The 72089-nt window shown below is 39.9% G+C and overlaps 1 protein-coding gene and 1 long non-coding RNA gene across 3 annotated transcripts; one reads left to right on the top strand and one right to left on the bottom strand.

Moving 5' to 3' along the window:
* Window positions 1-32102: 32102 nt before the first annotated feature.
* On the bottom strand, window positions 32103-36982 carry LOC104116823 (probable linoleate 9S-lipoxygenase 5). Of its 2 annotated transcripts, XM_033661460.1 has the most exons (10): window positions 36881-36982; window positions 36525-36758; window positions 35663-35952; window positions 34961-35201; window positions 34485-34820; window positions 34294-34379; window positions 34105-34212; window positions 33644-33948; window positions 33284-33547; window positions 32103-33200 (listed from the first exon to the last, which is right to left on the bottom strand). In XM_033661460.1, the coding sequence occupies exons 2-10, from the start codon at window positions 36754-36756 to the stop codon at window positions 32432-32434; spliced, it is 2631 nt and encodes an 876-aa protein (XP_033517351.1). In that variant the 5' UTR covers window positions 36757-36758; window positions 36881-36982; the 3' UTR covers window positions 32103-32431. The 2 variants fall into 2 exon arrangements, with proteins under 2 accessions (XP_033517351.1, XP_009626058.1); XM_009627763.4 differs by lacking the exon at window positions 36881-36982 and having other exon boundaries at window positions 36525-36786.
* LOC138899596 (uncharacterized) lies at window positions 33831-37143 on the top strand. Its single transcript, XR_011411331.1, has 2 exons — window positions 33831-33969; window positions 34444-37143. It is a non-coding gene; the product is annotated as an uncharacterized lncRNA (long non-coding RNA).
* Window positions 37144-72089: the final 34946 nt, after the last annotated feature.

The raw sequence follows: 72089 nt of genomic DNA, 5'->3' as shown, positions 1-72089 counted from the left end.
AAATATTTGGAAGATTGTGTAACTTACAAATTCACCCCATTATTGTTGTGTGTGTCATATCTGCTTATGAATTATTATATTGCTTTATTGGACCTTTAATAAGTATCAATGTCGACCCCTCGTCACTACTTCGCCAGGGTTAGGCTAGATACTTACTGGGTACGCGTTGATTTACGTACTCATGTTGTACTTCTACATTAAATGTACAGGATCTGACAGGTTCATTTGGTGATCATCTTGGCGCGTAGGCGCACCTGTTGAGGGGACTTTATGTGAGCTGCATTCTAGGCTACGCATCGTAGACCATCGAGTCTCCATCGTACTATGTATTTTATCCTGTCTATTTACATTCTAGACATATGTTGTATTATTATTGTACTCCTTAGAAAATGCTCATGCACTTGTGACATAGCGTTTTGGGGTTATACTAGTTGATGCTTATGGTTTCATATTTTATTATCGCCTTCTATTTCTTTTATCAACTACAAATGTTGTACGTTCCCATGGATTTAAAAGTGTAAATCTCCCTCCTTATTAAAATCTATGTTTTTGAAAGCAATAAAAGGAGTAATTAAATTGATAAATCACCGTTGGCTTGCCTGACGGCGGCGTTGGGCGCCATCACCCCTTATAGTGGATTTTGGGTCGTGATAACTTGGTATCAGAGCGCTAGGTTTACTTAGGTCTTACTAGTCATGAACAAGTCTAGTAGAGTCTTGCGGATCGGTACAGAGATATCTATACTTATCTTCGAGAGGCTATGGGGCTGTTAGGAGCACTTCCCTTCTTGATTCCTCATCGTGCGATTTGATTCTTTTGAGGCTTATACTTTTATTTCTTTCCTACTTAATCTTATGAGACGTGAAGCGTTTGTTATCACTTGGACATCGAAGAGTTGTAGTGGTACTGCAGATGTAGTGCCGGATGTTTTTCCACGCGTATTCGAGTAGGCTATTATCGTCTCCTTGTGGAAGGATGTTGTATCGTTTCAGCTCAGTACCTATAATTCTGATGGTTTTGAGGCTATGCACGGATTTCTATTATGTTCATGCATTGCTAATGCACAGTGTTGGTGGTAGGGTACTTGTTTATGTGTCGAGGTAATGAATGACTTGAAATGAGGATTTCTCAATGCATGATTTAGAGGTTCAACATTTAATTCCAGCGGAGGAAAGGCCATCGGACTATGTATATTCAGGCCTTGGTTGATGAAGTAATGAGACTTGATATTTTGAGCGTGGTGTTATTCTCATTTGTGAAGTGTCGTTGTCCTTGTTGGAATGCATTAAGGTTCGCCGGTGCTATGGTCTTTTTCGATTTGCCTTCGGGGCAGTATGTTGGGAAGTGGCACCTCAGAAGCGGTTGTCAGAGGTAGCGGAATGTAGCGATTCAGAATCAAATTGGTGTTTCTAGTGTTAATGGCTTGAGAATGAAGATCTTCTGGGAGGTTGGGAGTTGGAAGCAATTTATTAGTTCAGGTGCTATAGGTATGGATTTGATTTGAGGCAACATTTAGGCAGCTAAGTATGTGAAAGGACATGGCGGGAGGTGTCTCGCGGTGGTTGAATTACAAGATGGTCAAGTATGAAAAGCAGAGGTCGAGAAGTCGCTTAAAGGAGATGGTTTACCTGAAGTGAGAGTAGCGGATTGGCATATGAATTATGTGGTAGGATAGCCACATTCCTTGAGAAAGGTTTAGAGAGATTTGGGGAATCGTGGTGGGAAGTGACTAGGTCCACAGGTTTTATTCAAGATGGAGGATACTGTACTGAGTAACATTGAATATGGTTGAGAGGAGTTTTCTTGAATTAAGAGGGGTGCAAAAACTTGATTATCATTTCGGGATGCAACATGACTTTGAGTTTGGAAGGTATTGTTGGACTTTCAATTGATGTCAATGGGTAAGGAACAGACTTGTACAGTTGGTGGACAAGCATGGGCTCAGGAGGGTTTACTGAACTTGTGGTGGTTGTACCTGGTGCAGTGTCGTTGGAAGATGTCGGCATGGAATACCACATGTGGGTTATCTCCTGTGAACAGGTTAGCGGTTGCATGATTTTGATGAGGTTTCTACGAAGAGTTCTACTTACTACCTAACAGAAGGTCGAATGTGCGATTGTGGTTGATAATTCAGAATCTTCATGAAACGTTTAATAAGAGACTACAAGAAATTTGGCTGGTTAACAGTGCGAGATCATGGTAATTGAGAAGGAGGAATTCTTGTAGGTTCTACATTATATGATGGTAGGTTAAATCTAAGTGGGGGAGCCCACCATCTACGATTGGATCGCGTGGTTGTCTGCTTGTGTGGTTTCTGGTTATCGGTGTATTGGTGGACTATTTATGACCATGAAAAGAAAACAACAGGAGTAATTTGAGGAAGGAACTTGATGAATGTGTGTTATACTTCGCATTATCGATTGAGGTGCAGGTTTTGGGAAAACTCAGAGTTTATGCTTCTTGTGGATGTAATGTACAAGGAAAAGAATTCAGCCAGTTGCTCCTTTGGTAGGATGTTCATGTGCCAGCAGAGCATTGGAATTTGATTATATTCGTGACCATGTCAGAATGGGTGACTCTCAACAATGTTCTGAGTGGGTACAAGAATTAGAGTGTAGTGCCTAAGGATTTCGGATCTGTTATGTGGTTAGGGATAGAGTTTTTGCAATGGATCATGAAAAAGGGGGCTTGCAATGTTCTATGTTATCATCGAGCCTGCAGTAAAATATTTGAGGAAAGAGAGAAATAGCTTCGGATTCGCGGAAGGTCTTGCAGAATGGGTATACCAGTTGGAGATGTTGTTGTGCACATGAGGAGGGTAATAGATGATTCATGAGTAATGAGACGATGTGGTCTCGTGATTCGGGTCACTCTGGATGAGTGCGGATTTAGTTCGTTATGTTTCGAATGGAGCTATTATTATTATTATTATTATTTCTAAGGCAAGTCCAGAGTAAATTGGAAGAAGTGGGGTCGACTAGTAATGGTTTGAATCAGCATGATTGTGGCAATGATCAGTTACTTCGGCATGTTACGTTATACATTTGGTTTGTGGTAATACGTGCGGGCTTGACAACCACCGTAATCTGATTGATTTGGAGGTATGTGATTATAATGGCTTGTTATGTGTAGATGGATCCCGGAAGAGTCATGGTGGTTTAGGCCTCAACTTGAGGTTTGTATTTTACCACAGTTATGGAAATTGGAGGCTGAGGATCAAGATTACGATTCAGTTGATGAGAATGTCCCGAGCTCGGAGGAGCGGGGAAAGGATATAGAAGTTTAGAGTAAGCTGACATCATCTTTAGTGTCACCTAAGAACGGTGTCCTGTGTAAGAGGCTTTACGTATTGAATTGCGGACTCTGGGTTGGTTTTACAGAATTAGTACGGTTGGTGGTGTGGAGGTGCAGACTTTGCTACCTGGTGCGAAAGGTCGTGGGAGCATATCCCACAGGGAAATTGGTGTAGGTGTGACATGATAGTCACTTGATTGTTAAGAGTTGAAACCAATTATGGAGATTTTGGTACTATCGTTAATGTGAGAGTTTATGCCTGGAAGGCGCTCTATTCCTTTGGTTGTGAACCGTGGGAGTTTGGTCCGAAGTGGATAGTTGCTCGTGTGTGCCATCAATATGGCCATTGTGGATCCTTGGAAGGTTATTGGCCCAGTACGGGATGATGGGAATTGGCTTGGGGTCCGTTGGTGGGTCTAAAGTGAATGTGTGCTCTATATCAGGTCGGATGTGTTTGTTCGGCATAGCATTGCTTGCGGGGAACTCTTCAGGCGTTGGATGTTATTCCCATCGTCCGCTATTCCATGTAATACTCTATTGTGCCATGTGGGTTATGAGATGTCTTGATTATTTGCACATGTGTTGTGATCCCGTGTAGTTTGTGGTGTTACATGAGCGGGATGTCTCTCGAGATGCAGGTCATTTATTGCACCTTAGTTGCGCTTGGGTTTCATAGCGTATGGTGCTATCCGTCTCCCCAGGATTTGTATTATGCACTTGGCGTGCTTGTGGTTGATATTCGGTCATTTCGTAAGTATAAGCGTTACGACTTGACGTGTGTATTTTCTTCTTGATTATTATGTGCGGATCAGGTGGCACGCCACCACGGGTATATTGTTTGGATCGGGTGGCACGCCACCACACGCATGTTGTGTGGATCGGGTTGCACGCCGCAATGATGTCATGCTTGGATCGGGTTGCACACTGTAACAGTGAGAGGTTAAGTACGGTTTCCTATATTTATTTCTGTGTATTTTGTTTCTCATTCTCCGAGAAAGGTGTATAGCACCTTTTCAGTTGTTTTATTCGTTACGTGGGCGGGATAGTTCTTTTCCAAAGTTCGTTCTTCCTTATGAGTTATATTCGAGTGGTAGCTTGTTGGCGCTTTGATGGTACTGCATAAGATCTTGGTCAGTGTTTGAGGTGACTCATTGCCTGAGCAGTTTGTACTGGTGAGACGAGATTAATGGACCAGAAATTAGTGCAATCAGATTTATATAAGGTACATTAAAGAGAAAAATATCTTTATTCAGTTCAAAATGAGGTAATGGTTCTTGTCAGGAGGAGATACTCCATGATTTATGGATTCGACAGGTGGTTATCACTTTCTACACATCTCTTTCGTCATGGCAGTATTGTGAGAATTAGAACATGACTCACATGTGTTATGAGGCGTATTGCGGGCATCAGATTTTAGTGAAATTTCAGTTGTTGTGATTGTAAGATGTATTATGGGCATGTGAATTATGTGGTGAATGGTTTGAATTCAGCAAAGGTGTATGATCATGTTTTGGTACAGTGTGTAGTGATTGATACGGTGTTCATATGTAAGAATCAGGTTTTGTAGAGAAATACGAAGGTTGGAATTTGGTTCTAAGGCTTATTGACTAAATAAAAAGGAGGATATTCAGTCTGGATCGAAGTAATGGGATCAACTGGGTTGTGGTGGCACGGGTAGGTGCACAAAGTGTTGAACAGTGATTTTGGGGCAACTCTGGAGCAATTCTTAGCACGTTCGAGAACGAACGTATGTTTAAGTGGGGGAGAATGTAATGACACAACCGATCCTATTGAGCACTAGCGCGTCGTTTGGCGATTTGAGGCCTTGAGTAGCTTCACCTCAGGTATTACGGCTTATACGTGTGGTCGGAATTGAATTTCGGGAAGTTTGGAGTTGATTTGGAAAGGAAATTCTAATTTCGGAAGCTTTAAGTTGGAACAAATGAGTAAGGTTTAACTTTTGAGTGAACGGCCTCAGAATTGGGATTCGAAGGTTCCAATAGGTTCGTATGATGATTTCGGACTTGGGCTTATGTTCGGGTTGAGTAGCGCATCACCCAGGAGCATTTCAGCGCTTATTGTATAAAGTTGGCATTTTTGAATGCTTTAGAATTTCATAAGTTTGGTTTGAAGTGGATTTTGATGTTATTGATGTCCATTGGGGTTTCGAGCCTTGGAATAGGTTCGTATTGTGATTTGTGACTTGCACGCAGAGTTTGGCATCATTCCGGAATGTTTTGATATGGTTCGGACGCGTTCATCGAAGTTTGGAAGTTTGAAAGTTTTAAGTAGGATTTCGGTCGTCGATTCATAGTTTCGATGTTGTTTGGCATGATTTGAGGCCTCGACTAAGTTCGTAATGTGTTTTGAGATGCGTTGGTATGTTTGGATGGGTTCTCGGGGGCCTCGATTTTGAAACGGATTAAAATCGGATTGAAATTTAGATTTGAGGAAAAGCTGGAAACTGCTGAAATCTAGTGTCATCGCACCTGGGGTGGTTTGGCCGCAGGTGCAAACACGTATGAGCGGTGGAGGTCGTCGCAGAAAAGAAAGAGACCAGCTCGGCGAAGGGCCATAGGTGCGGAGTTTGGGCACCATGGATATGGAATCTGGGCCTTTGATACTCGACCGCATGAGCAGTCTGTGCTCCGCAGAATCGAGACCGCAGGAGCGAATTTGTGTCCGTAAAAGCGGACCTGGCTGGGTTTAGTGGGAATTGCACCTGCGATGGGAATTTCCGCAGGTGCGAGGCAGTGCTGGGCAGACTTGGTTTTATACGGGATTTGGCCCATTTTGTTTCATTCTCTCTTGGCTTGGGCGATTTGTGGAGAGCTTCAAGGGGAGATTTCCATCAACCATTGCAAGATAAGTAATTCCCACATAATGTTAGTGAAATACATGGATTATATGTGGATTTAAACATGGAAAATTGTGGTAATTGTGGGATTTTAAGAGAAAACCTAAAAATTGGTATTTTTGGATTTTTACCATGAAATTGGACATGGAATTAGGAATAAATTATATATTTGAGTTCGTAATGTTATGGGTAATGTTTATCTTCGAAAATTTTTGGAATCCAAGCACGTGGGCCTGAGGGTTGATTTTATATACTTTTCGAGCGGAGTTAAGAATTGTTATAATTGTTAAGTTGTAAGCATTGGAGTATATTTTGATTGATTTGCACATTGTTTGACTAGTTTTGGAACATTTGGCTTGGAGTTGAGTGTTAGAGTGGCATTGGAGCCGGTTATGGAACTTCGGAGCGACGTAAGTCTCTTATCTAACTTTGTGAGGGGGAAACTACCCCCTAGGTGATGTAATTGTTATATGCTAATAGTTGTGGGTTCTACATACGTACGAGGTGACGAGAGTCCGTACGTAGCTAAAGCATGTTTATGTTTCGGTAGACTTAGGACTTTACCATGTAATATTTTTAATACTTGAATCCATCTTGCCGGCTTAATTAATTGAAATTATAATTGATTTGATTTAGAAATATATGCATATATGTTAGGCCGAGCCTTATCACCTTGAGTTGTTGACTAGTTATTTGAGAAATGATAGAGGATTATATTCACCTTGTACTCATGTATTGTATTGTAAGAACGTGTCTCGTAATTTGATAACTTCCTTCCTTTCTTGTGGAGCGGGCGGAACGCCTCGGCAATATAATATATGCATATGTGGTTCGTTCCGCTCGACCCTCGGCAGTGTACACATTATTCTGGATCGGGCCGAACGACCCTGGCATAATCGTGCGTTATATCGCAGGTAGTCCAAAAACTCACGAGATTATCTCTCTACTGATGCCCTGCATATTATATAGTATTCCTTATTCATTTGATATTGGCACTTGACATTTTCTGAGTCGTTAAGGTAGAATACAAGATTGAGAAATTTATACTTTAAAAGAAAATTTTGAAAGGTTATGTAACTTACAGATTCACCCCATTATTGTTGTGTACTTCATATCTGCGTATGAATTATTATATTGCTTTATTGGACCTCTAGTAAGTGTCGATGTCGACACCTCATAACTACTTCTCCGGGGTTAGGCTAGATACTTACTGGGTACGCGTTGATTTATGTACTCATGCTGCACTTCTGCACTAAATGTGAAGGATCTAACAAGTTCATTTGGTGATCATCTTGGCGCGTAAGCGCACCTATTGAGGGGACTTTATGTGATATGCATTCCAGGCTACGCATCGCGGACCATCGAGTCTCCATCGTACTATGTATTTTATCTTGTTTATTTACATTCTGGACAGATATTGTATTATTATTGTACTCCTTACAAAATGCTCATACACTTGTGACACTGGGTTTTGGGGTTATACTAGTTGATACTTACGGTTTCATATATTATTATCGCCTTCCATTTCTTTTATAAACTACAAATGTTGTACGTTCCAGTGGATTTAGAAGTGTAAATCTCCTTCCTTATTAAAATCTATGTTTTTGAAAGTAATAAAAGGAGTAATTAAATTGATAAATCACCGCTGGCTTGCCTGACGGCGGCGTTAGGCACCATCATGACCTATAATGGATTTTAGGTCATGACACTGACTCTCTCTGATGCGCTCATACAAAGAAGACCAAGAGACCATGCAAGCTAGAACATGACTGCACTCCGAAATATCTAACCTCACAAACTTATTGGCCAAAGCCTGAACATCTGACGCTAGCATCCTCTCCCTAACTGGGATATACGCAAGGCTACCTATACGCACAACCTTCCTACTCAAGGCATCGACCACCGCATTGGCCTTCTCGGGATGATATAAAATGGTGATATCATAGTCTTTCAACAGCTCCAACACCTTCTCTGCCTCAAGTTGAGATCCTTTTGCTTAAACAAATACTGTAGACTCCGATGATCCGTGAACATCTTACACGACACGCCTTAGAGGTAATGCCTCAAAATCATAAACGCATGAACAATGGCTGCTAACTCTAGCTCATGAACAGGGTAATTCTTCTCATGAACCTTCAACTGCCGCGACGCGTATGCAATTACCCTGCCATCCTGCATCAATGTTGCACCGAGCCGAATACGAGATGTATCACAATACACCGTGTAGGATACTGAAAATGTGGGCAACACCAACACTGGCGCGGTAGTCAAAGCAGTCTTGAGCTTCTGGAAGCTCAACTCACAATCATCGGACCACCTGAATGGAGCACCCTTTCGGGTCAATCTAGTTAATGGGGCTGCTATGGATGAAAACCTCTCCATGAACCGGCGATAATAACCCGCCAAACCTAGGAATCGCCAAATCTCTATAGCTGAAGTAGGTATAGGCCAGTTCTGAACTGCCTCAATCTTCTAGATCCACTTTTATGCCATCGACCGATACAATATGCCCCAAAAAGGCGACCGAGTCTAACCAAAACTCACACTTTGAAAACTTGACATATAACTGACTATCTCTCAAAGTTTGAAGTAAAATCCGAAGATGATGCTCATGTTCCTCTCGACTGTGGGAGTAGATCAAGATATCATCAATGAATACGATCACAAAAGAATCCAAATAGGGCTTGAATACCCGGATCATCAAATCCATGAATGTTGCTGGGGCATTTGTCAACTCAAATGACATCCCTAGGAAGTCATAATACCTATATCGAGTCCGAAAAGCTGTCTTAGGGACATCTGATGCCCTAATCTTCAACTGATGGTAGCCAGACCTAAAATCAATCTTCGTAAACACTTTGGCACCTTGAAGCTGATCAAATAAGTCATCAATCCTAGGCAACGGATACTTGTTCTTGATAGTGACTTTGTTCAACTTCTAATAGTCTATACACATCCTCATCGAACTATCTTTCTTCTTCACGAACAACACGGGCACACCCCAGGGCGCGATGCTAGGTCTAATGAATCCCTTATCAAGAAAATCTTGCTACTGCTTCTTCAATTCCTTCAACTCCGGCTGGTCCATACAGTATGGTGGAATAGAAATGGACTGAGTGCCCAGAGCCAAATCAATACAAAAGTCAATATCTCTATCGGGTGGCATCCCCGGTAGATCTACATGAAACAGCTCTGGAAACTCATGCACAACTGGTACTTAAGCCATGGAAGGAACCTCCCCACTCAAATCACGAACATAGGCCAAATATGCTAGACATCCCTTCTCGACCATACACCGAGCCTTCATATAAGAAATAACGCTGCTAGTAGAATGGCCGGGAGTCCCACTTCACTCTAATCGAGGTAACCCCGGCATTGCTAAGGTCATCGTCTTGGCATGACAATCCAATATAGAATGATAAAGTGACAACCAATCCATGCCCAAAATAACATCAAAGTCTACCATATCAAGAAGTAGGAAATCTACACTAGTCTCAAGACTCCCAATAGTAATCACACACGAGCGATACACATGATCTATAATAGTAGAATCTCCCACATGCATGGACACATACACAGAAGCATTCAAAGAATCACGAGGCACAACCAGATATGAAGCAAAATAGGATGACACATAAGAATAAGTAGAGCCCGGATCAAATAGAACTGAAGCATCTCTATGGAAAACTAGAACAATACCTATGATGACGACGTCAGATGACTCGGCCTCAAGTCTAGCTGGGAATGCATAAAATCGGGGTTGAGCCCCACCACCCTGACCTCCGTCTCTCGGACGGCCTCTAGTTGGCTGGCCTCCACCTCTAACAGCCTGACCTCCACCTCTAATGTCCTGACCTCTACTTCTGGCTGCCTGACCCCTGCCTCTAGCTAGTTGAGCGGGCGGTGGAGCAAACGGTGATGGGACCATGGCACGAGAACTCTGTTGTGGCATGCTGCTGAACAATCTCGAACAGAACCTCCTGATGTGACTAGTACCCTCACACTCAAAACACACATCCTACTGTTGTGGCTGCTAAAGTTGAAATTGACCCGAACGAGCAGGATAACCACAGTGGTAGCTTTGGATCGGAGGTGCACTAATAGGAGCTGATGGTGCACTGTAGGCTGGATGACCAGAATGAGATACATAAGGACCATGACTCCCCGAAGCATTGTGAGACGCCTGAAATGCTGACTGAAATAGCCTGGGAGGATAGCCTTTACCAAAAGTACACCTGCCTCCATATGAGACACCACTAAAACTACCAGAATGACGAGGCTTCTTATCAGACACCGGCCCCCTCTACTGACCACGAACCATCTCGATCTGTCTAGCAATATCTACGGTCCTCTAGAAAGAGATATCATCTCCGGTCTCCTTGGCCATCTGTAGCCTGATACTGAAAGTGAGCCCATAAATGAATCGCCTCAATCTCTCCCTCTCAGTAGGGAGTAAAACAATGGCATTGCGAGCTAGGTCCACAAATTGAGTCTCATACTGGGTAACTGTCATACTACCCTGCTGAAGACGCTCAAGCTGCCTGTGGTAATCCTCTCTTAGGGTGACAGGAATGAACTTCTTTAGAAATAGCTGTGAAAACTGATCCCAGGTAAGTGCAGGCGAACCAGCTGGTGTAGTTAACATATAATCTCTCTACCATCTCTTAGCAGAACCAGTCATCTGAAATACTGCAAAGTCGACCCCCATTGGTCTCAACAATACCCATGTTTCACAACACCTCATGGCAACGATACAGGTAATCCTTTGGGTACTCAAAAGGTGCACTGCTGAAATGAACAGGAAAGATATTGGTAAACTTATCCAACCTCAACATGGCCTTAGAATACATAGCAGGCCTATCACCGGCCTGTGCCGCAACAACAGCTGAACCACCCTAACTGGCTGGGCTGTTAGAGTCTGATATAGGGGAGTCGCCTACTCTGGGTGTGAGTAGTGGGAGTCTGTGCTCCTCTACTATCCTGAGAGATGGCTGGTGCAATAAAAAATGCATCGTTATGAGCCACACTCTCTATAAGGCCCACCAAGCGGACTAGAGCGTCCTGAAGCACTGGAGTGACTATAAACCCCTCTGGGACCTGAGCTAGTCCGACTGGTACGATCTGAGCTGGGACCTCCTCCTCAAGATCCATCTGAGGCTCCACTACAGGTGTTGTTGCTCGAGCTCTAGGTTGAGCTCTGCCTCAGCCTCTGGCTCAACCTCGGCCTCAGCCTTTGCCCCTAGTAGTAGCTGCCGCAGGGGGCTCCGGCTCCTATCCGGTTGTAGATGTTGTGTGTGTTCTCGCCATCTGCGAGAGAATAAGAATAGAATTGTTCAATCAGCAATGATAGAATAAAATCGCACGATAGAGAAGGAAAGAATTAAGTTTTTCCTAAACTCCATAGTCTCTAAAAGATAAGTACAGACGTCTCTGTATCGATCCTCCAGACTCTTCTAAGATTGTTCATGACCCGTGAGACCTCGGCAACCTAGTGCTCTGATACCAACTTGTCACACCCCAAAATTCCCACCCTCTAGACCGCGATGGCGCCAAACATTTTACTTGCTAGGCAAGCTAACGTTAGATATAGTTATTAACTATTTTTAAAAATTCAAATCAAATGAAAACCGATGATCTGAATAAACTGAAATAAAGAAGATAAAATGACAAACGGCAATATTCAAATACGAATCCCAAAACTGGTGTCATGAATACACGAGCATCTAAGGTACTACAAATAATAGTCTGAATGAAAGCATAACTATCTGAATCGAAATAAATAGATAAGATAATGTAGAAGGGGACTTCAGGGCTGCGAACACTATTCAGCTGTACCACAAGTCTTCGTCAAGCACTAGATCCGAGTAAATCTACTGGACGCCGCTAGGACCCACTCCGAAATCTGCACAAGAAGTGAAGAGTGTAGTATGAGTACAACCGACCCCATGTACTCTGTAAGTACCGAGCCTAACCTCAACAAAGTAGTTACGCGGCTAAGGCGGGTCACTTACAATAACTTGTACGCATTAATAATAAAAAAAACAACAGGAAAGGAGAAATAGGAAATAAAAGTAAGGCAGTTAATTAATGAATATAAGCTCAATCCTTGCAATCGGATAATACAGAATAACTGATCTTATAATTTCATATAACAAAGTTGGAAACTGACACAGTTACAACAACAAATAAAATATACACAACTCGTTGCGGAGCGCAACCCGATCCCACCATACATAGAAAATCCTCCCTTATTCCACCATAACATTATGTATCAATATCAAGAATCACATATATATTCGGTTGCGCTGCGCAACCCGATCCCACCATATCATCATAATCAATATCATAATCCTCTCTTAATTCACCATGTCATAATTTATCAATAGCAAGTATTACGTACACAATCTTTATGGCGCACAACCCGATACCACAATATCAATATCAAAATCCTCCCTTATTCCACCATATCACAACTGTTGCGGCGTGCAACCCGATCCATAAACAATTTCAATAATTGTAATCAATCCAAAAGCTCAATTCATAAGAATCTCTATGATTAAAGAATATGAAAGCAAAGCAATAAAAGAACCATGTACTAATTAAAGGAATGCTACAAATAATATAATAGCAACAAGACAAATCAAGTACGTGACAATTAAGGAGTACAAGTAAGACAATAAAACAAGTAGCAATTAATCACAGAGTCATGGAAGGGACGGACATTTTAATACAAGAATAATTAATTACAAGTAACAAATTACGGCATGGGAAAGCAACTAAGGCATATAACAGTTAAGGCGTGGAGTGAGATAATTAATAAAATACGAGAAAGACATGAAAACAATTAATTTGACAGCGTATATACACTCGTCCCCTCACATATGCGCCACTTCACACAAAATTCACATAACATAAAGTTCAAGGGTTCCTAATTCCCTCAAATCAAGGTTAGACCCAACACTTACCTCGCTCCGCAATCGAATCATAGCTCAATCGGGGACTTTCCTCTAAATTTTGCCTCCAAACCAATCGAATCTAACCAAAATTGACTTAATATAAACAAACAGTGCTAAGGAAATCAATTGCAATAGATAAAGCTAAGATCTTTTTATTTTTTCCCAAAAAGTCAACATAAGTCAACCAGGGGGGCGCCCGGTAAAACCTCAGGGGTCCAATGGTAGATTCTGACTACCCATGACCCCACGAATTCATATATGTGATTAGTTTCAAAATCCGAGTCCAAATCGACTCTCAAAACTCAATTTCTTATTTTTTTTCAATACATGACAAGGTTTCACAAATTTCACTTTGATTCACATGATTTGGATGTTAATATAAGATAAGTTGATGGAATATGATTAGAAATGGATTAGAATCACTCACCCAAAGTTTGTAGATGAAATTCCTTCTTCAAAATCGTCTCCTACCAAGCCTAGGGTTCCAAAATATGAAAATGAATATGAAAATCCCGTCCCTCAGTTTTTGTCCAGTCGCAGATGTTGCAAATGCGACCTGGGATTCGCATTTGCGATCCCCGCATATGCGAAGAAGTCATCGCAAAAGCGAACTCCCCAAATCTCTGATGTCATTGCAATTGCGCTGACTAATTCGTAAATGCGACCTCTGCTGATCCCAGGCCACTTTCGTAATTGCGAAAAAAAAGTGTTCGCAAATATGACTATAACAGACTAGGCCCTACATCGCAAATTCGACTTCTAATATCGTATTTGCAAGACTTGCACACCAAATCACACCAGCAACACCAAAACTCTCCCAAACTCTCTGAAACTCACCCGAGCCCTCGGGGCTCCAAACAAATAGCAACATAAGTCTAAAAATATCATATGAACTAGCTCGTGCGATCAAAATACCAAAATAACACCTAGAACTACGAATCGGACATCAAAATATATGAAACTTTCAAAGAAACTCAAGAACATGCAAATTTACAACCGGAGGTCCTAATCACGTAAAAATCAACTCTGTTTTGCACTAAATTTTGCAGACAAGTCATAAATGGTGAAATAAACCTATTTCAAGTTCGAGAACCGAAATTCGAATCTGGTAGAAACAAAGTCAACCTACGGCCAAACTTAGGAATTCTTTAAATCTTCATATTACTAATTTTCAACAATTCACGTTAAATCAAGTTAGGGACTTCCGAATTTGATTCCGGGTATCCGTCCAAGTCCCAAATCACGATACGGACCCACTGGGACCGTCAAAATACTGATCAAGATCTGTTTACATAAAATATTGACCGTAATCAACTCAAGTCATTTTAAAGATAAAAATAAGGTCTCGAAATGTGGGAATAAAGCCTAAAACTCAAAATGATATATCGGGTCATCACATAAATTGATTCACCTCAAAGTTATATATGTTATGATTTCATAATTCGTCTTTCTTTGTTTACTTTGATTATTTAAAAATGACCTCTCTAATTCACATACTTGAATAATAAGTGAGTTTTTCCTATATATATATATAGCCTCTAGTAGAGCTAAGGTCAGATGGTGAGTGACTTCTTTTTATGAATTACAAAAATTAAAGATAATGAAATGACAAGAGGGGTTGCTCAAATGGTCAGCATCTTTCTCTCCCACCTACAACCCCCGGGTTGTAGGTTCGAGTTATCAAAGGAGCAACAGCTCTAATAAAGTGGGGCCAAAGTGGAATGAAAGAAGGGGGATCAAAAAAAATGAAGAAATAGTAAGCTTAAACTTGTGTATGTCGTTTGAGTAATATTTTTGGTTTTCAAGTGTTTGGATGTACTTATTATAAGTTTCTTTTTGTTTTTAGCTTATTGACGCATTTGATAAATTCTAAAAGTAAAAGGTATAGTAGGTGATAGAAATGGTTGGCACTAGTATATATTCTAGATATAGTAGGTAGTAGAGGTTGTTAATGGTGGTGGTTATTTGTGTAATGAACCGCCGGTCGTTTTGAGCTCTAGCATGTCATTTAGTGGTTTGAGACCCTGAGCAGCTTCACTTCAGGTATTATGACTTGTACGTGTGGTCAGAATTGAATTTCGAGAAGTTCGGAGTTAATTTGGAAAGAAAACTCTCATTTCGGAAGCCTTAAGTTGGAAGAATTTACTAAGATGTGATTTTTGAATAACCAACCTCGGAATCGGGATTTGAAGGTTCCAACAGGTTCATATAATGATTTTGGACTTGAGCGTATATCCGAATCAGGTTTTGGATGACCCAGGAGCATTTCATCGCCTATTATGAAAGTTGGCCATTTTGGAAGAATTTCATAAATTTGGTTGAAGTGCATTTCAATGTTATTAATGTCTGTTTGGGATTCTAAGTCTGGTAATAGCTCCGTATGGTGATTCTGGTATTGGGAGCGCGTCCAGATGTAGATTTGGAGGCTCGTAGGTCATTTCAGGGTCATTTGGCGAAAGTTGAAAATTTGAAGGTTTTTGAGAAGTTTGGCCGGGAGTGGACTTTTTGATATCGGGGTCAGATTCCGATTCCGAAAGTTGGAGTAGGTCTATAATGTCAATTATGACTTGTGTGCAAAATTTGAGGTCAATCGGACGTGATCTGATAGGTTTCGGCATCGAATATAGAAGTTGGAAGTCCTAAAATTCATTAAGTGAATTGGGCTGCGATTCATTATTTCGATGTTGTATGATGTGATTTGAAGGCTCGACTGAGTTTGTAATATTTTTTGTGACATGTTGGTATAATTGGTTAAGGTTCCGAGGGCCTCGGGTGGAATCCGGATGGTAAACGGATAGAGTTGGGACTTGGAAAAAGGGCTGAGGGCTGCTGTCATCTGGTGTAACCGCACCTGCGAGGTTTTGTCCGTAGGTGCGAAGGGCGCAGAAGCGACATAAGAGATGCAGAAGCGGAGCAGGTAACCCTGGTGAAGGACCGCAGGTGCAAAGTTTTGGCCGCATCTGCGCAAGCGCAAAAGCGAAGGGTTGAGCGCAGAAGCGGAAGAAGGCACAGAAGTGAAAGGGGTCTCACACCTGCGAAGCCGCAGGTGTGGCTACTGTTCCGCAGGTACGAAAATGGTGCTGGGCAGAATGGTTTTAAGAGAGAGATTTGGCTCTTCTTCTCTCATTTGTCACTTGGTTGGGGCGATATTGGAGAGCTCCAAAGGGAGATTTTCATCAAGCAACACAAGGTAAGTGATTCCCACTTATTATAAGTTAAATACATGGATTCTATGAGGATTTAAGCATGAAATTATAAGAAATTGTGGGGTTTTGGTAGAAAACCTAGAATTTGGTATTTTTGGATTTTGACCACGAATTTGGGCATTGAATTGGAAATAAATTATATATTTGAGTTCGTGAGGTTATGGGTAAAATTTATCTTCGGGAGTGGAGTTTTTGATATCAGGGTAGAATTCCAATTACGGAAGTTGGAGTAAGTCCGTAATGTTATTTCTTACTTGTGTGAAAAATTTGGGGTCAATCGGACGTGTTTTGATAAGTTTCGACGTCGTTTGTAGAAGTTGAACTTCCTTAGTTTTAATAGGCTTGAATTGGGGTGCGATTCATGTTTTTGAAGTTGTTTGATGTGATTTGAGGGCTCGACTAAGTTCGTATGAGATTTTAGGACTTGTTGGTATGTTTGGTTGAGGTCTCGGGGGCCTCGGGTTTGTTTCGGATGGTTAACGCATCAAAAATTAAAGTTGAGTGATTGCTGAAGTTGGACCTTTGCTGGTGTCACCGCACCAGCGAAGCTTTGATCGCAGGTGCGAGCTCGCAGGTGCGGCTGGTTTGGGCAAGTGCGAGTTGGGGGGAGTGTATAGGTAGGGGAACCGCAGAAGTGGAAATGGGTAGATGGGCTTGGTCCATAGAGGCGGCTTGGGTTCTCGCAGAAGCGAGTCCGCAGAACAGAGTGATGGACCGCAGGAGCGGAATGAGCTGTAGATGTGTGAGTGATGTCGCTTCTATGATGCCGCAGAAGCGATTAAGTTCCCGCACAAGCAGAAGTGTTGGGCAGATTATTAAAACAAGGGTTCGCGATTTTGGCTTCATTTCAAACATTTCAAGCATGGGTTTGCGCAATTCTTGAGAGGGTTTTTGAGGGGATTCTTGAGGTAAGTCCATTGTGCTCATTTTTGATCAATAATCTTGCTTCCCCATTGATTTTTCCACCTAGTTGGTATGTATTTAAGGTGTAAATTGGGAGTTTGAGGCTAGGAATTGGAGAGTTTGATTTGGGGATTTGGGTGACGATTTGGGGTCGGATTTTGATAAATTTGGTATGGTTAGGCTCGTGGTTGAATGGGCTTTCGGGTTTTGTGACTTTTATCGAATTTCGAGACGTGGGCCCGGGGGCCAGCTTTTGAGTCAATTTTTTATTTTGATTAATAGCTGAGCATTTTCTTATGGAGTTGATTCCTTTAGCCCGTATTGATTATATCGAATTGCTTATGGCTAGATTCGAGGCATTCAGAGGTCGTTTCGTGAGGCAAAGGTGTGTTGGAGTAGAGATTTGCTCGGTTGAGGTAAGTAACAGTTCTAAATTTGGTACCGAGAGTATGGACCCCCGTATTATGTGTCATGTAGTTGGTTTTGAGGTAACGCACATGCTATGTGATGGGCGTGTGGGCGTCCACCGTAGGAATTGTGACTTGGTCATATTCCATGGGACTGTGTAGTTGAATAATCTGTTGTTATCTGTACATTCTCCATGTATTAGAGAAATTGAACCACAAATTATATTAGCAATCATGTTTAGACTATGTGTTGGCATTGTAGGGACCCACAGAGGTCGCGTACATGTTGAATTATCTGCTAATTATTATTTTGTACTCAGTCACGATTTTACCTGCATATCATATCTCAGTCTCTATTGTTCCTTGTTGATACATTACATCATTTCTATTTGGGCTGATTTTCATGATCATTGAGAGCCCGAGAGACTAGAGAAGTTGATGACTGAATGAGGCCGTGGGCCTGATCGTGAGGATATTTATGGGATCGGGCAGCACGCCGCAACATGTTTCATTGATTTATGCCATGATTGGCTTGTTATAGCACTTGGGCTGAAGGAGCCCCTCCGGAGTCTGTACACACACCCAGTGAGCGCAGGTACCTACTGAGTGTGAATGCCGAGTGCCGAGTGCTGAGTGATTGAGAGGAATGAGTGACTATGAGGAAAGACTGATTGTAAGGTTGGAGTGAATAAGAGGAGTGAGAGACTGTTGCTCTGAGAGGATACATTGACTTCATTGTTTTTGCACTTCAGCTGTCATATATCACTGTCTTGAAATTTCTGAGAGATATTATCTTCTATTTCACTTGAACTTGACATGAATTTACTGTTTTGGTCTTAATTGTCAAACTTGAAAGCATGCCTACCTCCCTATGTTGAAATTACTGTAATTGGACTATAATTGTGAAGCTCGTCACAACTTTTAGTTCTTTATTTAGTACTGTTACTTACTAAGTTGGTTGTACTCATGCTACACTATGCACTTCGTGTGCAGATCCAGGTGTTTCTGGATACGGTGGATGTTGATTTCATCGCACAGTTGATCTTTTGGGAGATTCCAAGGTAGCTGCCCGATGTTTCGCAGACCTTGTCTCTCCTTCCCTATCTTTCCGCTTATTGTATTTAGTTTCAGACTATCATAGATAGTATTTTCCGTACTTGTGATGTATACATGCTTATGTACTCTGTGACACCCCGATAGTTGGGAACTTCCGCATTGTGTTTTGGGTTTCTATCCCTTTTTTATGAGAACTTTTATTACTTAAACTGCTTTAATTCATTTCTATAAAGGTGTTGGAATTATTTCAAAATGTCAGCTTGTCTAGTACGTCGATTGGTGCCATCACGACATGTTAGGATTTTGGGTCGTGACTAGTTGGTATTAGAGCCACGTTATATAGGTCTCACGAGTCATGAGCAGGTTTAGTAGAGTCTTACGGATCGGTATGTAGACGTCTGTTCTTATCTTCGCGAGGCAACCGAACCCTTAGGAAACTTCACATTCTTGTATTCTTATCGTGCGGATTTGTTGATTCCGGTAACTAAACTCCTGTATTCTATGCTTTCACAGATGGTGAGGATACGTGCTACCGTACAAGACGGCTAGCCACCAGTACCACCAGCTAGGTCCACGAGAGGTCGAGGTCGCAGTAGGGGCCGCGACAGGGGTAGATGTGCAGCTCGTACAGCAGCTAGAGTGGCACCTGCAGATCCACAAGTTGCTCCAGCTCAGGAGCAGGTTCTAGATGTGGCTGAGCCAGTGGGGCCAGCTCAGACACCAGCTGTGCCCATTGTGATTCCAGGCCTTCAGGAGGCTTTGGCCCAGATATTATTTGCACTAGCCTTGCTCAGGTGGTTTCGGCTCAGGCCACACCAGCCACCGCTCAGGCCGGGGGAGGTACTAAAACCCCTGTTGCCCGTAATCCAGAGCGGGTGATGTGGACACTTCAGACACCGGGGGTACTACCAGCCCAGCCGGTTGTAGCTGCTCAGGCCCTGGTGGTCCCCGTTATAACTGATGATGAGCAGAGGAGACTTGAGAGATTTGGGAGACTTCAGCCTCCATCATTTAGTGGTGCTGAGTCAGAGGATGCTCAGGGTTTCATGGATAAGTGCTAGTGGATTCTTCGCACTGTGGGTATTTTCAGTTTACTAGGGCTTCCTTCCGATGGTGGGAGGCTTATGAGAGGCGCAGGCCGGTCGGTGCAGCACCACTTTCATGGCAGGAGTTTTCTGTTATCTTCTTGGAGAATTTCATGCCACAGTCTCGCAGGGAGGAGATGCGCAGATAGTTTGAGCAGTTACGATAGGAGAGCATGTATGTGATGCAGTACGAGATGAGGTTTTCTGATTTGGCTTGTCACGCAATTTGGTTGGTTCCCACTGATAGAGAGAGGATTAGGAGGTTCATTGATGGTCTCACATATCAGCTATGGTTGCTTATGAATCGGGAGAGGGTGTCTGGTGCTACTTTTGACGAGGTGGTTGACATTGCTCGGCAGATAGAGATGATCCGTAGCCAGGAGCGTGGGGAGAGTGAGGACAAGCGGCCTCATGGATCGGGTGGTTTCAACGGTGTTCCTTCTGGAGGTCAGTTCTACCACGACAGGGGTCGTCTTACAGGCATGCTCAGACGGCTCATCCAGTTCATCGTGGTGCATCATCCAACCATGGTTCATATAGTACTCATCAGGGTCAGTTATCTCTCAGTGCCCTTCCAGCCCATAGTTCGTCCTGTGCTCCTTCAGTTTAGGGTTCATATGCACCAGGTGCTTTTAGCGGTTATTCTGGTTCTCAGGGCCCGATTCAGTCCCCACCACCACCAGCATCGGGGAGTTACTTTGAGTGCGGGGAGTTTGAGAATATGTGGAGGTAGTGTCCTCGTCACCGGGGAGGCCCGGTGCAGGAGAGGAGTCAGGATGCGACTTCAACACCGGTTACTTTATTATATTTCACATTTTCGTATGTTAAAGTTTAGTCGTAAGTTAATCGACATAGACTCGGGAATGAGATTATTTTTGAGGTTATAAGCATTTATGCTATTTATAATAGGTGATAAGTAAGTGCCGTGAAGGTTAGAGGGTAAATATATCAATGAAGATGAGTTTCGTTGAAGGTTGTCAATTTGGGATAAAATACGGTCCGAGCTATAATACCCGGTATTTATGGACTAGTGCCATACAAGGTACCATATGGCCATGATAGTAAGGTGTATAAAGTATGTTAAAAGTGATTAGTATTTTAAGTAATTTGAGATAATTCTTAATTATATGGATAATTGGATAATTATGGATTTTTAGTGAGAGATTAACTAAGCAATTAAGCTAATTAAGAATTTGGTGGTTAATTATTTGGGTGGATAAGCATTAACGTGGCAGCAAGTAGGGATTCATTATTGACTAGGCAAGTCTTGGAGCTAGGTGGCAAGATTAGAGAATTCTTTGGCCAAGTAATCCTAGAAGTGGCCCCCACCTACTTTGATAAAGAAATAATCTCCCTACATCATTAAATGGAAATGGAGATGCTTGCTAAAGTTACGGATGGGAATTCTCCAAAAAGAATTCATATGAACCCTTACAATGCTATAGCAGCGTGAATTGCAAATTCTAAGGGAGCCCGGTATAACCTTTCTCAAGAATATCATACGACTTTTTCTCTACCTCAATCCGACGTTACGTGTTTTATCACAAAAGACGTGTGTTAGAGGGATTGTCAAGAGAATAGTCTTAGGTATGTTAAGGTTATCCCTTCTTTCCTTTTGGCATGATCCAAGTAACGATACGTAAACGTAATGTTATTTCATAAATGGTTCTACTTCATAAATGGTTCTACTCTTAATAACTAAGAAGGTCTACATTGTTCATTCCTGTAACATGATATTCAAAGCATGCCTAAGTATGTTCCTAACTCTCTATTAAGGTATTCAACAAAGATGTTAATGTTCATAATGGTATTATATGCATCATCATTTACCACCGAGCTATGACCGGTCCGGCAGTCATGCATTTACCACCGAGCTATGGCCGGTTGGGCATTTACACATTTACCGCCGAGCTACGGCCGGTCGAGCAGTCATGCATTTACCACCACGCTACAGCCAGTTGGGCAGTTAACGTCACGAGAATGATGCAATCAGAACTATTATATTGTAGTTTTATTTATATATATGAAATGGATCTTATTCTATATGTTATGGCCCTCAGCGACAAGTCAGAGGCTATAAGTTGACTCTTATCCCTCCCCGAGATAGTATCTTATTATTACGTTTCATTTCCGCCTTACATACTCGGTACATTCTTCGTACTGACATCCCTTTTTTTGGGGCGCTGTGCTTCATGCCACGCAGGTGTAGATACGTGAGGTAAGGACCCTCCACTGTAGGTTGCCTCCAGATATCAGCTTTTGGTTGGTGAAATCCACTTCTACCTGGAGTATTGTCGAGTCACGTTTTATATATATTATTTCATTTTCTGCGGATGTGGGGAACCCTGTCCCGACTTATATATTATGGTCATGTTTACTTAGAGGTTTTGTAGACAGTGTCTTGTGTATAGTTTTAGGTATGACATGTCAACGGCCTTGTCGGACGCTATGTATCCATATAAATCTTTTTGAATTAGTTATGTAAGTTAAGTTCTAATATTGTTACTTATATATATAGATGTGGCCTATCATGTCCCGTGACGAGTCTTATAGTAAAGAAGGATAAGGTACGTGGCGCTCGGTTGAGTAGGCACCGGGTGATAGTTGTGACCCTCCGATTTGGGTCGTGACATATTTCACCACCTGCCCAGCTAGCTCGGGGTGGGGCTCAGTTAGCTAGGGGTCCCCCAAGAGGGGGAAGCCAATCAGGTGGAGGCCAGGCCCGATTCTATGCTATTCCTACTAGACCAGATGTTGTTACTTCCGATGCAGTGATCACAGATATTGTCTCAGTATGCCACAGGGATGCCTCTTTATTATTTGACCCTGGTTCCACTTATTCATTTGCATCATCGTATTTTTCTCATTATCCGGATATGCCCCGTGAGTCTTAGTTTCATCAGTTCATGTATCTACGCAAGTGGGTGATACTATTGTTGTAGACCATGTATATCGGTCATGTGTAGTGACTATTGGGGGATTGGAGACTAGAGTTGATCTTTTTTTCCTTAGTATGGTGGACTTTGACATGATCTAGGGTATGGATTGGTTGTCTCCATGTCATGTTGTTCTAGATTGTCACGCTAAGACCGTGACGTTGGCGATGACAGGGTTGCCAAGGATTGAGTAGAGAGGTTCTCTAGACTATATTCCTAGCAGAGTGATCTCATATTTGAAGGCCCAGTGGATGGTTGGGAAGGGTTGTTTATCTTATTTGGCCTTTGTGAGGGATGTTGGTGCTGATACTCCTACTATTGATTATGTTCCTGTGGTACTAGATTTTCTGTGTTTCCTGCAAACCTGCCAGGCATGCCGCCCAACAGGGATATTGACTTTGATATTGACTAGGTGTCGGGCACTTAGCTCATTTCTATTCCACCATATCGTATGTCACCAGCTGAGTTGAAGAAATTGAAGGAGCAACTTTAGGAACTTCTTGATAAGGGGTTTATTAAGCCTAGTGTGTCACCTTGGGGTGCACCAGTCTTGTTTATGAAGAAGAAGGATGGTACTATACGGATGTGCATTGATTACAGGCAGTTGAACAAAGTTACAATCAAGAACAATTATCCTTTGTCGTGCATTGATGATCTATTTGACCAGCTTCAGGAAGTGAGGTTGTTCTCTAAGATTGATCCGTTATGGTTATTATTAGTTCCTCGTGATGTCTTTTGGGCTGACCAACGCCCCTACAACATTCATGCATCTGATGAACAGTGTATTTCAGCCTTATCTTGACTTGTTTGTCATAGTGTTCATTGATGATATCCTGGCGTACTCTCGTAGCCAGGAGGAGTATGCCCAGGATTTGAGGATTGTGTTGCAGCAGTTGAGGGAGGAGAAGCTTTATGCTAAGTTCTCCAAATGTGAGTTTTGGCTTAGTTCAGTGGCGTTCTTGGGGCACGAGGTGTCCAGTGATGGGATTTAGGTGGATCCGAAGAAGATAGAGGTGGTTCAGAGTTGGCCCAGACTATCCTTGATCACGGAGATTCGTAGCTTTCTCGGCTTGGCCGGTTATTATCGTCGCTTCGTGGAGGTTTTTTTGTCTATTGCATCGCTCTTGACCAAGTTGACCCAAAAGGGTGCTATTTTCAGGTGGTCGGATGAGTGTGGGGAGAGCTTTCAAAAGCTCAAGGCTACCTTGACCACGGCTGCAGTTCTAGTTTTACCTTCATCTTCTAGTTCTTATACTGTGTATTGTGATGCTTCTCAGATCGGTATTGGATGTGTCTTGATGTAGGAGGGTAGATCGATTGCTTATGCTTCGCGTCAGTTGAAGCCTCATGAGAAGAACTACCATATCCATGATTTGGAGTTAGCTGCCATCATTCATGCATTGAAGATTTGGAGGAATTATCTCTACGGTGTCTCTTATGAGGTATTTACAGATCACAGGAGTCTCCAGCACTTGTTCAAATAGAAGGATCTAAATTTGAGGTAGTGGAGATGGTTAGAGCTGCTAAAGGACTATGATATCACTATTCTGTATCATTTTGGGAAGGCCAATGTGGTGGTCGATGCCTTGAGTAGAAAGGTGATGAGTATGGGTAGCCTTGCGTTCATTCATGTTGGTGAGAGACCTCTTGCAGTTGATGTTCAGGCCTTGGCCAACCAGTTCGTGAGATTAGATATCTCGGAGCCCAGTCGGGTTCTAGCTTGTGTGGTTTCTCTGTCTTCTTTATATGATCGCATCAGAGAGCGCAAGTATGATGATCCTCATTTGCTTGTCCTTAAGCACACGGTTCAGAACGGTGATGCCAGAGATGTTACTATTGTAATGATGGAGTATTGAGGATGTAGGGTCAGATTTGTATGCCTAATGTGGATGGGCTACGTGAGTTGATTCTTGAGGAGGCCTACAATTTGCGGTATTCCATCCATTCGGGTGCCGCAAAGATGTATCAGGACTTAAGGCAATATTATTGGTGGAGAAGAATGAATAAGGATATAGTAGGGTTTGTAGCTCGGTGCCTCAACTGTCAGCAGGTGAAGTATGAGCATCAGAGACCGGGCGGATTGCTTTAGAGGTTAGAGATTCTAGAGTGGAAATGGGAGCGGATCACCATGGATTTTGTAGTTGGGCTCCCATGGACTTCGAGGAAGTTCGATGCTATCTGGGTGATTGTGGATCGGCTGACCAAGTCTGCGCACTTCATTCCAGTTGGGACTACTTATTCTTTGGAGCGGTTGGTTGAGATTTACATCCGAGAGATTGTCCGCCTCCATGGCGTACCAGTGTCCATCATTTCAGATCAGGAGACGCAGTTTATATCGCAGTTTTAGAGAGCCGTACAGCAAGAGTTGGGTACCCAGGTTGAGTTGAGCACAACTTTTCACCCTGAGACGGAAGGATAGTCTGAGCGCACTATTCAGATATTGGAGGAGATGCTACGCCCTTGTGTCATTTATTTTGGGGGTTCATGGGATCAGTTTCCGCCACTCACGGAGTTTGCCTACAACAACAGCTATTAGTCAAGCATTCAAATGACTTCGTACAAGGTTTTGTATGGGAGACGGTGTAGATCTCCGGTGGGTTGGTTTGAGCCGGGTAAGACTAGGCTATTGGGTACTGACTTGGTTCAGGATGCTTTGGACAAGGATAAATTGATTCAGGATAGGCTTCGCACGGCCCAATCTAGACAGAAGAGTTATGCCGACAGGAAGGTCCGTGATGTTGCTTACATGGTTGGGGAGAAGGTTCTGCTCAAGGTTTCACCCATGAAGGGTGTTATGAAGTTCGGGAAGAAAGGTAAGTTGAGCCCTCGGTATATTGGGCCGTTTTGAGGAACTTCAGAGGATAGTAGAGGTGGCTTGCAAGCTTGCCTTGCCACCTAGTTTGTCGAGTGTGCATCCAGTATTTTCATGTTTCTATGCTCCGGAAGTATGTCGGCAATTGGTCTCTTGTTTTGGATTTCAGCACAGTTCAGTTGGATGGTGATCTGACTTATGATGTGGAGTCTGTGACCATTTTGGATCGACAGGTTAGAAAGTTGAGGTCAAAGGACATAGCTTCGGTGAAGGTGCAGTGGAGAGGTCAGCCGATTGAGGAGGCTACTTGGGAGATCGAGAGGGAGATGCGAAGAAGATATCCACACCTATTTGAGACTCCAGATACGTTTCTAGACCCGTTCGAGGTCGAACTTTTGTTTAAGAGGGGGAGGATATAACGACCGGGCCGATCATTTTGAGAGTTGTAACCCCGTTTCCCCATTTATTGCTCATTTTGTACTTTATAGATGTTATGTGACTTGTCGGAGTAGTCCGTTCAGGTCCGCAATGAATTCAGAATGAAATGAGACACTTAGTCTCAAGGTTATAAGCTTAAGTTGAAATGATTAACCGGATGTTGATCTATGACTAAACGACTTCGGAATGGGGTTTTGATGGTTCCTTTAACTCCGTTGGGTGATTTTGGACTTAGGAGCATGTCCGGATTGTGAATTGGAGATCCGTAGTGGAATTAGGCTTGAAATGGCAAAAAATGGATTTTTGGAAAGTTTGACCAGGAGTGGAGTTTTTGATATCAGGGTTGAATTCCGATTCCGGAAGTTGGAGTAGGTCTGTAATGTCATTTGTGACTTGTGTGCAAAATTTGGGGTCAATCGGACGTGTTTTGATAAGTTTCGGCGTCGTTTGTAGAAGTTGAATTTCCTTGGTTTCAATAGGCTTGAATTGGGGTGCGATTCGTGTTTTTGAAGTTGTTTGATGTGATTTGAGGGCTCGACTAAGTTCGTATGAGGTTTTAGGACTTGTTGGTATGTTTGATTGAGGTCCCGTGGGCCTCGGGTTGATTCCGGATGGTTAACGGATCAAAAGTTAAAGTTGAGTGATTGCTGAAGTTGGACCTTTGTTGGTGTCACTGCACCTGCGAAGCTTTGATCGCAGGTGCGAGCTCGCAAGTGCGGGCTGGCTTGCGCAGGTGCGAGTTGGAGGGGAGTGTGCAGGTGGTCGCAGGTGCGATAGGGAGTTCCTTATCTGCGTGACCGCAGATGCGGCAAGGGAACCGCAGAAGCGGAACTGGGTAGATGGGCTTGGTCCGCATAGGCGGCTTGAGTTCTCGCAGAAGCGGAGTGCTGGACCGCAGGAGCAGAATGAGCCGCAGATGCGTGTGTGATGTCGCCTCTGCAACGCCGCAGAAGCGATTAAGTTCCCGCAGAAGCGGAAGTGCTGGGCAGATTATTAAAATAAGGGTTCGCGATTTTGGCTTCATTGCAAATATCTCAAGTACGGGTTTGGGCGATTCTTGAGAGGGTTTTCGAGGGGATTCTTAAGGTAAGTCCCTTGTGCTCATTTTTTATCAATAATATTGCTTCCCCATTGATTTTCCCACCCAATTAGTATGTATTTAAGATGTAAATTGGGAGTTTGAGGCTAGGGATTTGGAGAGTTTGATTTGGGGATTTGGATGACGATTTGAGGTCGAATTTTGATAAATTTGTTATGGTTAGGCTCGTGGTTGAATGGGCTTTCGGGTTTTTTGACTTTTATCGAATTTTGAGATGTGGGCCCGGGGGCCGACTTTTGAGTCAATTTTTTATTTTAATTAATAGCTTTGCATTTTCTTATGGAGTTGATTCCTTTAGCCCGTATTGATTATATCAAATTGTTTGTGGCTAGATTTGAGGCATTCAGAGGCCATTTCGTGAGGCAAAGGTGTGTTGGAGTAGAGATTTGCTTGGTTGAGGTAAGTAACAGTTCTAAATTTAGTTCTGAGGGTACAGAACCCCGTATTATGTGTCATGTAGTTGGTTTTAAGGTGACGCACATGCTAGGTGACGTGCGTGTGGGCGTGCGCCGTAGGAATTGTGACTTGGTCAAATTCTATAGGACTGTGTAGTTGAATAATCTGTTGTTATCTGTACATTCTCCATGTATTAGAGAAATTAAACCACAAATCATGTTAGCAATCATGTTTAGACTATGTGTTGGCACTGTAGAGATCCACAACAGTCGCGTACATGTTGAATTATCTGCTAATTGTTGTTTTATATCCAGTCACGGTTTTACCTGCATATCGTATCTCAGTCTCTATTGTTCCTTATTGATACATTACATCATTTCTGTTTGGGCTGATTTTCATGATCATTGAGAGCCCGAGAGACTGGAGAGGTTGATGACTGAGTGAGGCCGAGGGCCTGATTGTGAAGATATTTATGGGATTGGGTTGCACGTCATAGCATGTTTCACTGATTTATGCCATGATTAGCTTGTTATATTGCTTAGGCTGAAGGAGCCCCTCCGGAGTCTATACACACCCCCAGTGAGCGCTGGTACCTAATGAGTGCGAGTGCCGAGTGTTGAGTGATTGTGAGGAAAGAGTGATTGTGAAGTTGGAGTGAATGGAAGGACTGAGTAACTGTTGCTCTGAGAGGATGCATTGACTTCATAATTTTTGCACTTCAACTGTCACATATCACTGTCTTGAAATTTCTGAGAGATATTATCTTATGTTTCAGTTGAACTTGATATGAATTTACTGTTTTGGTCTTAATTGTCGAACTTGAAAGCATGCCTACCTCCCTATGTTGAAATTACTGTAATTGGACTATAATTGTGAAGCTCGTCACTACTTTCAGTTCTTTATTTAGTATTGTTACTTACTGAGTTGGTTTTACTCACGCTACATCATGTACTTCGTGTGCAGATCCAGGTATTTTCGGACACGGTGGGTGTTGATTTCATCGCACGGTTGGTCTTTTGGGAGATTCCAAGGTAGCTGCTCGGCGTTTCGCAGACCTTGTCTCTCCTTCCCTATCTTTCCGCTTATTGTATTTAGTTTCAGACTATCATAGACAGTATTTTCCAGACTTGTGATGTATAGATGCTCATGTACTCTGTGACACCCCGATAGTTGGAAACTTCCGCATTGTGTTTCTATCCCTATTTTATGAGAACTTTTATTATTTAAATTGCTTTAATTCATTTCTGTTAAAGGTGTTGGAATTATTTCGAAATATTGGCTTGCCTAGTACCACGATAGGCGTCATCACGACAGATTAAGATTTTGGGTCATGACATAGGTGGTGGTGTTTCAAGATTATTATGTGACTCGATATTATCAAAATTATCATATATATCATAATTTTCTTGTAGTTGCTCATAGTCTATATTTATATTTTTAGGTGAACTTTCAGAAACATGTGTAAAGCTACTGGAAGAACTACCTCTTTTTTTTTACTCTTACTAGTATCACCCTACTAGTACATACTTTTTTGGTTGCTCTAAATATATTCATTATGCACATTAAATTAAAAAAACTAAATTAATAATTCAAAATAATAAAATGAAATAAATAGCCAAGAAGAGAAAGAGATGGAACAAGTGTACCATGATGCCGCACTAAATTTGATATTTGAAAATTGAAAACCTCGCTCACTTCACTTGTAAATTTGTAGTATCACACTTCAATTGATAATGCCAAACTTCACTTGATAATTATAATTTTGTAGTGGCTACCGTAATTAAAATTGATAAAACTTGAAATAACAATTAATTGAGAGTAATTAAATAATCAAGAGATAATTAGAGTAGAAGAAGAGAGCAAGTTGTAAGAAAAAATAAAAAAAGAGGGGGAGGGAGAGGGGGGGCTATTTATAATTTTTAAAAGGTTACAATTGTAATTTATCAATTATAAGTGGTGGGGAGCTATTTTTCTAATGGGGTTGGCTGAAACGGCTATTTTTGCAAAAAAGAGCCATTGGCGAACGGTCTTCCCAGATTTTGATCATTGGCAACTGTCAAAATTTTTTTCCGTTACCGGGCTGGAATCCGGTAAGGAATTAGTAACTTCTTACTGAGCCAGCCGGGCTCCAGTGCATCGATAATGAAAAAAGACCCGCCCCCATCTGGACCAACCTCCCTATACAACCCATCTCGTTTCACCTCTTAATGGACCAGGCTGACCCGGGCTATACTCGAACCGGATAGTTAACAGGCTGCCCGGTCCGTTTAACACGTTTACAAAAATGGCTTAGCAGTAGACCGGTAGTTCGATTCGAATATGTGAGTAGTTTGAAAAAGTTCACTTTTGATCAATCGTTTATTAGTAAATTCGAACTTTGCTCCTTGTGCTGTTTAGCTAAACACATATATTCGTCAATAACTAAAAATTTTAATTTTTGTCCCTTCATATATTATATTTAAACTATTTTTAGAGGTATATCACCTTCAAAATATAATGTAATTAACAATAAGTAATGAAAATTTTTAACAATTAATAATTTGTTGAACTTGTGAAGGTTTACGAGCAGAGGCCAAAGTCGACAATGCATTTAATTAAATATTAAATAAACTTATCACCAAATGTTATCAACATTAGAGGGACTAAAAAATCAAATTCCCCAATTAGTTCTCACCATCAACAACTATCTTCCAATCAATGATTTTTTTGGAAATCTATATTGTGTGGCCGCCCTCCAAATAATATAATATATATATATAAAAAAAGGAGAACCGCACACAAAAGCTAGATATTGAGGTCGGAAAGCCCAAGGCTATATAAACCTCATATGAGCACTTTGTAGTACCGATGTGGTTCTCCCTAGGTTGTATCAATGGTATCAGAGTCACCCACCACCCTCTCTGCCCATCATGCCTTGGATGGTGATGTCGTTATTGCAGTGTTCGCCCGGAGCTAGAAATATCCGGCGCACAGCCATCGGGGACGACGGATGCTGAGCGTGGTAGTTTGTTATGGTCTATTGCAAAGGAATGTGACTTGAATCCCATATCGGTACTACAAAAATGCTGATGTGAGTTTATATAGCCTTGAATTATGCTACCTCAATAGCTAGCTTTTGGGTATGCTTCTCCGTGTAAATATATATATATATATATATATATATATATATATATATTTGTATACTGGCGGTTGCAATTATTTTCATCCATGTTAAAAGCCCTTTTTTCGGTTAGGGATCTGAAAATAGCCCGTTGACTGTGAGTACTAAATGGGAAATGAGACTGTGAGAACTAAATGGGGAATTAGTTTCACTCATTCCTGTGTGTTTAACTATCATCTCTTGATCAAGTGATGACACACTTAATACAATGATGACACACGGAAAACGGCACGCTCGCCATTTCTGCAGAAATTTTCTTTAAGTGGCAGTTGCTTATGGCGGATAGTCAAAAGTGCCCAACTTTCCAAGCAATTCTGTGATGAAAGCGAATTACCCCGATTTGCTATATATAGTTAGTTACCTCAGCAGAATATAATCTATCATTTTCTACTGCTTCAACCTCATGGGGTGAGTGTATTTGCCACATCTGTTCTGTTGTCAATTTTAGTCTCCTACTATTGTTATAAGTCGTCTCATATTCTGCTGCATTCTTTCCTTTTCTTATGTTCTTTGGGAATTTGTTCCAACTGGCGTAGGACTTTAATCTTGCTGCACCAAAGATAAATCTGATCATTAAATGCCAAAATAAGAGGATTAACTTATATACATTAAGAGTGTGCAGAATTGTTACATGTTATTTTCTATGTTGCTAATCCCATCTTTTATGAATGATCACTTGTAGATATCTTTTAGGTCAGTGTAAAATTTCTTTTGCATTGCCCTCTATTAAGTTATATACACTGACAAAATAAATTTTTCACCGTCAATATGGTTTAAAAGTTGCAGTATATTATCTGGTAGTTGACAAAAAAGAAATGAAGGTTGTTATGTAAACTACTTGCTTTCTCCTGATTCTAGCTAAACATTACCCTTTGCTTTCTCTTGATAGGATATATTTTCAATAATTTATTCACTTCTGGGTTATTACCAGGATAAGTTGGTCATTGCTTGAGAAACGAGAATGTAAAATAATTTAAGTTTGAATTGATAAGAAAGCCAGTTAGTAGAAGGTGGGACTTGAAAAGTAAGGCATGATCATTTTCTTGAATTATGTTCGTAGACGTTAACTTTAATGCTGTCTCGTAACCTTCATAAATTGAAATTTGTAGGATGCACCAGTAAATTTGTCCTAAAAGCAGTAGAATAGTGAAAAAGGTTGTATATACTAATTCCACAAGAAATCGCGTATTTTTGGGTGAAACGTATGTTTTCGCAAGATGATGATCTATTCCACCAGTTAAAAAGACTGGACATTTTTGTGCTAAGACGTGTAATGTGCAGGAGTCTTGTGTTAACAGATATGCCTCTATTTATAGAATTTGAAGGAATGTGAAAATCTCTATCGATCCATGCCATATGGGGTCGGCATTCATCTCTTTGATGTGTTTCTTTCCTTTTTTCTCTCAGTGCTGCTGTTTAGCGATGTGCTTTTAGCTGCAGTACATACATAGGATCATGGTCCAAAAACAATAAAACCATGTTATAGTTATAGAAAAATTAGAAGAAAAAAATACTATTGTAACGTGTTTGACATAAACAAGGACCCATTGCTTCCGTTTCTTTTCTTGGGCTCCTAGTCATGAAGTTGTTGAATTCCACCTCTTTACATTTAAGCAGAGATTACAAGGTGGGGGAAAATGAGGGGATTTGCTCATTGATTTTATTGCAAAAACACACACTAACAATAATGGAATTTGGCTAAACAAATATTGACATAAAAATAGATATACACACATCTGTTGCCACTCCTGCTTAAGTTGCGGATGATTTCTGCAGGTTGACGAGGACTGCAAAAGCTATATATCAGCTATTCGTGCTGTAGAACCTCAAATTGAGACACTATTGGGAATTCCTTTTCCAGTAAGTCCACTTTCACTGTTGTCACCTGAGGCATTGGGATATAGCAACATATATGGCACCTTTACTGGTCCGTTGCGATTCTTCCATCTGCTGTCATTGTTCATTTTCACTATTCTGTTCTCCACTTCGACTAATCTGTCATGGAATCTTTGAAATGCCTGTCGCGGTTGAATATCTGAGGTCCACTCTGGAGTATCTCTCTGTCCCAGATATATCTCATCTGAAGAATGTCGTGACAATATTTCTATTAAAGAAACACCTAGCAAAGTTTGGAACTGGGCTGTGATTGTCTTCAGGAAGGCAAGGTCAGGGTTTGACTCAAGCTCAGCATATTCAGGGGTGCCTGGCTCAGGCATGAATCGGCGGCTTACAGTTGGGCGATTTGGGAGGTAACCAGCATAAGGATACTGCCCGAAGTTGACAGCTGCGTGAAGAGCAGAAGCCACCCATATGATAATTGTGCATGCTTTGGCGAGTTCAGCTCGGGTCTGCATCTGAGGCCACCATGGTTCATCTTTCAAGTCACCATGACCTTCATTGCGAACTTCCGTCCACCATGACTGGAGCTCAGTATCATCTTGGATCATGTCGTCTGTTGGGTAATAGAATGAACAGTAGTCATTTACCCAGGCTTCAATTGCTGACCAGATCTCAAGCCCATCTACAGCAAAAGGATAATCCTCTATTAGAAGTCTAAGGCCAAAGGGCTGGCTTGAGTCTGGCACTGCTACTCCTCTGCGATAAAGAAAGTGGGAGTGTTAGATTCTGGTCAACATTGATACTGATATAAAGTTCTTAACATGAAGTTTTGGACATACCTCTTAAGCAGATCAGCAGGGAGTCCTTGCTCGGTGAACACCCAGTTCTTATAGACAATAGAAGACATCTCCATGGCATATTTACCCGGAAAAACTGTCAGCTCAAGTACTCCACCTGCATTTATGAGAATCTGCCGAGCCAAAGCATTAATATACATGGTATCGCGGAAATGAGGTTGTAATAGCTTGAATATTGGATGAAGTACGCTCAAATGTCTATTTGTAGCAATCACAAATGGCTCTATAACTGCATGAGTATTTAACCTGCAATTCGAGGTGAAGTTAGTGAACTAGACTTAAACTTAAAAATGCTACCAAAAATTGTCATCCTTCCATCTACTTTGCTAAGAAGCAGCTTACCAATGACTGACGAGCTGATGATAGCCAGAGTCATTTACAGCGGCATAAGCTTTGGCCAGCTGCCAGACAGAGCCTTCAACACCTTCGTCGGCTGGTGTAAATACAAGGCTGGTGGCACCATGTTTATCTCCTTGTGGATGAGGTAAGCTCAACTCAATTGCAAGTGGCCTCAATGTTCCATTATCTTGAAGAAAAAGGAGAGTCCGACTGGCATACGTCTTTGTATTTGTTGTATTAATCCGTCTGAGATAAGGCATCAACGCATCATGATGGTCCAAAATGAAGAGCTTATTATACTCAATTGCCTGCAACCACAAGTACAGAAGGCAAGTTTTAATCTTTACCATATTCTTAGACAAAAATCTAGTTTTTTCAGGAAATAAAGAAAGCCTTTGTTAAGTTTTTTGCTTGTTTTTCATCGGTATGTTAAGGTACAAGAGGAAAATAGGTCAGGAATTTACTTCATCTACAGTTAGTTCATCCATGTTTTTCTCTATGTCCTCCCTTGTGATTGAACTGGTCTGATTACCATATACTTTAGGATCCAACTTGCTAGCTGGGGGAAACTCCTGATAAGAATTTAATGGATTAGAAATATGAATGAAAGAAAAGATCATTAAACCAACTAGCCTTTGAATATTGTTTGATACCTGAAGACGTCGAATGATAACAGGGTTGACTCCAGCTAGCATTTCCCGTCCAAACTCTTCATCTGTCCTCCAGGCAGACCTATCCACTGCAGTAATTTTAAACGAAGCTCTATCAGTGTTCACATTATGACACAATATCTTTCACCTCAGGAAGTATCTGCTATCTAAATAGTTGGAAGAGCCTTAGGTACCTTTGATTACATCAGGCATCGGAAATTTGAGAAATGGTTCACCATCGGAGCGGACTAGTTCTTTGAGCATCTCCCATGGGATACATTGCCTGAGTTTGTTTAAATGATGGTCAGGCAGCTTAATTCCACCTTCATAGAGCTTGAGTACGTCTTCAAAGCTATCAAACTCGTTGAAGGTTTTGTCAAATAAAGCAACAATCTCAGGAATGAGGACCTGACCCAGAGATTTAACAGCATATGCAAGGAAATCCGAAAGCTTCACATGAGTGAAACGTTCGTCCCGTGGAACATATATGTTCAAACCTAAAGGTGGCAACCGGCTCTCTGAGTTAGGATCTGCCAAGACAACATGAACATCAGCTGCTTATTATCCATAGTACTTCATTAGTTTTTAATTCACTTTATTCTATTAAGTTTCTACAACAATGTAAATCATATCATTTTAATGTTACGTCTTTGATTTATTTGTGATCTACCTGTTTTAGTTGGTCGACGGCTTGTCCTGCCTCTACGAGGATATGGGTATTCCTTCGACCCACCAAGCACAGGACGAACAGATTCCGGCCCCTTATCTGGAAATCCTAGATCATTGTAGAATGCATAATCATACACTCTGTCCCACTCCTTGAGCATGCCTGAACCGCTTCCACGAAGATTAAGAAGCTCCTCTTCCCTGTATGGTCGAAGGGGTTCCGGTGTGTTGCTTGGCAGGTATGTCTGGAAAACCAGCAAATTTGATTTCAGCATATCGTATCATATTTTGAACCTATCAACTCTATACAACTGTTTAGTTATCATTTCTAGAAAAAGTACGAGTTTCAGGAAGTCAATATGTAGCTATCCTATCAAGGTTGCCATGGTTTTTCACTTATCCTAATCTAGTTAGTGAAAGAATTTTCATAGCTTTTGTCTATTTAGAACAAGAATGAACTTTTTAGGCTCTCGAAGAGGACCCGAAGAGAATGTCCCAAAAAGTTTTACATGCATAAAAATTCACAAAATTCACGAAGCTTCATCAGTATGTGTCTGGTTATTGCCAACAAACATAAAGTACAACTCTGAGGCCTGAACCTCAATCCAACTTTTGATTTTCAATGTGATTTGCTCTAGTTTGCCTCGGCAGGTTACTTTTCCTTACTTAACTCACACTAATATTGCTAATCTAATGTTAGAGATACCTTGTTTGAAAAAAATACTCGGTTGTATTTGTAGCGATGTGCTGGATACACCCATGAATTACACACAAAATGAAGTTGACCATGTCCAGGAACATCTTCTAAAATGACTGTCCTGAGGTAAAACTGGCTGTGGTGATAGTTTTTGATTATGAAAGCTCCAGGAACTCCCATGGACTCATCCCAGTCAAATGTCACATTAAATGTAGCATCTCCCGCTGATATTGAAGTCAAAGTGGACATCCATTTCTCCAAGAATGCTGGTTTTCCCAACTTCCCTTTACATCCATTTCCTACAAAATTCAAACACATGTGTCTGTATTAAACTTACAAACTACAATACTTTTTTTCTGTTAGCTACCAAATTGAATATGAACTTGCTACTTTTTAGATATTAATTAATTAATTGAAGTTACATATCCCTCTAATAACTTAAGCATCGAGATGAGGTGCTCACACCATTCAATATGGTGTCAGAGCATCCTAAGAAAAAGACTCCCGCATGAGAAATGTGTGTTGTAGGCATAAAGAAATAAATTAAAGTGCACCCTCTCGAGTTGTTTTTTAAAGTTTTAGATGACACAATTCAACAACTACTAAAGTCGAAGGAAATATCAGGAAGCAACAGGTCAAGCACTCACAGGATTGGACTAGGATCAACTTAACTTGAATCATCAATATTTTTACTATTTAAAGCACATGGAAAATTCAAACGCTCTCTATGTTCTGTTGCTTGGTTTTATAGTTGAAAAGGGGCACTGAGGTTTGCTTAAAACATAATTTGTGTTTAGTTATTTATTAGCTTTCATGTCCTCGTATCAGAACCTTGTTGACAGAAAAGTAGAGCACAAGTAAAAGGAGATACCAGATTCTGCATGGTCAGCACTGATGAGCTGCAAAGAGACACCTTTGCCAAAGACTTCATGAACTCTATCAAGGAAAGAAGCACCAACATCCTTCAAGTCCAATACATTCTTTTTCATCAATACAACTGTCCCTCTGACTTTCTTCCCATTGGTATTATTGTTAAAGTTGTTATCTTCTATTGTAGGCTCATGGTTCTTGCCACAAACCACTTGAAGCAATTTGTCCAGCATCTCTGCAGAACATGGTGGAAAGATCCCCATTGAGCAAAATTAGAAAGCAAGAAACAGAAAAATATTCTGAGCTAAAATGAAGGGATAAAGATGAGTATTTATAGAAGGAAAGGTATCACTTTACCTCCAATTGGAGCTACTGTAGCAGTGGTAGACTTGGCAATAAGTATGTTCACAACTTCTTGACCAAGAATCTGGTATTCTTTTACGACCAACTTGTACTCTTCTTATACTAGTCATACATGGAAATATATTGGGGGTATAAGAAAGTTTCAATCTTTAATAAAAGAAAAAGGTTAAAGAACTTATTCCATCTGGCATTATGATTTAAAATATTATCATGTTGTTCTCACAAATAATATTGACATACCTTGCCATTTACTATAAGCTTACTGCAGCCCATGTATTTTCATTAATTGCTTTGAACTCTTCTTCTTTACCCTGTTTTCCTCTATATTCTTGGTCTTCTCCTTGTTTCACACTTACTGATTCACTCACTGAAAGTGACAATCAATAGAGAGATGGAATAGGGGTACAAATAAAAGTGAGAACAGTTATAAATGTAATGTGATTGATAAGCAGAAACTTTACAACTTGACCGATAGAGATGTTTAAAAGAATAATAAGCTCATCTTTTTAAATTTTTTGTGCAAAGCATCTTCCAGGAGGAACACAAGTAAAGAAAAGTAAAAGGGCACTGGGGTTCCTCCCTACTCCCCCCTCCCCCTCAAATCACCCCACCACTACCTCTCTACTCCAATGTCTCAGAAAGGGTCACAACTCACAGGTTAGGTAGTTGAGAACATAAATCCCTTCTAGTGGGCCCCTTTGTTTGGGAATGTGAGCAGGGGGGGTTGGGGGTAGGGGTTAGTAAAGCAGGAATTATACTAGTACTAGTACTAAATATGAGTACGTATAGCTGTCAACACAGGGAATGTTATCTATCCAGGAAATTTCTTATAGAGAGAAAAGAAAATGATGGTTGACCTTGACCAGAAGGAAAAATGGGATTCTTGATTTACCGGACGAAGTAAAAGAGTTTCCCGTGGAAGCGGACTAAGGATTTTTCTTCAATTGGAGTCAAAAAAACAAAATAAGTCAAAAAGGTCCACGTGGTGATGGTTCATTGGAAGATCTAGAAAATTCATTTTTACTGCCATTCAGTTAATTTTCCTTTTTTAGGTTGAGGTGGAAAGTGTTAAAAAGTAAAGGTGACGGGGGGCTGGGGGCTGGGCCGGTTTGCTGGAAAATTTGACCGGCCGGTCACCAATCCGGGTCGGTTACCGATTTTTTTCAATCGGGTTTAATGGGTCCGGGCCTATTCGATGATTTAATGAACCGGAACGGTTCGGGGCACAAGGGGACGGGACGGGACGGGCTATTTTTTTTGTATTTTGTATAACTACCGTAATTTATATTAAGATAAAGTAAAAATGTAAAACCAAAAAACAAACTTATAAAAACAGTGTTTGAATAAAGGATGCAAAGGCTTTAAAATCCTTATATTTGAATATATCATTAAGAATTTAAGATAATAGAATACAATGAAGATGGGAAAAAAATTGTACTTATAATTTGCAAGTTATTTTTTTATTTCAAACTTGCAAATTAAAGTTTACATTTAACAACAACTAAATTAACGAAAAAAGAGTAAATTCAAAGTTTAATTATTAAATATAAATCTAGAACTTCAAAGGTTTTGCATTGCCTTAGTAAGTTCTTGATAATCAATATGAACTTCTTGGCCATCTTCTGGAGTATTAAATTCAGATGGATGACTACGTGTTAATATATCTCCAAGTTCCTCCTCTTCTGGTTTATCAACATCTTCACGACCCTGATTTCTTCGTTTCGATCTAATCCAATCTCTGAAACATACTAAAACTTTCAAAGCATTGCTTTCCAATGAGTGACGGGTGTCTCCTAGTTGTTGTCTTCCTTGACTAAATGCACTCTCTGATGCAACAGTTGAAATTGGCACATTCAGCACGTCCCGAGCCATAGCGGAAAGAACGGAAAATTGCTTTTCATTCTCATGCCACCATATCAACGGTGAAAATTCCTTTGTGCGAGGCTTTGATTGCTTTTGCAAGTAGAATTGAAGTTCATCAATGTTCCTGCTACTTTGAGTAGAAGAAAATGTAGCCCAAATATTATAAGCATCAAGGCCTTCATCTTTATCCATAGTAGCAGATGCAGTAGAAGAAGTACAATGCATATTGGGATTAACATTGCCTACATTAATAGCAGCATCATCAATTATATTTGCATAATAATTATATAATTGTTGTAAATAATCATTTAGCTTGTTCATACAACAATATATATATGGGGTTTCAGTTGGTCCAATCTCCATATAAGTATATAAAGCATTGATTAATATATGGGGTTTCAGTTGGTCCAATCTCCATATAAGTATATAAAGCTTTGATTAATTAGTGATAATTAGATATCTTTATAGAAGGATTTAAAACATCACTAATTAAGTAAATAAAAGGAATTGGAAAGAAATATATTTTGAATTTGACTTGTATTTTTTCAACAACATCCTTATATTTTTCTTTCTTCTTAAATTCAGAGAGTAGAAAAGAAATTTCAGTATATGTACTAAAGACATAGTAATAGAAGGGTAATATGCTCCAGAAAACTCAACAGTAGCTGTATAAAATTTATATAAAAATTGAACAACATCATTTCCCAAGTATTAGTTGTTAACATACGATTTGGACCAGTACAATGCGCATTAGCAACTTCAGTTATCGGCAATCTATATTTGTAGCAACATTTTAAAAATAAGTATTTATAATTCCATTTAGCAACAGTTTCATCTGGCATGAATCTGGGGTTAAGGTTATGCTCCGTACACTTAGTCTTAAATTCCCTAATTCTAGATTGTCTATTATTTCCTTGAATAACACCAACTGCTCTTCTAACATGAGTAATCTCAGTCGAAAATAAATCAAGGCCGCTTTAACAATTAAATTATAAAATATGACATGCACACCTAACATAAAAAATTTCGTCTAGTGGTATTGAAATAGCGGCATTATTGTTAGAAGCATTATCAAAAGACATATACAATACTTTTTTATTAAGATTTTAAAATTCAACAACTTCGCAAATAGTAGTACTTATAAGAATAGTAGTATGGCTTTGATCTTCATCATATTTAAAAGCGATAATACGTTTTTGCATACAATAATTATTATCTATCCAATGAAATGTAATTGTCAAATAATCATTTCCATTTACAGCATGACCAGTATCAAAAGTTAGAGAAACTCTACAAGGAATGTGGTCAAATAAATAACGTATGTATGTATGATATTGTTCATGAAGTCTAAAGATATCATATCTACAAGTACTTCTAGGGATACCTTTAAATAAGGGATTATAAATCCATTGAATATACATAGTCACATATGATGAAGAATCAAAAGAAAAAGGTAGACAACCCAAAGCAATCATTTTTGCTAACTCCTCACGATCCTTCATTTTATCATATTTCATAAGTCCTCCAGTACTAGGGTTTAGAGTTCCTTATTTTTCATCTAAATCAGAGCCCCATTCTATAGGATGGGTAATTTTCATATGTCTATTAAGTGTTCAAGTCCCCCTAAACCTCATCATGTCTTATGTTTTAAATCATCTTTACAAATTTTGCATATAACTCTATCAGAATTCTCTATTTCGTCAAAAATATTTCCAAACGTTACTTCTTTATCTCCGATTAGTAGTCGGGGCCACAAGTGGTCTACTACTAGCGCCACGACCACTCCCCGGCTACCAACTCCAATACTACTAGGTATAAGTGGTGTCTCATCTTCAATTTCTAATTCATTATCTTCTATACCGAAATCTTCCTATAATTGTTCATAATCTATATTATTATCAGGTGATATTTCAGAAACATGTGTAGAATCATTTAAATTACTATTAGATGTTGAAGTAGTACCTCTTTTTCTATTTTCCCGATTACCCAGAATAGCAACCTTATTACAAACTCTTTTTGCAGCATTAAATATATTGTGAAAATTTAACTACTAACAAAAATTAAAAATATAAATAAAATAGTAAATAAGAGAAAGAGTTGAAGGGAGTGCATCGAATTTCGCAATAAATTAAACATTTGATAATGTCGCAACTCCAATGTTACCACGAAGAAATGCCAATTGTTCAACGTTCAAACTTCAAACTTCAAATAATACGAAAAATTAAATTCCAAAAAAATGAGAGCCAAATAATTGATTGCAATTTAGGTGAAGAATGAGAGAATAAAAATTGAGGATTTGAGTTTGAGAAATGAGAGATGAGTGAAGAAATGAAGAAGAGGGGGAGTGTATTTATAGTTTTTCAAAGGGCTAAATTGTAATTATTAAAAGTATTTTTTTTAAAAAAATTGCCCAAAACAAAAGGGCTATTCTTGCAAAATATCCGTTGGGCAACAGTCAAATTGGAAGCGGACCGTTGCCAACGGTCAACTTATTATTTTAAAAAAAATCTAAAATTAACTGTTGGACTGCTCCGAGGCAGTCCGGTTAACCGGTTCACTAGTGATTTTCCTTTACCGATTTTGACTGGTCCGGTTAACCAGTAAGTAAAATCAATACGTACCAACCCCTTATCCCCCCAAACCCAGCCCTACCCGAGCCCCTACCACCGGTCCGGGCCGGTGAGGTTTAATATAGGTATGCGCTAGTGCGGAACCAGGTCAACTCGGGCCGCTAAACAGGTATAGTTGAAAGACATCAAAGTTGAAGTTAGGAGTATACTTCATTGAGTCTGGAACCAAAGTGTGGTTCTTTTGGACTCAAAAGACACAAATAGCTAAAAAAACAAATTGTGTACCATTTTATATATAGCGTGGTTATTCACCGCGCTATACCTTAACGACACGTTTGTCCGTTAAGGTATTGCGCGATGAATAACCACGCTATATATAAAATGTCATGCCCCACCAATAATTCTTCTGCACTTAACTGACCACTAATAATTCATTTGGGTATAGCGGTTATTATGTATGCGCTAAATATATAACGCCTACTATGCATGCGCTATATTTCAATTATTGTACCCCCTTCCCCCGGTCTTGTTTTTTTTCTTATTTAAGGAGTTCCAGAATTAGGTAAAAATTCATTCTGGATCCTTCAGGTCTTCCAAAATATTTGTTCGTTAAATTATTTTACATTTTGTCGTAATGTCCGAAGACCGAAAAATTAGGGTTTCATTATATTGTGGGGTGAGGTTGTGGTAAAAAATAACTAAGTACGTTATAGTTGTTCTCCACAGTATCATGTTAAGTTGCCACTTACAATGGAGTACGATAGATTGGTATCGTTGTTATGTAAACAAATGAGTGTGAGCAAACGTTCGGTAAATATTAAAGTAACCGGAAGATATCCACATTTTATTACTCCGCAAGGGGTTGCATGTTATGCTGAATTTAACATCAAAGATGATAAAACTCTGATAAATTTTTTGAGGACTCCGGATGAACACTAGGAACTTCTTGTGTTAAATATGTTAGAAATGTACGTCAAGGCTGAAGACGTTCGCAATAATGAGGTTCCGCAAAATAGGGATATCCCTCAATCATCTATTGGGTTTTTTTGGAGCAGTTTTATCCGAACAGGTTTTGGGTGAAAGAAGTTGGCCAGATCTAAACTTATCTCCACGAAAAAATGCGGAGCGATGACATAATTTCTCCCCAAGTTCACATAATCCACAAGTCGAGTGGTAAACTTTAATTTTTCTTTATGTTACGATGTTTATTTTTATGTATTGAATGTGTATTAGCACTCATATATTCCAAAGGGGGTACCGGCCAGATATGAATTTTACAAGTTATGAACCAACAGATAGTAGGAATATGCCTAGTTTTGGTATGTTGGATCATGGTGGTCCATCCGGGAGTCATCATCAACATGATAATGTGCATCATGTGATATCAACATATTATGATTTGTAAGTGAAGTGATAAAGTTTATATGTAATGTTTGGATGAATTTGAGAAACTCATTATTTTATTGGTTGTTCAGTGAAAACGAGCAACTTGAAGGTCCTGTCCTTACTCAATTGCCCGATGACGATATATTTATTCGAGATCTAGCAAATGTGCAGAGTCAGAAAGATAATAGTGATTATGACAACAATCCTGACGAGTCTGGAGATGACACACCCTTCCCTGATGAGGGTGACGATGATGGGGGCGAGAATGATGAACCTGATTTGATGAGAGAGCATTCTCCACCACCCGTTAGTCAAGAGTGTACAAGTCCCATGTGCCATTTTATTCAAGGTAGATTCCCTACCTTGATCAGTTGCTAATTATGCAGGATGTCGATGCCCTCACAGGGGATGTTGACGAAATTCGGACAGCAATGTGGGATGAATCTAGAGCAACGGTGTTGTAAAAGGTCATGCTTTTTGCTGATAAAGCTCTCCTAAGCAGGGCGTTACTAATGTACATCATAAAAGAGTCTCGTGAGATTATGGTTCATGAGTCATCTCCGGAAGTATACAAGGTTATTTGTCGTAGATGGTTTCAAGGTTGTAATTGGATGTTGCATGCGAGAAAGTTGAAAACAAATATGTGGATGTACCATTACCAAAAGAAAGGCATTTCTCGGGCGTAAACGTGCTTTTGAAATTGTTTATGGTAACTGGGATAAGTCATTTGCGCTCTACCCAGGTACATGGCTACATTACAATACTTTAACCCCGAGACTGTTGTTCAAAGGAAGCTTGAGCGGAGTCCGAGAATATCAGAATACATATTCAGATATGTGTTCTAGGCATTTAAACCAGCCATTAGTGATTTTTTTCATTGTCGGCCGGTAATATCCATAAATGACACTTATGTCTATGGAAAGTATGATATTAAGTTGTTGATCACCGCTGCGGTAGATGCTAATGGAAGTATATTTCCCCTAGCATTTGCTATTTGTGCCAATGAAAGCCAAGAGACATGGACAATGTTAAGTTATTTATCTAATATCTGATCCGCATTGCGGTATTTTAAGTTATGTACAGAATTTGCGTGCATGGCAGGAACCGTATGCCTATCACTATTACTGTATTAGGCACTTGAAGGACAACTTTCAGAGGGCTTATCCGAACAAGGACTTGCATCATTTAATGTGGATGGCTGCAATAGATCACCAAGAGTGTAAATTCAGGAGGCGAATGGAATTAATTAGGCAGGAAGACTCAGAAGCCTATCGTTGGTTGATGCGACATGAGCTTGACAAGTAGACTTTATATGCGGATGGTGGTAGAATATGGGAAATTCTGACTACAAATGTGTCAGAGTCTTTCAATAGGTTATTGAAGTCTGCACGTGGATTGTCTGTCACTGCCATGGTGTAGATGTCATTCAAGCAGATAAGAGAGAGGTTTGTTGAAATATCTAGAGGTGCATCGTCATTGATGGAAATAGGTGTTGAATTTATGCCACAACCAATGAAACGATTTGAGAAATATAGGAAGGGTGCATAGTGGCATTCATTTTTGCAGTATTGCAGCGAGTGAAGTATTTTTGAAATTCGCACTGGTCTACACCACAACCGCAGGAATAATACACACATCGTCAATAAAGTCAGAAGATTATGCTCCTGTGAAAAATGGTCAATCTATCACTTGCCATGCTCACATGCCATGAAGTGCTTTCAACATACAAGTTTCGCGGTAACGAGGCATATTGATAAAGAATATAGTGTTGATGCATACTTAAACACTTATAGTGGACAGTTGCTGTTAGTGAGTGTTAAGCAATATTGGCAACCAAAACCATTTAAAATGGTGTGTAACAAGGATTATGTGAGTCAACGGCAAGTGCAAAAAATAACGTGTATACAGAATCAAATGGATGTTGGTGATACTGTTTATGCGCGTAAATGTGGCATATATTCCAAAATAGGACACGATCGCCATAAATGTCCTTCAGTGGGTTTGGGAAGCGGTGGTAATTCACCTCCAAGTGGCAGTTCATCCAATGTGCCCAATTATCAAGGATAAACGTAGTATTTTATTGGAGTAATTTTGTTGCACTAAATTTATGTAAATGTTCAGGTTGCAAAATGTATGAAATAAAATTATGTTTCCAATGGGGTTAAATCTAATTGATATTTATTTAGCATTAAATATTCAATACAATAATTTAACATACACCCCAAGAAATAAAAAATAATTGTCATTCGCCATTATCGTCGCTGTCTGGCACTATTTCATTGTCACCATCTTCATCTTCTTCGTCAATATCTTGTACGCACCCTTCAGGACCAAAGGCATCTTAATCTAGGCCCCAGTTGACACACATTTCTCGTATTTCATTGCTATCATCAATAAGACCACTTGCTTGATTTCGACAACAATATGGGACTCATACGTCCAACGTCTGTGGTAGAAACTTAGGTAGTCCTTCCCACTCGACATCTATTGGGAAAACAGGATAATCATTATCTCTATGCAATTTTTCATTTACTAATAAATCCTAATACTGATCCTCCGTTCCTTCTAGGTAGTTAAAATCATCCATTGCATGATGAATAGCTAGTGCCTTTTCCATTTCTAGAATCTCCTTCATCAAATGTCAAATTACTTCTGGTTCATCTTTGTGTGTATTAGTTTGGAAGGTTGCAGACAGTGCTTGTGGGACAACAAGCTCATGTCAGTGACACAATCCTTCATAATCACATCATTTTGAGTAATGGGGAACCCATTATAGTTTTTCGCCCTAAATTCGCATACCTTCAAGATTTGTAGAATGCGCTTTGCCTCAATAATGTGCCCTACAACTTTGAGATCACTGTGTATATTGATAGGCTTATTTTTCAAGGGACGCAGAACATCATACCACTTGTCATCAACCAAATCAGTATAGCAACCTAGCATATTTTTTTCAAGGTAGGGATCGATTGTATTGTGGCGTGTTCCATGTGGATCTTTTGAACTACCTTCACCTTTTTGCCTCTTCGCAAACCACTTATTAAATATTAATGGCATTTCTGAATTGGATGTTGTAATAGTTATTTAAATGGTATCTGAATACTGATCTCTTGGTTCAACTTAAGAAGAACTAAGCTGCACGAACTTATATATTAAACGTAGCGCATCACTAATATGCGTTAAGTGTATTGTCATGTCGACCTGAAAAAGCTGTCGGACTGAAAAAGTTGTTGACCTGAAATGCTGGATCCACTTTTACCCGAAAGAATCATGATCACGCAAAACATAGCGCCTCACCAATATGCGCTATGTGCATTGTCATGTCGACATGAAAAAGCTATCGGCCTGAAAAAGTTGTTGACCTGAAAAGCTGGATCCACTTGTACCCGAAAGAGTCATTATCACGCGAAATATAACGCCTCGCCAATATGCGTTATGTGTATTGTCATGTCGGCCTGAAAAGTTATTGACCTGAAAAGCTGGACCCACTTGTACCCGAAAGAATTATTATCACATAAAATATAGCGCCTCGCCAATATACGCTATGTGTATTGTCATGTCGACCTGAAAAAGTTGTCGGCCTGAAAAAGTTGTTGACCTGAAAAGCTGACCCACTTGTACCCACTTGGGGTGCGGCCATTTCCTTGACCTTGCGTGAATGCGAGATGATTTGTACACTGAGCCTAATTGATTTTGTTCAACAACATGAGAGCAAGTTGAAGCTTTGATTTTCTTACACTTCCTCTATTTGAAAAATTGTGACTGTAACCGAAAATGGAAGTAACATTAATTCTTTTATGAATGCTCACAGTGCATTAATTATAAAGGGAAAAAATGAAAATATTCTGTAAACTAGTGTTTTCAACAAGGTTAATTTTTTCTACCAGAAAATAAAATAGCTAAGGAAATAGCAAATTGCAACCCTAAAAAGCTGAAATTGATAGAAAGATCTCCGTTATCATAATTAAGGGAATTACGTCGCAGTAATGTTAGTATTATAGTTATGCTTTACTTATCCTTGTCCGTAGACTGAAGCAAAGAATAACTATGACAGTGATTACCACTATTATGACAGTGATTACCACTAAGCTGATTACCACTCTCGCCAATATTAACAAACAACGAAATAACCTCTAAGCTGGTTCTTGGTTTAAAACATTTTACTATTAGTAATTACTCATTGCTTTTGTTATTGAGCGGTTGATTGCAACGATTAACAAATAGGAGTAACACTTTAGCTAACCAAGCTATTGGTCAAAGATTACAATTCAATTTGCAACATTACCATCATGTATTTAGTCTTAGTCATTATAGTCTAATTAAATCTTTTTTAACTTTGCATCCATGGAATACTTTTAATTTTAAACAGCCACGTCATATCCTCCTAAAATTCATAGTCTTCACCACTGTCTTTTCGGTTAATTCGATCAACATAACAATCCCCTTACGCCCCCCCCCCCCCCACAAACCCCTTCTTGCAAAGTGGAAACCAACAAAAAATAATGGAATATGAGATGTCACTGATTTTTCTGCTCTTTTTTTCCTTTTTCTTTGTCTTCGTTCCCGTATTTTTCTTGATTCTCACCTATTGTCAAATTTTAGTAGTGGACACGTTATGTAAGACCTATTAAAAGGGAATATTAGGATTGTTCTATTCTCGAAATTCGAGCCTGAAACTTTTTGATTAAAAATAAAAGAATTGTATCTAACTACATCTCTTAAGAATTATTGTCGAAAAATAACTCCTCTACTCATCTGATATCTACTTTATATTAGCGAGAATTTTATATGGGGACATGAAGGAAAACTTTCGTTTTATATGCTAATATAACAAATGAAAGAAATCACTCTTCAAATTATCCATTTTATTATACCATTATCCAAAAATCACAAGATAAACTACAAGAAAGGGAGCTGGATATGCGATATCTGCTCCCGAGCACACAATATAATTTCTTTCATATCCAAAAAATGAAAAATACATTAACCCATATTAAAATGATTATAGGTGTTTCTACATTAACTTTTGTGTTTTTTATTAGATAATATAGGTTGTTTTGCATATATACCCCACTAAATAAATTTGTGTACTCTGTTTCTCAACACATCCAGTAGGTTCATAATTACAATTACAAGTTTTGGTAGAACGTCGTCGTCTTGGAAGACGTGTAAAGATTAAACAAGTTAAAAGTACTTTAAACAAATCTTGTATTGGCAAAACATGGGGGAGAATCTAGATCTACAAAGAATCAAAGTCTTAAACCCTAATTAATAGCGTGCTTTAAATTGGGCGGCGTAGATTCAAAATGGCAATATTACTGGTGAAGACTTTTAAGATCACTTTTCTCAATCAACATGTATTGCGAATTAATAATAATAATCTATAATTATTATTCTATCCGTTCATTTTTAGTTGTCTACTTTGACTTTGCACTTTCTTTAAGAAAAAATAAATATAGTATATATTTTTATAATTTTACTCATAATAATGATAGCGTTTCAAAAAATATTGGGTAATGATTTGGAGTATGAGTAGTTAATAACAAAGATAAAATAAAAAAACAAATTATCTTTCACTTGATTTGGTAAAATTAACAAGTAAAAGTAAAAATATATTTTTAATATAATGAATAAGTAAAAGTGAACGGAGGGAGTACAATTCACTATCACTTAAAATTTGAAAGAATTCACTATCAATTTAATAGTATATACTTATGATATCTATAAAATTATATTATGTAGTTGAAAAAGAAGTTCAATAAGTTTTTAGAAAGAACCACTATCCTTAGAAGTATTACCTAACTTTAGAAGAAGAAAAAAATATCTTGCTGACTTTGAAATATTTAGAATTCATCTTTAGAAAAGTATAACCGTATCAACAACAACAACAACCCAGTAAAATCCCACTAATGGGTCTGGGAAGGATAGTGTGTACGCAGACCTTATCTCTACCCCAAAGGAGTAGAGAGGCTATTTCCGAAAGAACCTCGGCTCAAAAAACAAAAAAGACAAAAGGACAAAAAGGGAGACAATATTAGTATCACAACAACAATCATAGGATAAATAGGAACACCATGAAATCCAGAAGAAAGATGCAAAGCAAAGGGAGACAATATTAGTAAATATTAGTATCACTACAACAGTTATAAGAAAAATAGGAACACCATGAAATCTAGAAGAAAGATGCAAAGCAAAAGCGATAGCTAGTAAATAGGACATGCACTGAAAAGCAAAATAGTAAGCCACAACATTCCCACTAGCTATCTTAGACAAAAACCCTACATGGCTAGTTCCACCATAGTATGAAGTAAGGCACGACTCAACTACCTCCTAACCTACAACCCTAATACTCGACCTCCACATCTTCTTATCAAGTGTCATGTCCTCAGAAATCTGAAGCCTCGCCATATCCTGCCTGATCACCTCTCCCCAATACTTCTTAGGCCGCCCTCTACCTCTTCTTGTGCCCTCCGCAACTATCTGCTCACACCCCCGTACCAGAGCATTTGGGCTTCTCCTCTGAACATGTCCGAACCATCTAAGCCTCGCTTCCCGCATCTTGTCATCAATGGGACCCACATGCACCTTCTCCTGAATATCATCATTTCTAATCTTATCTATCCTAGTGTGCCCGCACATCCACCGCAACATCCTCATTTCTGCTACTTTTATCTTCTGGATATGTGAGTTCTTAACGGGCCAACACTCAGCCCTATACATCATGGCCAGTCTAACCACCGCTTTATAAAACTTACCTTTGAGTATCGGTGGCACTCTCTTGTCACACAAGACTCCAGATGCTAACCTCCACTTCATCCATCCTACCCCAATACGGTGTGTGATATCCTCATCGATCTCTCCTCTCCCCTGAATAACCGAACCAAGGTACTTGAAGCTTCCTCTACTAGGGATGACCTGCGAATCAAGCCTCACATCCATGCCCACTTTTCCTGGCTCAACGCTGAACTTACACTCCAAGTATTCCGTCTTCGTCCTGCTCAGCTTGAAACCCTTAGACTCAAGAGCCTGTCTCCAAACCTCCAACCTCTCGTTAACACCGGCTCGCGACTCATCAATCAGAACTATGTCATCGGCGAATAACATGTGCCATGGCACATCCCCTTGAATATGGTGTATTAACGCGTCCATCACCAGGGCGAATAAGAACGGACTGAGCGTAGAACCTTGGTGTAACCCCATTACAATCGGAAAATGCTCAGAGTCGCCTCCTACTGTCCTAACCCGAGTCTTAGCCCCATTATACATGTCCTTAATCGCCATAATGTAGGGAGCCGACACACCTTTTGCCTCCAGGCATCTCTAGAGAATTTCTCTAGGAACCTTGTCATACGCTTTCTCTAGGTCAATAAACACCATGTACAGATCCTTCTTCCTCTCTCAGTATAGTTCCACCAACCTTCTAATAAGGTATATAGCTTCTGTAGTCGAACGACCCGGCATGAACCCGAACTGGTTGTCGGATACAGACACTGTCATCCTCACCCTCGCTTCAATATCTGCTAATCTTTTAGTCAGCGTGGACTGTTCAAATTAATTAGATAATTCTAACTGCAAATATATTTCACAAAAAGCTGTAATACGAATATTATGCTTCTTTGTGTACCATATATAAAAGCTCGCTATTGTTAGATTTTTTGTATATAAAAAAAAAAATCGCACACCTAACAAGCCTAATATAATACAATGGAGCTTGAAACTTAATTCTTTTCTAGTTCAGAAGAAGTTCCTCCATGCATGCAATCATTAGCTTCCATCTTCTCAATCATAATGTTCTTTTGGATAACAAGAATCATTAGAAGACAAGGTTTTTTCCCAAAAAGTTAAATAAACTAATTAAAGGAAAACTAATGATATTACATTAACTTCTATTTTTCACGGAATTAAATGGATTGATTACAAAATTGACAGTTATAAAGATTAGTATCGCAATTTTTTTGACCTTTACAACCTGGCATATTTTATTAGGACGTTACATCTCTTTCTGGTCTTTAATTACTGCAAGGGCCTCGTGGTGCTTTCTTTTAATTAAGTATTATATAAGGTCCCAGCTGTTTCACTTTCTTGGAAAGTTTGATATATTTGCTTTTATTAGCGATACAACTGCTTATATATTGGTTAACCTCACTATTCAGATGTCTGTTTTTGGCATGTCTTTGACTTCTTATTTAATATAGAGATACATATCCAGTGAGATTTGATTATTCACCTTTTTGGTAGTAGGTGATGAAACTTTTAAAGAAGCAGCTGCACCTTCATGAAGCTTTTGATTCTAATTATATGTATGTATAGTTCTTCCATCACAAAAGGTATCATGGATGAATAAGATGCTTTTTTTCCTTAACGAGATATCTAAATTCTAACTTTGTGAATGGAAAAATCTTTGTTAGGGAATACTTCCGCCTTTAATTTAACACGGAAAAAAGTTACTTCAATCTTTTTTTTAATCAACAATTATATATATGCAATGATTTGAAGCACAAAATGTATATCTATGTCAAACACATAGTTGTGCTGGGATGTACCTTTCGAGGACGAGCAATGATTTAAGTGTAGGGTGTTAATGGTAGACTATAATTCCATATTTTAGTCGCTTATTGCATTCTAATTCATTGCACTTTACTTATGTTGAGCATTAATTAGTAGTATTTTACACTTATTGTGTGTTTTATGTCATGTATGAGTGATTCCGAGTTATTTAGGTGTTGCGGAGCATATTCGAGCTATTTGGAGCTTTAAAATCTAAGTAAAAGCCAAGGGATTAAGCCGGGATCGCGTTCGGGGGTCGAGGACCAAGTCCGAATGTTAGAAATTGGAGAAACGAACTTACTCTAAGAAAACTGCACAACCTCGTCGTATGGGGCACCACATGGGGCGGGGCGGTAGTGCAAATTATGCCTAGAATTCATTTTGCAAATCGTTCTGAAATTTTCCACAAGCGCGCCGCATAGGGCGGCGCGGCATGCAGCGCGGTAGCCCAAGAATGTTAGAATGACTTCCCAATTCTGCTAAAAAAGGGTAATTTCGTTAAGGAATTAATGGGGGATGACTTAAATACACGGGAAAACACCATTTTCGAGACTTTTGACAGATTTTCGACCTAAGGAGGCTAAGGAGGAGTTGGAAGAACACAAGCACAAGGATTTCATCATTCCTTCCTCACTCAAGATCGGGGTTTAGATTGAATCTATATTTTCCTATACTTTAATTACATTTGTGAAGAACTTCTCCATGTCTATGGAGTAGATCCTTTTGTGTTTTGATGGATTTGGTGTATTGATAATTGTTTGTGGACTATAACTCTATTTTTATGTATTTGAATCATTTTTGGAAGATTTAATTGTTGCATCTATATTCACTTGTTCTTGTAATCGAAAGAGACATAACTTGTGATATCCTTGCATTATATTGTTGGTTGAATTCATAGATTCTTCTAAGTAATCGAAAGAGGCTAGTTGAATCATTGATTATACCTAGTTAGGAGGATAATCAAAAAAAATTCTCCTAAAGACCAATACCCTAGGCATTTTTGCGTATCTTCACAGAGTTTAAATTGGTTCATATTGTGAGGTTGAGACTTAATTGAGAGAGGAGTTTCTACTAAATAATTGTACTAATAATTAAGTGAATTCGAGAGACTCACTTGAACATTAGAAGTGAATTATCTAGAGTTAGATCCCCGAACATTTATCTTGCACCTATCCTATCAACCCCTATTTTCTCCCATTGATAACTTCCTTGCTTACCTTTGTTGCGATTGTCATTATCAATAACTTTAGATTCTTAGTTAATTGTAGTTAGAAATCATAAAAATATCCATTGTTGATCCTCCTGGATAGCAATCAAGCTAAAAACTACGAAAACACTGTTTAAATCAAATCCATGTGGATACGATATTATCCTATACTATCTTTGATTAGCGAGCACAATTTAAGTGTGTGTTTTGTGCTCGTCAAATTTTGGCGTCGTTATCGGGGATTGGAAATCAATTGTGTTTGAAATAGTTTGTAGTGCTAATTGAGGAATTAGCGTCTAGTTTTTTCTTTTATTTTTAGCTTTGTTTGGTGAACTTCTGTTCAATATTTCTTTTGTTGAAGAAATCTTGAAGAGCATATTTGTCACGAACCAAATTCTCCCTCTGTGAATCGTCATGACGGCATCTAGTCTCTACGACTAGGTAAGCCTAACACTTGTGGAAAAGAAATAAAAACATGAAAATTTAATAACTAACAGTAACAGATATTTTAATAAGCAATTGAGATGCCGCCCGACATATACAATAATCAACTCTCGAAATATGTAAAACACTCCCAAGACCCGGAACACCGTAAGTCACAAGCTTCTACGAGGTACCGCCTTAGTGGAATTTAACAGTATAATAAGAGATTGGAATTTAACAAAAAGAAAATACAGCAAAATAACAGTACAACACATAGGGATAAACAACAGGGGATCTCCCGAGATACCATCTCGTAATCTCAAAATAAATATGCAGGGAGAACTCCCGAGGTACCGCCTCGTAGTCTCAAAAGTAAACGTGAAGGGAAAACTCCCGAGGTACCGCCTCATAGTCTCAAAAGTAAATATGTAGGGAGAACTCCCAAGGAACCGCCTCGTAGTCTCAAAAGTAAACACACAGCTCAAACCGATAAGTACCACAGTTAACATCAAGAGTTCTACAGTTAAGACTGATAAAGAACAAGGAAAAGCAGGAAATCAACTAGGCATGCTTCACAGAGTTCAAATAAGCAGTTAAAGCACGTAGACATGCGATATTAGACTAAACGGGATAACTACACATATTGGATAGCTCAAATAAGAATGGAAACAGACTAATACTCATTAACAAATATAACTCAATTTAAAAGAAAAAACATCTTGATACTTAGTAAAAAATCGGGATTTATAACAATATAGCATGTGTAAGTATTCGTCACCTCACGTACACGACACTCACATATCACAACAGTACCAAATCCTAAGGGGATTTCCCCCACACAAGGTTAGGCAAGCCACTTATCTCGAACCAAGCTCAATCAATCGGTAACAATGCCTTTTCCAAGAATATTCAACTCTGAATGGCCCAAATCTAGCCAAAATCAAATCCATACCATAAATACAACTATAAGAAACTAATCTAATTAAATCAAAGCTAAAGCAAGAAATTAGAAAATTGCCCCAAAAAGTCTCCCCAGGCCCACGTCTCGGAGTCGGGTAAAAGTCACAAAATATGAACACTCATTCACTCACGAGTTCACTCGTACCAAAATTATCCAAATCCGACGTCAAAATTCCAATCAAAACCCAAAATCTTAGTTGAAGAACTTCTTCCCATTTTCCCCCAATTTTCAACCCAAATCCGAAATTTAATGATAAAATTAATAATAGATTAGTGGGATATAACCAAAGTTAAGTGTATAATCATTACCCAGTCGATGTCTCTGTAAATCCTTCGAAATCTCGTCCAAATCCGAGCTCCCAAACTCAAGTTTTGATAAAACAAAAATGGCCAAACCCTCATTTTTTAATCTTTATATCTGCCCAGTTAATTCCTTTTTCGCGAACGCGGTCAAAGCCTCGCGGTCGAGTTGCACAAAACATGTTGACCAAAAATTCCACTTTCGCGAACAAGTACCTTTCACTGGCGGACCCTACGCTAATGCGGGACCCTCTTTGCGAACATGTGGGCTTAAATTCCTGAAGCTTTATCTGCACGTTCCTCTCCGCCAACGCGAGGACCATGTCGCAAACGTGTAGCCTCGAGGTTCCACATCTTCACGAACGCGGGAACCACATCGTGAACGCGAAGAGTAACTCAACTGCCCTTCCCAGATGCCTTACGCGAACGCGAGAACTCCCTCGCGAACACGATGAAGAAAATGTCTGCAACAAAATAATAGAAAATCTGCTATCTTTCAAAGTCCAAAAGTGATCCGTTAAGCATCCGAAACTCACCCGAGGCCACCGGGATCTCAACCAAACATACCAAACAATCATAAAATACCATACGAACTTAGTTGAGCCCTCAACCCACATCAAACAACGCTGAAATCATGAATCGCCCTCCAATTCAAACTTAAAGAACTTGAAACTTCAAATTTCCACAACCGGTGCCGAAACTTATAAAACCACGTCCTATTGACCCCAAATTTTGCACACAAGTCATATTCAACATTAAGGACCTATTCCAACTTCCGGAATCAGAATCCGACCCCAATATCGAAAAATCCACTACCGGTCCAAATCTCCTAAAATTCGACTTTTGCCATTTCAAGCCTAAATAAGCTACGGACCTCCAAAACATAATCCGGACACGCCCCTAAGCCCAAAATCACCCAACGGAGCTAACGGAATCGACGGAACTCCATTTCGAAGTCGTCTTCATACAATTCCGACTACGATCCAAATCCTAAGACTTAAGCCTCCATTTAGGGACTAAGTGTCCCAAAACACTCCAAAAATCAAAAGGAAACCTCCAAGCAAGTCACAATAACAAAAATAGATATAGAGGAACCAATAAATAGGGGTTCAAGGCTATAACTCTCAAAACGACCGGACGGATCGTTACATCCTTCCCCTCTTAAAACAATCGTTCGTCCTCGAACGAGCATAAAGACATACTTGAAGTGGTGAAAAAATGAGGATAACGACTGCGCATATCATGCTCGGTCTCCTAAGTCGCCTCCTCGACTAGGTGACCCCTCCACTGAACCTTCACGGAAGCCATGTTCTTTGACCTCAGCTTTCGAACTTGCATGTCCAAAATAGCCACTGGCTCTTTGACATAAGATAGATACTTGTCCAACTGGACTGAGCTGAAATCCAACACATGAGCCGGATCGCCGTGATACTTTTGGAGCATAAAAACATGGAATACTGGATGGACCCCTGCAAAACTGGGAGGCAAGGCAAGCTCATAAGCTACCTCCCCAATGCATCGCAACACCTCAAATGGGCCGACAAACCATGGGCTCAGCTTGCCCTTCTTCCCGACCTCATAACGCCCTTCATAGCCGAAACCCGGAGCAAGACCCGCTCTCCAATCATGAATGTAACATCATGAACCTTCCGGTCTACATAACTCTTCTGTCTGGACTGGGTTGTGTGAAGTCGATCCTGAATCACCTTTACCTTATCCAGGGCATCCTGAACCAAGTCCGTACCCAATAATCTAGCCTCGCGTTGCTCGAACCAACCCACTGGAGACCGACACCTCCTACCATACAGAGCCTCATACAGTGCCATCTGAATGCTCGACTGATAGCTGTTGTTGTAGGCAAAACTCCGTAACTGGCAAGAACTGGTCCCAAGCACCCCCAAAATCTATCACACAAGCGCGAAGCATATCCTCCAGTATCTGAATAGTGCGCTCAGACTGTCCGTCCATCTGAGGGTGAAATGTTGTGCTCAACTCAACCTAAGTACCCAACTCCTATTGTACAGCCCTCTAGAATCATGATGTAAACTACGTACCCTAGTCAGAGATGATAGATACTGGTACGCCATGAAGCCTGACGATCTCGCAGATGTAAATTCGAGCCAGCTGCTCGGAAGAATAAGTAGTCATCACAAGAATGAAATGAGTTGACTTGGTCAGCCTATTCACAATCACCCAAACTGCATCAACACTCCGCTGAGTTCGTGGGAGTCTAACAACGAAATCCATAGTGATCCGCTCCCATTTCCACCCCAGAATCTCTAAATTCTGAAGCAACCCACCCGGCCGCTGATGCTCATACTTCACCTGTTGGCAATTTAGGCACCAAGCCACATACTCCACTATGTACTTCTTCATCCTCCTCCACCAGTAATGCTGCCTCAAGTCCTGGTACATCTTCGCGGCACCCAGATGAATAGAGTACCGCGAGCCATGAGCCTCCTGAAGAACACGCAAACCATCTACATTAGGCACACATAGCCTGACCTGCATCCTCAATATGACATCATCCCCAATAGTGACCTCCATAGCATCACCGTGCTGAACCGTTTGCTTAAGGACAAGCAGGTGGGGGTCATCATACTGACGCTCCCTGATGCAATCATAAAGAGAAGACCGATAGACCACACAATAAAACACTCGACTCGGTTCAGAAATATCCTATCTTACAAACTGGCTGGCTAAGGCCTGAACATCTAATGCTAAGGGTCTCTCTGCTGCTAGAAAATATGCTAAACTCCCCAAACTCTCCGCCCGGCGACTCAAAGCATCATCCACCATATTGGCCTTCCCCGGGTGGTACAAAATGGTGATATCATAGTCCTTAAGTAGCTCCAACCACCTCTGCTGACGCAAGTTAAGATTCTTTTGCTTGAACAGATGCTGCAAACTCCGATGATGGGTGTAAATCTCACAAGGAACTTCATACAAATAGTGCCGCCAAATCTTCAGGGCATAAATAATAGCTGCTAACTCAAGGTCGTGAACATGATAGTTTTTCTGATGCACCTTCAACTGTATGTACGCATAGGCAAGCACCCTACCGTACTGCATCAACACCGCGCCAAGACCAATTCGCGATGCATCACAATATACAGTGTAAGACCCCTACCCTGTAGGCAATACCAATACTGGGAATGTAGTCAAAGCCGTCTTGAGCTTCTAAAAGCTCTCCTCACACTCATCTATCCACCTGAACGGAACACCCTTCTGGGTCAGCCTGGTCATAGGTGTTGCAATAGATGAGAAACCCTCTACAAACTGACAGTAATACCTCGCAAAACCAAGAAAACTCCGAATCTCCGTAGCTGAGGACGGTCTGGGCCAACTCTGCACTGCTTCTATTTTCTTCGGATCCACCTGGATCCCATCACTTGATACTACATGACCCAAGAATGCCACTAAGTCTAGCCAAAATTCACACTTCAAAAATTTTTCATATAACTTCTTTTTTCTCAAGGTCTGAAGCACAGTCCTCAGGTGTTGCTCATGATCCTCCCGAGTCCGGGAGTATACCAGAATGTCATCAATAAACACAATGACGAAGGAGTCAAGATAAGGCCGGAACACAATGTGCATCAAGTGCATAAAAGTTGCTAGGGCATTGGTCAGCCTAAAAGACATCACAAGGAACCCGTAGTGACCATACCGAGTCCTGAAGGCAGTCTTAGAGATATCTGGCTCCCGAATCTTTAACTAATGAAAGCCTAAATGTAAGTCAATCTTGGAGAATACTCTGGCACCCTGTAACTGATCAAATAAGTCATTAATACGAGGCAATGGATACATGTTCTTCACTGTAAGCTTGTTCAACTGGCGATAATCAATGCACATACACATATAACCATCCTTTTCCTTCACAAACAAGACAGTAGCACCCCAAGGTGACACACTTGGGTCGAATGAAGCCCTTATCGAGCAACTCCTGTAATTGCTCCTTCAACTCTTTCAATGTAGGATGAGTCATACGATATGGAGGAATAGAGATGGGCTGAGCTCCCAGCAACAAATCAATGCCAAAGTCAATATTTCTGTCGGGCAGCATGCTCGGAAGATCAGCTAGAAACACATCTGGATAGTCCCTCACTACTAGAACTGACTCAACTGTAGGGGTATCAATACTGACATCTCTCACATAAGGTAGATACGCGTCACACCCTTTCTCAACCATTCGTTGAGCTTTAAGAAATGAAATGACTCGGCTGGGAGTATACTCTAAAGTACCCCTCCACTCTAATCGTGGTAAACCTGGCATAGCCAGCATCACAGTCTTAGCGTGAAAATCAAGAATAGCATAATGGGGAGACAACCAGTCCATGCCCAAGATAACATCAAAGTCTACCATACTGAGCAATAATAAATCACCTCTGGTCTCAAAACCACTAAGAGCAATCAAACACGACCTATACACGCACTCCAAAATAAGAGAATCTCCCACGGGAGTAGATACATAAACATGGGAACTCAAGGAATCCCGAGATACGCCCAAATACGGAGCAAAATAAGAGGACACATAGGAATACGTAGAGCCTAGGTCAAATAATACCGACGCATCTCTATGATAGATTGGAACAATAACTGTAATGACAGAGTCGGAAGAAACTGCCTATGTACGAGCCAGAAAAGCATAATACCTGGCCTGGCCTCCCCCTCTAGGGAGACCTCGACCTCCCCGACCTCCACCTCAAGTTGGATGAGCAGGTGGGGCGGTAACTGGTGTTGGAATCATAGCCTGAGGACCCAGTGGAGCATGTGGTGGCTAAGAAGTTTGAGGAGGTACATCCCTCCTAAGTCTGGGGCAATCCCTCACCATATGGCGGGTGTTGCCACACTCAAACCAACCCCTCGGAGGGTGTGGCTACTGCGACTGACTCGGGCCAAGTCTGCTGGACTGGCCGCTAAAAGCTCACCGAGCAGGAGGCACACTAGATACTGGCGGTGCATAATAAGGCTCCTGGGGCCTAGCAGGGGCTGGAACATCACTGGCGGCTGGAAGAGCTGAATGAACAGGGCAACTCACACAACCTCTACCATGGCGAGCTGCTAGGGCACGAGCTCCAGAATAAGAGCCAGTTTCTCGAGACCTCTTGTCCTATCTCTCCTCTCTGTCCCGGGCAAGCATGCCCTCCAATCTCCTGTCAATACTCACAACCTGCTAATAAGAAATACCCATCTCCAACTCCCTGGCCACACTGATCCGGATAATGGGGTGGAGTCCCTCAATAAACCGTCGAACCCTCTCTCAAACTGTGGAAACCAAGGCCGGTGCATGTCAGGCCAAATCACTGAAGCGAACGGCATACTCTGACACAGTCATATTACCTTGGCGTAGCTGCTCAAACTCTATGTGCCATGAGTCCCTGAGGCTCTGAGGGACATACTCTCTCAAAAACATGTCCAAGAACTGAGTCCATGTAAGTGAAGCTGCCTCATCCGAACTACTCAGCTCATAAGCACGCCACCATTGATAGGCTGCTCTTCTAAGCTGGAAGGTGGTAAAAGAAACCCCACTCATCTCCGCTACGCCCATAGTATGGAGAATACGATGACACTCCTCTAGAAAACCCTGAGCATCCTCTGTAGCTAATCCGCTGAAGGTAGGTGGGTGGTACTTCTTGTACCTCTCAAGTCTGAGTTGCTCCTCCTCCGAAATGGCTGTCTTGGTCTCATGCTAGACCGGAGCTACCAGCGGCATAGAAATGAACTCTGGGGCCTGATCAACCTGGACCCTCTGCTCAGGAGTACGGACTGCTGGAGTTTGTGCCCCTCCCCCAGCTTGAGATGCGTCGGGAGCTAATGAAATCAATCCAGCTGAACATGCTCACGAACTGGGCTAGAGTCTCCTGGAGGGCTGGTGTAGCAATAGGAACCTCCGATGCCTACCCTCCAGTTGGAGCTTCTGGGGGCTCCCCTATCGCAGCTCGCGCGGGTGCTCTGGCTGCACAACGTGGTCGTCCTCTGCCCTGGCCCCAACCTCTAGCGGCTCTAGCAGGGGGCACGAGTGCCTGGTCATCAGATCCTCCGGTACGGGTTCTCAACATCTGTGAGAAAGAATAGATTACAGAAATTTAGAATTTTTTTTTGATGCCAACAAATTTCGCACGATAAGGAATCAAAGAAGCATAATGTTTCCTAACAGTTCCATAGCCTCCCGAAGATAAGTACAGACGTCTCCATACTGATCTACGAGACTCTAATAAAACAGCTTCTGACTCACGACACCTATGAACCTAGAGCTCTGATACCGACTTATCACGACCCAAATTCTCCCTCCATGAATCGTCGTGACGGCACCTAGTTTCTACAACTAGGTAAGCCTAACACTTGTGGAAAAGAAATAAAAAACATGAAAATTTAACAACTAACAGTAATAGATATTTTAATAAGCAATTGAGATGCCGCCAGGCATATACAATAATCAACTCTTGAAATATACAAAACACTCCCAAGATCCGGAACACCATAAGTCACAAGCTTCTATGAAGTTCTAACTGTTCTATACATCAATGTCTGTAGAAATAAGAGAAGAATCATCATAGGGGGTAGAGGGGGACTCCGAGGATCTGCGGACACGGGATGCTATACCTTAAAGTTCTTTGAAAATAGCAGTGACTGCAACTAAGGACGAGGCTGGTAAAAGAAACCTGGATCTACACACGAAAAACATGTGTAGGAAAGGGCGTGAGTACACCACAGCGGTACCTAGTAAGTGCCAAGCCTAACCTCGGTAGAGTAGTGATGAGGTCAGGTCAGGCCCACTGGTATATAATAAATATAGCAGGAGAATATAACATTATAATAAGAGATTAGAATTTAACAAAAAGCAAACACAGCAAAATAACAGTACAACACACAGGGATAAACAGTAGGGGATCTCCCGAGATACCGTCTCGTAGTCTAAAAATAAATATGCAGGGAGAACTCCCGAGGTACCACCTCGTAGTCTCAAAAGTAAATATACAGGGAGAACTCCCGATGTACCGCCTCGTAGTCTCAAAAGTAAATGTGCAGGGAGAACTTCTGAGGAACCACCTCGTAGTCTCAAAAGTAAACACACAGCTCAAACCGATAAGTACCACAATTAACAGCAAGAGTTCTATAGTTAAGACCGATAAAGAACAAGAAAAATCAGAAAATCAACTAGGCATGCTTCAAAGAGTTCAAATAAGCAGTTAAAGCATGTAGACTTACGATATTAGACTAAACGGGATACCTACACATATTGGAATAGCTCAAATAAGAACGGAAAAAGACTAATACTCATAAAACATATAACTCAATTTAAAAGGAAAAACAACTTGATACTCAGTAAAAAATCGGGTTTTATAACAATATAGCCCGTGTACGTACTCATCACCTCACGTACACGGCACTCACATATAACAACAGTATCAAATCCTAAGGGGATTTCCCCCACACAAGGTTAGGCAAGTCACTTACCTCTAACCAAGCTCAATCAATTGGTAACAATGCCTTTTCTACTAATATCCGACTCCGAATGGCCCAAATCTAGCCAAAATCAAATTCATACCATCAATACAACTATAAGAAACTAATCTAATTAATAAAATCAAAGCTAAAGCAAAAAATTAGAAAATCGCCCCAAAACGTCTCCCCGGGCCCACGTCTCAGAGTCGGATAAAAGTCATAAAATATGAACACCCATTCACTCACGAGTTCACCCATACCAAAATTATCCAAATCCGATGTCAAAATCCCAATCAAAACCCAAAATATTAGTTGAAGAACTTCTTCCCATTTCCCCCCAATTTTCAACCCAAATCCGAAATTTAATGATGAAATTAATGATAGATTAGTAGGATATAACCAAAATCAAGTGTAGAATCATTACCCAAATCGATGTCTCTGAAAATCCCTCGAAATCGCGTCCAAATCCGAGCTCCCAAACTCAATTTTTGATAAACAAAAAAGCCAAACCCTCGTTTTTGAATCTTTATATGTGCCCTGTTAATTCCTTCTTTGCAAACGCGGTCAAAGCTTCGCGTTTGCGTTGAACAAAACATGTTGACCAGAAATTCCTCTTTCGCGAACGCGTTACCTTTCACTGGCGGACCCTACGTGAATGCGGGACCCTCTTCGCGAACGCGTAGGCTTAAATGCATGAAGCTCCATCTGTCTGTTCCTCTCTGCGAACGCGAGGACCATGTCGTGAATGCGTATCCTTGAGGTTCCACATCTTCGCGAATGCGGGAACCACATTGTGAACACTAAGAGTAACTCAGCTGGCCTTCCCAGATGCCTTACGCGAATGCGATGAAGAAAATGTCTGCAACAAAACACCATAAAATCTGCTATCTTCCAAAGTCCAAAAGTGATCCGTTAAGCATACGAAACTCACCCGAGGCCCCCAGGACCTCAACCAAACATACCAACCAATCCTAAAACACCATACGAACTTAGTCGAGCCCTCAACCCATATCAAACAACATTGAAATCATGAATCGCCCTCCAATTCAAACTTAAAGAACTTGAACTTCAAATTTTCACAACCGATGCCGAAACTTATAAAAACACGTCCGATTGACCCAAAATTTTGCACACAAGTCATATTCAATATTACGTACCTACTCCAACTTTCGGAATCGAAATCCGACCCCGATATCAAAAATTCTACTACGGGTCCAAATCTACTAAAATTCGACTTTCGCCATTTCAAGCCTAAATAAGCTACGGACCTCCAAAATATAATCCGGACACGCCCCTAAGCCCAAAATTACCCAACGGAGCTAATGGAATTGACAGAACTCCATTCCGGAGTCGTCTTTATACAGTTCTGACTACAATCCAAATCCTAAGACTTAAGCCTCCGTTTAGGGATTAAGTGTACCAAAACACTCCAAAAGCCAAAACCAAACCTCCCAGCAAGTTATAATAGAAAAAATAGATATGGAGGAACCAATAAATAGGGGCTCGGGGATATAACTCTCAAAACGACCGGCCGGATCGTTAAAATATTCTTGATATTGAACTCTAAAAGATGTGAAGATGGAGTACAACCAGCCTAAGAAAATGGTTGAAGAGTTAGCAGCTGAATATTATCAGCGGTGTGCTATGTGTTTTAAATGAAGTGGAAATTATCTATGGGTTAATTGTCAGGCAGGTAGGTATTCTTCCTATGGTTCATCTTTTGAACACTCTCACTTTGTCTCTAGTCCGTACAGGTATGAGGATTCATATAGGCACAATTCTGACTCTGGTTGGGATGAACACCCTTATTATGATTGGAATGCAAGCGAAGTGAGACAACCACCTCAAGCGGAGAATGTTAGTTTAGAAGAGCTTATATATAAGTTCGTTAATAAGGTGGAAGAGAGATTTACACACGATGATGAAGCAACTAACAACCTAACAATGCAAGTGAATAAACTAATAAGTACACTTTTCGAAAGGTCATTGCATTATGATAGTGAATATATGGAGGAGATTCCCTGTGAGAATGGGCCTACCCGAGATGATGAACATCTACAAAGAGAGTTTTCCACTCTGCAAGAGGACTCTTTTTCAACTGAGATGATTGAAGATGAGGCTTTGGTTGATTGTGCATCAATAAAAGAAGAGTTCAAATCCACATCCTCCTATCCACATTTAAAAATTTTAGTAAAAGAGAATGAGGAACAAATGATCTTGGACATACAGAGGAATACTCACATGACCTTTCTTCTTCATTTTCTTATTCTAACCTTGATCATGTGGATTTTATTTTTGGGGATTTACAGGAATATGAATGGATTGATCTTGTGAATGAATGCAGAAACAAGTTGAGGATAATCCTACAAGAACAATCCATTGCTCAAAATGAGGCCAAGAAAGAAAGAAAAGAGCGGGTCTTAGAAATATCCTTAAAGGACTTTAGCCTGATCAGCTCCATAAAGAATCCCGAGGAGCGAAAATGAAAAATTAATTCAGAATTAGGGGTGGAGTTTTCTTTACCTCTTGATTTTTATTTGTGTGTCATGGGGGCATGCCACAATTTAAAGAGTGAGGTGGGTATTTGAACCGAGTGTAGTTAGTTTTATTTTTTTAGGAGTAGGAAATCTTGTAATGTGATTTGAAATGAAAGCAATATCTCTTGACTGTATTATGCCTGGAGAATAGTAAGTGCTTTAGTTGTTACGTTTAGGCTCAATTTTTGACTCTTGTATAAGTACCTTAAATTGTATGATCTTAACTTTGCTTAGGTGCTTTGACTAGAGTGTCTTGATGAGTCCGATCCTGAGTGAGTTATGTGATGTGTGTGTGAGGTTTTGGGTATTCTGTGTAGTGCATTTGACATTTAGAACTTGCCCCGTGTGTTTGCAAAGCGAAATTGTAGTTTTATTCAGTCTTGGAAGTTAAATAGGCATTTCTTTGTTGAGCTAATTATATGTTGTTAACCACCTAATTATTATGTATCCTAGTTGACCCCTTGAAGCTTGTAATCCTGTTTCCTTGGCAACCACATTACAAGCCTTACCCAATTATTTGAATTGACCATTTATTTGAACCTTCTTATCTCTCACGAGCACTTGAAATTGTTATGAATTTTGTAAAAGTTAAAGTGTGGGGTGTTGGTTTGGCTTTTGAGTGGAGCTATTTAATTAAGGAGAAATGTGCATTATTTTGAAAAAGTAAGATCCACTTGAAATTTTGTGGTAATTCTTAATGTATTTGTTCTTAAAGAGGCGGGGAGTTGACATATATTGATGTAAGCGTGGAGTTATGGTTTGACAAAAGTGTGGGATTTTGAACGGTAAATTGTATGTATTAAAGTGCTTAGGGAGGTGTAATCAATATATCCAAATTTATCATACCCGTCCCGCAACCTACATTACAACCAAATAAAGTCCTACTTGATCCTTGACTGAATAAGCTCAATTAGTAGAGTAATACATTATGTGCAAGCTTATGGTATGTCTTTTGTAGCACATGAATATTACTTCTGAGAGTGAGTGAATTCTTTTTATTTTGAGTTCCTAATTGTTCTTAAGCATTATTATTTTTGGAACTACTCTCTATTGTTGTGTGAGGGCACTTGATTCACGAAGGAAAGGTAATGCTGTTAACCTCTTTGTTAGAGTAAGTGAGCGGGTTGTGAAATGGTGCTTTTGACTCAAATCTTGAGGCGGGGATGATATGGTATTGTTCTTAATATGTTTAGATTATTCTTGGCGTGATGAGTTAGGAGAGTTGCTTAAAAAGGTCGTGTCTATGTGAAGTGTAGTTTAATTGCTCGAGGACGAGCAATGGTTTAAGTGTGGGGTGTTGATGGTAGACTATAATCCCGTGTTTTAGTCGCTTATTGTACTCTAATTCACTGCACTTTACTTATGTTGAGCTATAATTAGTAATGTTTTGTGCTTATTGTGTGTTTTATGCCGTGTAGGAGTGATTCCAAGTTATTTAGATGTTGCGGAGCAAATTCAAGCTATTTGGAGCTTTGAAGTATGAGTAGAACACAATGGATTAAATCGGGATTGCGTTCGGGGGTCGTGGACCATGTCCGGATGTCAAAAATTGGAGAAACGAACTTACTCTAAGAAAACTGCACAGCCGCGCCACATAGGGCGGCGCGACAGCGCAAATTATGCCCAAAATTCATTTTGCCAATCGTTCTGAAATTTTCCACAAGCGCGCCGCATGGGGCGGCGAGCCATGCGGCGCGGTAGCCCAAAAATATTACAGTGACTTCCTAATTCCGCTAAAAAGTGTAATTTCATTCAGGGATTATTGGGGGATGGCTTAAATACATGGGAAAACACCATTTTCGAAACTTTTGATAGATTTTTGACCCAAGGAGGCTAAGGAGGAGTTGGAAGAACACAAGCACAAGGATTTCATCATTCCTTCCTCACTCAAGATCCGGGTTTGGATTGAATCTATGTTTTCCTATACTTTAATTAAATTTGTGAAGAACTTCTCCATGTCTATAGAGTAGATCCTTTTGGGTTTTGATGGATTTGGTGTATTGATGATTGTTTGTGGACTATAACTCTATTTTTATGTATTTGAATCATTTTTGAAAGATTTAATTGTTGCATATATATATTCACTTGTTCTTGTAATCGAAAGAGGTATAACTTGTGATATCTTTGCATTATATTACTGGTTGAGTTCGTGGATTTTTCTAAGTTATTGAAAGATGCTAGTTGAATCATTGATTAAACCTAGTTAGGAGGATAATCGAGAGAGGTTCTCCTAAAGACCAATCCATTACACATTCTTGCATATCTTCACAGAGCTTAAATTGGTTCATTTGTGAGGTTGAGACTTAATCGAGAGATGAGTTTCTACTAAACAATTGTACTGATAATTAAGTGAATTCGAGAAACTCACTTGAACATTAGAAGTGAATTATCTAGAGTTAGATCCCCGAACAATTATCTTTCACCTATCCTATCAGACCCTATTTTTTCCCATTGATAACTTCCTTGATTACCTTTGTTGCGATTGTCATTAGTCAATAGCTTTAGATTCTTAGTTTATTGTAGTTAGTAATCATAGAAATATCCATTGTTGATCCTCCTAGATAGCAATCAAGCTAGAAACTACGAGAACGCTGTTTAAATACAATCCATGTGGATACGATTTTATACTATACCACATTTGACTAGCGAGCAAAATTTAAGTGTGTATTTTGCGCTCATCAATTATTATTTCAGTCTATTGGATGGCCCAATTAGGATGTGTATTCTACACCAAGTCTGATTTGTTGGCTCCATACTGCTATTGTTGAGGGATGTGCCATTTGTTTGATGTTGAGGTTATTCGTGTTCTGAAATGATCTGTGAGTTACTCTTCTATGCTACGAGGAGTTGTGATTCATTGGTTATATGCACACATGGAGTGGTTCTATTGGCGACCTTATAGCGGAATTTGAGCGAGATGAGTATTTGGGTATTGCATGACTGATTGCGTATGCACACAAGTCTACTAGTGTGTGCCAAGACCTGATGTCACAAGTGTATGCACACTAATAGATTATACAAAACTCTAGCTATCATCTGAAATAATAATAGACATGAATGAAAGTAAAGGAGAGACTCTAAGATGCTACGGAATGGCCCAGGAAAGCAGCGCACCACTAGACCTTCGGGTAGGAGGGTGCGCACCGGTGACATTTCCATATGCACCTGTCTCAGATCCTGCACGGTCAGTGAAGAAGTGTAGCGTGAGTACATAAACAACATGTACCTAGTAAGTATCAAGTCTAAAAAATTATAAATATAAATAATTATGGGCTAACAATATAAATACAAAAATTATAAATAAACGCGGGTTATGTAAATAATAACATTAACTCATTAACAAGCATGACCAATTAATTCTTTCACAAATTTATAAACTCCAAGTAAATTTATGTCATTAAATAATTTTAACCTCACAAGCCACATAATAATATCAAGTATGATTAGGCTCCGAGTATTAATAAGCACGATTTATGCCGAGGTTGTTCGGCCCGATCTAGAATAACATGTACCATGCCGAGGGACATACAGAACGATCCATAGATGCATCTATTCTACTGTCGAGGTCGGCCCGCTCCAGAAGAAGAGAGGATGCCTGATGGATATAAATTATTCATGTAATTTCATATGTAAAAAAATAAGTTTTTAAAATAAAATATGAATAATGATATCCTATCCTCGAACACTTTCTAACAAATCTTGTAGGAAGAAGAAATTATTAAAAAGAATGAAAAAGGCTAAAAGACAAGAGAACGAAGCAAAGCCATAGTTGCACACATCATCTATATATTCGCAAATGTGGAATATACACATGGGCTTATGGAAAGAGATAATTAGAGATGAAAAGGAGCATAGTTTCATATGTGGAATCTATATACGCAAGGTTGCATTAGCATATATGGAACGCACATTTGCAAGTCTAACCCATGAAGTTAAGAATGGAAGCAAAAGAATCATAGATGTATGTGTGGAATCTATATTTGCAAAGGTCACATTAGCATACATGGAACCTACATTTTCAAGACTAACTCATGAAGTCAAGAGTGAAACACAAGTGCCATAGTTGCATATATGGAATCTACACACACAAAGGTCACTTCGCATACGTGAATTTCACATTCGCAAAAGTTGAACATGACAAAAGCTACTCATTATTTTCTATAAATAGCAAGCTCTCTTTGTATAAGGGAAAAAATCTTTTGTAAGACAAGAACTAGTCTTGGTCTTCTTTCTTTATAGTAAAAATATTTCCTTAGTCTTTTAAATATTTCTAATCTTGTAAATATCTTTTTTAGCTTTTCTTACTCCACAATGGAGTAATATCTTTTCGTTGGGATAGTTGATGAAGCTTGATATATTTTATAATACTATCTCAGTTTTTATATATTCTTGGCTTGAAACTTTTTATTACATTCCATACTGTGCTGAAATGATGGGTTTTAATTACTCTATTATCACGTCGATATATTTTATCTCTAAGTTATTCATATATTAATTTTGTAATTCTCGCGGAGCAAAATTAATATATAATAACTGATGAATAAAATAGTAGAGTGAAAGTAATTGTTCATTAAACTATTATTTCAAGTCAGTAATTTTGCCTGCCTCAATTTTAATTCTCACGGAGGAATTGTTGTAGGCAATATTATTGATCCTTAGTAATAATATTCTCACGAAGTTTTTACTTTCTTTTAGCACAATTCAAGCAAGAAAAATATTTCTGTTTAAACGTCACTAGTCTTATATTGATTAATTAACATAATTCACATGGAGTGTTATTACTTGGTTATTTCTTAGAGAGAAAAATATAATTGTATTAGAAATAACTAATTATTCTTTAAATAAATAAATTTAGAAATTGAGATTTTATTATATTAATATTATCAAGTGAATTCAATGATTCCCAACTCTTTTTAAAAAATATTATAAATCTTTCAAACATTATTTGTTTTGTTTAAGTAATTAACAAGTATTAAACCTCACTCACTTTTCATCAATTTGATTCTCTCAAATAGTAGTTAAAATATTACAAGTATGTAGCACAGATTATCCAGTCTCTGTGGGATGACATCTTAAAGTATACGAGAATTTGAGAGAGTACGAGCAGGAGATTCCAATACACATTGGCCTCATCAAATTTTTGGTGCCGTTGCCGGGGATTGGCATACAGCTACCTCAGATTAAATATTTTTTTACTAATTTGAGTACTTATTATTATAATTACTGTTAAGTTATTATTTTTATTAATTTTTCCAAAAAAACAATTAATGATTATTTAGTAATACTACTGCAATAGTTCGTATTTTTTTATCTAGTACTATCATTATGTTAGGAACAACTTTAATTTTCTATAAAAAAAAATAAAAAGGGTTTCCATTTCTTTTATTTAAAACTTTCGGGTAGTTTATGACCCGCTCTTCTACAAAAAAGTTGGCTAGTTACGATCCAGAAATTGAAAAATCTCTTCGATTGTGCAGGAAAGGACAAACATCATCTTCTCAAAGCATAGCTCGTGAAGGAATGGAGAATCAGGGAGTAGAAAACATTCAACCACCAGTCCATGTAGAGGATCAATTTGATGAAGTAGCACCAAGGCTAGCAAACAGAATCCTAAGGGATTATGATAGACCTGACCGCTTCAACTGTGAATCTAGTGTCAGAAAACACCCAATGGCAGCCAACAACTTTGAAATTAGGACAAGCCTGATTCAAATGATTCAACAGTCTTGCATCCTCACTGGAGACGCAAGTGAAGATCCACACAGTCATTTGATTGACGTTTTGGAACTTGTTGAAACTGCTAAGTAAAATGGAGTATGTCACGACCCAAAATCCAACTAGTCGTGATGGCACCTAACCCCAACCCGCTAGGTAAGCCAATTAACAATATCTAATTCCAATTAAATTAATAAAACAATTAAATAGAAGAGATTATCTGAATCTTATACATTACCTAAAGACTGGTAGTACAAATCATGAGCTTTTAAGAATAGAATTTACAAAGCCGATATGAAATAAATACATCATCTGTTCGAAACGTACAGAAATAAAGTTTTATGAATCTAAGGCTACCATGAACAAGAGAAAGCTGCAACCGAAACGCAGGTACATCTTCAAGTCTAGCTCCCGTTGAACACAACAATAACATCAGTCAACATCTGCACGCAAGGTGCATAAGTGTAGTATGAGTACAACCGACCCCATGTACTTAATAAGTAACAAACCTAACCTTAGGTTGAAAGTAGTGACGAGCTGGAACAAGGTCGGGTCCAATACCAATAGTCAACAATAGTTCGTAACAACGTAAAGAAAGTAATAAAAGAAGTAATTCAGAGATGAAATGCTCAGCTTATTTATAGTTTCCCGAAAAATAGTTCTGCCTTTCATGTATATCAGTGAAAACCCAAGTCGTTTACCGAAGTTGCCAAAAGTATGAGTAAGTTTGAAAATAGTAATTTTCTCAAAACTCCTCTCAACAATAAATAAGATGTTTCATTTTCTTTCTAGATAGCCAATGTAAAATGCATCCATATGCCCATATGTCAATATGTGCGAGAAGTCATGAATGACATGATACCATACAACATGAGAAAAATATATATCTATGACTATATATCATGTGTGCATGTGAATGCAATGTATCTCAGAAATGAACTCATGTACTCACACTCTCAGAGTACTCAATCTTACTGGCTCACACTTTCTACTCATCATGCTCAATCACTCAGTACTGTATATGGCCAATCCGGCCTAGGGAAGATCCATCCCAGAATGTATATATCAACTGATCATAAGTCACTCAATACTGAGTAGGGCCAATCCAGCCCGTGGGGAAGATCTATCCCTAGGTATAAATGCTTCGGAAAAGATCCATGTCAAGGGAAGATCCATCCCTCAATATAAATACTTCGAACAAGATCCATGTCCAGGGAAGATCCATCCCTCAATATAAATCAACCACGCTCACTGGGGGTGTGTACAGACTCTAGAGGGGCTCCTTCAGCCCAAGCGCTATCATAAATCAGTATAACCGTTACGGCGTGCGGCCCGATACATAATATCACTCATAATATGTCCCTTGGCCTCACTCAATCATCAATCTCTCCAGTCTCTCTCTCTTGCGGGCTCACAATGTCATGAAACTAGCCCGAATATGATGATATGATGTATCAATAAATAGCAACAGAGACTGAGATATGATATGCATATGAATGCGTATGACTGAGTTTGTAATGCAATGAAAGCAGATTACTCAACAACAGAAATGACCTCAGTGGGTCCCAACAGGATAAGAATGTAGCCTGGACATGGTTTCTAACATGGATCACAGCTCAATAGCTCAAGAACGTAGAAATTTCATTGTTACATGTAAGATCAGGTAACTACACAGTACCAGGGAATAACAGAGTCACAATTCATGCAGTGCACGTCCACACACCCATCACCTAGCATGTACGTCACCCCAACATCGACCACATAACACGTAATTCGGGTTTTCATACCCTCAACACTAAGTTTAGAAGTGTTACTTACCTCGAACAAGCCAATTCCAATACCGAGCAAGCCAAGCGATGCTCCAAAATGCCATCTCGCGTGTACCAACCTCCGAATGGCTCAAATCTACCCAAAAGCAACTCAAATACATCAAATAAAGCCCAAGGAAATAATTCCAAATGATAAAGATCGAATCCTTAATCAAAACCTAAAACCGGCCAAAAGTCACACTTGGGCCTGCACCTTGGAACCCAACAAAACTCACAAAATCCTATAGCCCACTCAATTATGAGTCCAACCATACTAGTTTCATTCAAATTTGACTCTGAATCGGTGTTCAAAACTCAAAAATTTGTTTTATGAAACTTTAGGCTAAAACCCCAAATTTCTCTTTAAAAGTTATCAACCAATTCCAAAAATGAAGATAGATTCTTGGAATAAGATCAAAACCAAGTGTAGAATACTTACCCTAA

Source organism: Nicotiana tomentosiformis, chromosome 9 (genome assembly GCF_000390325.3).
Source record: "Nicotiana tomentosiformis chromosome 9, ASM39032v3, whole genome shotgun sequence".
NCBI lineage: Eukaryota > Viridiplantae > Streptophyta > Magnoliopsida > Solanales > Solanaceae > Nicotiana > Nicotiana tomentosiformis.
This window is presented reverse-complemented; position numbering and strand designations above follow the sequence as displayed.

Excerpts from the sequence above, each read along its gene's own strand:
- LOC104116823 (XM_009627763.4), bottom strand. The coding sequence starts at position 36,786 with ATGGGGATCTTTCCACCATGTTCTGCAGAGATGCTGGACAAATTGCTT. Across the intron at positions 35,953-36,524 it reads TGCTGACCATGCAGAATCTG|GAAATGGATGTAAAGGGAAG; the intron begins GTATCTCCTTTT and ends TGAATTTTGTAG. Across the intron at positions 35,202-35,662 it reads GAGTATTTTTTTCAAACAAG|ACATACCTGCCAAGCAACAC; the intron begins GTATCTCTAACA and ends CTGGTTTTCCAG.